General features: G+C 37.4%; 1 long non-coding RNA gene and 1 other non-coding gene across 2 annotated transcripts; one reads left to right on the top strand and one right to left on the bottom strand.

Moving 5' to 3' along the window:
- Positions 1 to 21087: 21087 nt before the first annotated feature.
- Positions 21088 to 21214, top strand: LOC113599695 (small nucleolar RNA SNORA40). The gene has a single exon (XR_003420608.1). It is a non-coding gene; the product is annotated as a small nucleolar RNA SNORA40 (small nucleolar RNA).
- Positions 21215 to 53206: 31992 nt separating this feature from the next.
- LOC113599076 (uncharacterized) lies at positions 53207 to 70413 on the bottom strand. The gene is made up of 5 exons (XR_003419802.2): positions 69773 to 70413; positions 68516 to 68583; positions 67820 to 67904; positions 66257 to 66342; positions 53207 to 54507 (listed from the first exon to the last, which is right to left on the bottom strand). It is a non-coding gene; the product is annotated as an uncharacterized LOC113599076 (long non-coding RNA).
- Positions 70414 to 72089: the final 1676 nt, after the last annotated feature.

Here is a 72089-nt window from a genome sequence, read left to right as displayed (position 1 = left end):
ATAAGAATCAGCAGACCAGCAATATAAATATTTGGCTTCAACCTCTGAAATACAATTAGAGGATTGATATGATGCATTGCAAAACAGCACTTAGCCCTTGGCTGAGTGAGATGACAGAGAAACACTTTCAGTTTATACAAAATCTTTATACTGTGTATCATTTTAATACCACCTACATCACCATGGAATTTCTTTCTGACAACAAAATTAACAAAAGGTGAGCAGTGAAATATGTTTTATTTAAGGGTAAGAAATAGGGCTAAGATATTTACTAGAAATCAGTGACACTGTACCAAATATAAGCATTCAATGACTGTAAAAACACTTAACAGCTACATCTACACTATAAACAGACAAAATAATTTGAAATACAATTGAAATCTGCAAAACTGTAAAAGATATCACCCAAATTCTCAAAGGCATAGCAGTCAGAAAGTCTGCTTTCGAAAGCTAAGAAATTCTTACAGTGAAGAGATAAAATCTTCAACTAAACAAGAGCCTTGTATAACCCAGGAAGAGAAAGAAATTGATATGTCAAAGAACTTGGAGAGTGAAATATGGAAACTATCAAAACCAATAAAAGGAAAAATGCATGAGAGATAAGAAAATTCAATGTGAAAACTGCAGAAAGATTCATTGAAAATGTCAAATACTTCAAGATGGCCATAGGAAAGTACATGCTGTTTCTCTAAGGAGAAAAGACTGCCCCATATCAGCAGAAAATTGAGGATATGTAAATATGCATGCAGTTTATAGAATGCCATTTAAATATATTGTCAACCCTTTTTCTATGCTTACATATTTAGAGTCTAGATAATAGAGATTTAGAGACCATTCCAATCGCCCTGAAGCATACTGGGTCGCAAAGATTAACATGAGCTATAAGTCCTGGGATGGAAGGGTTCGTGTCCAGTTCATCATTTTTATCTCCCTTGCACTTATTAAAGTACTCTGTTCATAATAGGTGCTCAATAAATTTACGATAAAAAATAATACCAGCCCTGCTAGAGAAAATAGGTGTTTTCTATCATCTTAATAATCAAATATACTGTAAAATAAATTAAATATTTTTGTGGCACCTGGTTTCAGTCAGTTGAGTGTCTGACATCAGTTCAAGTCATGATCTCACGGTTCATGGGTTCAAGGCCCATATCAGGCTCTATGCTGACAGCTCAGAGTCTGGAAACTGCTTGGGATTCAATGTCTCCTTCTCTCTCTGCCCATCCCTCACTCATATTCTGCCTCTCTGTCTCTCAAAATGGAATGAAAAAGTTAAAAACAATTTTTTAACAAATTAAATATTTTTTACCTAAATTATTTTTTGTGAAATAATAGGAAACACCAAATTAACCATACCATTAGACTTTGAGAGAGCTGTCTAGACATGGCTTTCTCTAATGTGATATTGCAAATGTCTGTTGTACTCAGTAAATGAAAGCTTTATCATCAAGAGTCAGTATGGAATAATAACAGAAGTTCCACACTAAAAGAATCAGATATCCTACTCTGTCTCTTAGACTATTTAGTTGTGAGCTCTACAACAAACCACTTTACCTCCCTGCCCTTCATTTCCCCATCTAGATGATGAGGCTGTTAAACTAGAGATTCCCTAAGACCCCTTCCAGCCCTTTCATATAGTGTCTGATGTGAATCCACAAAAAAGCTAAACATAACCAATGATATCTATTGACCCCACTTTATTTAAACTAGTTTTCCTGGGTGCCTGGGTGGCTCAGTCCATTAAGCATCTGACTTCAGCTCAGGTCATGATCTCACAGGTTCATGAGTTCAAGCCCCACATCAGGCTTTGTGCTGACAGCTCAGAGCCTGGAGCCTCCTTCAGGTTCTGTGTCTCCCTCTCTCTCTCTGCTCCCCCCATGCTCACATTCTCTCTCTCTCTCTCTCTCTCTCTCTCTCTCTCAAAAATGAATAAACTTAAAAAGAATTAAAAAATAAAATAAAATAATTTTCCTTCCCAGATGTGGTTTAGGAAAAAAAAAAAACAAACAGGAAATACAATATCCCAGAAGAGCCAAGTAGGGTTTTCCTAACTGGGTGCTATGCTGCAAATACCAGAGAGTCAGTCATATGAACTTAGTGGAGGCAAAATTGCTGCCTCCCAAATTAAGGTGCATGAAAAAAACCATTAGGAAATAATGGGGTTCAGACATGTGAAAAAGCATCAAGACAGAGCTAACAGAACAGTAGCACCATATTGTGGCTGTTGTCCCACAAACAGACATGCCAGCCTGGCCATGGAAGCAAGGCAAGGGAAATGAACAGTCAGCCTTTGATGGTGTGTGCCCCCTTCCTCCTGCCCCATCCTGGGGAAAGCTCAGCCTCAACGGGCTGCACTACAGCCAGTTTCTCTTAAGTTCAAAGATGCCAAAAAGATCAAGGAAAAAGATCAATGAGACCAAAATGGCATTAAGTGAAAAGAATATGAAAAAGCAAAAAGATGTGCAACCCTCGTGACTTGGAGGTGCACATTAATTCAACATCTCTGCATCCGCAGAAATTTACAGCCTTCCATGGGTTTTAACATTTCAAGTTGTCTTGCTAAATCATAGGAAGCTCCACTATAATAATTATATAAGACATGAACCATTAGTATAAAACATAGTGGTTTCTTTTTTATTCTGCCTAATAGTGCATTGCATTACAAATCCCAAATAAAAATAATACTCTATGATTCCTTGGCACAGAATCATGCCATGCAAAAGAAATCTTCTGGATAAACAATCCATTTCTGTGGAACACACAGTTCTTTACTGCAAATGAAGACTCTCTAGAGTCCAGACTTTATTTTTTAACTTTGATCATTAACTTTTTCTCTTACATGTCTGATTAGGCTTAATGAGTTAGCTAAGTTAATGAAGTGTGATGTCCCATTAAATACATCAACTGACAACAATTAATTCCTCAGAGCATGTTCTCTGTTGATTGATTATATTTATCAGTGTAGAAGAATTTAAGTGATGTAAATCTCTTAGCAGAAAATAGGAGTTGCAAACTCTGAGACTTTAATTCAAAGAAAATGATTATTTGTCTAAGGGAAATTTGTTCATCAGTTCAGTGATTGAGCCTGTTGACTTGTCAACGAATTAATGAAAACTTCACAAAAACAAGTTATCAGTCAATGAAAAAAATGTCCTCTATCATCGAAAGCCCTTGTGCATGGTACTTCTCTGCAGTTACATTAGATCTAAGTACACGATTATACTGTATCTAGATAAAAAGCAGAATGAAATTTAGAGACTTAGAAAGAAATCTCAGATATGTAGAGAAAGTGTAAGTACCTTTGAACTTAAGGAAATCCCTAAATACCTTTATTCATTTTTGGTAATAGCCCAAGTTGCCCCAAAGCACCTAACTATCCCAGGAAGCCTGCAAACTTTCTCACAAATCACTTAAGTAATAATGGGCCATCATGAAACTTCTTAAATGATCCTCATAGAAATATTACAGGATTTCCCAAGAGATTAAAATTCCCCTGAGTCACTGCAGTGAGTGAAATTAACCAACCTGGGATGACACTAGTTGGAAAAGACCAAATACCCATTCAAACAAAAATAGCTTGATAATAAGAAAATGACAAAAGAACTCAAAACTATCATTTATAAAATACATCTACTGTTAGAAGAGTCTGAGTAATCTGGAGATTATTGGACAATTAGTATTAGATGTAGGGGGGAAGCAGTCAATGGGTGCAAGCGGTCAATGAATGAGCATGAGAAAACTCCTTGGCATTTCTTTGCACATTTCACAACAGTTCCCCTGGGTGGACACATACAGAAGACTGAAGAGCATTTAGCCATGTATTCATTGACTGACCCTAGCAATGCAGAGCCCAGTCTATCCTTGAGACACACATCTCTAGAGTCTTTTCTGAGAATAGAATAAGCTTCCCTGGTTGTTGTATATTACTCATCAGCTGAGAGTCCTTAATAAAAAAAAATCATATACTCAGTTAAGTAGGTGTTTAGTGTTTGCAGGATAATCAAACAGGCATCCTTGAATCTTGTTCATTTAACCAGTCAATGAATATAAGCAGTTAACTACAGTTGGCTGTTGTCCATGGTATATTTTTTGTTGTTTGTTTTTATGGTGCCTAACCCAGGACATAAAAGCAAATGATCAGTGACGGTCATTTTATATATTCAGATAAAATATTCAACAAACACCTTAAATGAGTCAAATTCTCCACATCCCATCCATAACCTTGAAGTTAGTATAAAAGGTTTTCACTACTACCCAAGTGAATAATAAACTTACAGAGGTCAAAAGTATACCTTGGCTCTTCTGTATCTACATAAGGTGCAACTGTTGAATCCTGGCAGCAGATGAAAACAAAATATTCCCAACTAAAGTAAGTGAAATTCACTGGCTAGCCCAGCCATTGAAATTAACAGGCACCTGCTCATCTCAAGAGCCTGAGCTGGTTAGCGGATTTCTCCTGTTATCCAAGATGCCTCTCATTGCAATCTGGCTCACATTGCATTGGCAATTTCTGTAATGGCCATAGCAGTGGGTTGGCATGTGACAAATGAGAAAGGCATAAAACTGTATGGCTCCAGCCCTACCTATAACACCTCCCCTTTGTTTCTTTCTCTCCTTACCCCCAAATATTAGATCCATCTGCTGGTGTCTCCCTTCAAGATTACCATTATTTCAGAAAAGCAGAAAGAAGCTGACTAAACACTGGTTTAAGCACTTAAAGTACTTTCAGACACTTTTTAAAAATTAATTATGCTCCCAGTTGCCAAATAAAACCATTGTAAGCAAGTAAGATAAATCCTCTGTTTGGTATGGGCATTCATTGTTGCACAATTCTTACTGTCACTTGAATATCCCATTTAAATGTATCAGATTTTGGATATTTAAACAAATAACAAGCAAGTGACATGTTATATGAATTTTTATTATTATAACTGGCCCCAGTGTTAGAATTCTCTGTCCAGTTCAGTGCCTTCCAAAGTGTGCTGAAGACCATCTTAAACATTACAATCACCAGGGGGGTATGGGGAAGATTATTAGAAACACAAATATGTATGCATACACAAGCACACACACACACACACACACACCCCACTGAATCAGAATATCATGGAAAGGCCATAGGAATCTGCATTGTTAATAAATATAGCCCATGATAGCCCAAATCTGAGACTCCTGTCAAGTCAGTGAACCCTTAAAAAAAACCTCTCGGGTACCTGGGTGGCCCAGGCGGTTAAGCACCCAATTCTTGATTTCATCCCAGGGTGATGACATAGAGCCCCCTGTTCAGAGCATGCTTAAGATCGCTCTCTCTCTCCCTCTGCTCCTCTCTCTTGCTCATGCTCTCTTTCTCTCTCTCAAAAAAAAAAAAAAAACACAAAAAAAAACAGAAAACAAAAAACCCTCTCTATGCACTTCACCACAAATGAGGGAACTGATAACCAGGACATTTCATTATAAATGTATGAAGGAGGTTAATTGGACAAAATATGTTGAGCTACCACTACTCCACACTGAACCTTGCATTTAACCTCGAGTATAGCACCTCCCACAATATTTTGCATCAAAAATATTTAGTGTATCTATTCCCCCTACTTAGCTGTAAGCTAGGAGAGAGCAGCAAAAGTGTCTTACTTTATTTTCCTAGTGACTCAAAGAGTGCTAATTATATGTACTAAAATAAAGGAATAAAAGAATAAATCTTGCATCTGGTAAGTCAGCTTATTCAGATATAGAATACAGCCAAACACAAATTTAAATAAATTCCACTTAAAGTTGCCAGAAGAGCAATACATCATATTTCATTGCATCTAAGATGCCATTGATTATAAGGCACACCATTATTTTATGTACTACTGAGAAAACAAAAACTCTGGAAAGTAAATGTGACACTACCATTGATTGTAAGATACATCCCAATTTCAAGGATGATAAAAAAAGTGAAAAAGTATGTATCTCAGCATCCATGAAATAGGGAAATTATTATATGGTACCCTGATATCCAGAAAGAATAAACACACCTTCACAAAAACTGGTTTTCTTGACTGTATCATCCATTTATTCCTGATTCATCCTATCACCATGCAAAGCAATTAGGGTACATACTTCACATTAACTATCGTCTGAGAAATGCTATAGAAAGACACTTTTCCCATTGAACGCTGTCCAAAGCATGTGCAACTTACTAGAAAATGTAGGTCTCAAAAGACCTTGATTCATTGATCATCCAAATAGGTCACTTGCCTTTTCATCTAGCTTGCATGTGTGTAGGCCACAGAGCTCTACAATATGAGCTTTAAATTGTATTCAGTGTTTAAATGGGAGTAATAAAAATAAGTGGGTGGGCCAGGGATTGAAGCCATCTATTTAAATGAATTTTAAACCTAATTAGGTGACTAATTGTGCATCAGAAGTTAGTTGGTGTACAACATGTCATGTATTGTTAATGATGATTTATTCTAAAATTCTTCATTCAGATTGCTTTGTTCTCCATTTTTGATGAGTCAAATCACTAAAAGTCAGCTTCAGTTTTGACAATATTCTCTTTTTAATCATTCTCTGTCTACTAAATTTGCAGAGATTTAGGAACATCGTAAAATAGAACCCAATGTTACAAAATGAAAAGTAAGGAAACGTGCTGTTTAAAGCCCTCCCTGTAGCCTTACATGTGGCACAGAATTGAAGCAGTAAATTTTGGGGTATATTTGCGAAACACAAAGTAGTACACTGGTAATTATCAATATTTCAACACAAAAGGAGCATTCTATGGGTAAAACTTTGTGTAGGCCTATATAGTATGGTAGTAAATAAACTCTTCTAATACAATTTCTCTAAGTCAACTTTTGGACCCATGGGGGCAAAGGCAGTAAGAAATTAAATCAAATGGTTTCTACTCGGCTGGCCCAAAAAGAGAGGGAATTATGGTATCAAGGAAATAAAAAGTAGGTAATTAATCTTTGGGGAAGTTCACATGAATCAGATCTGGTAGACAGTTTAGGAGCTTGGTCTCATCTGTCTTCTTTTTTAAAGTAGCTGACTTTACTGAGATGCAGCAGGTTGGAGGGAGGCGGGAGAGGAGTTGCTCTAACACATTAATACAGAGAGGACCCTTACCTTCCAGATTAAGGGCAGACTCCGCACATTCAGGAAACAAAAAAAAGAGAATGTCAGAGCTTCTTCTTCCTCTTATTCTCCACTGTGATCACCCCACTTTCTCACTGGACCCCTGTAATAAACTTTCCCTTCTCTTTATCAGCCTCTCTACATCCTCAACTAGTACTCTGCATTCATAAAAGCAATATGTAATCTTAATGTGTAACTCTATGCAGAAAACTGGAAACTGAATTTTTATTTCAGTCCTCCAATGATCCCATTCTGTGGCCTTGGGTAAGCCCGGTCCTTCTCTGAACCTCACCTTTCTGATCTGTACAATGAACATAAAACCTCTTTAACAGAGTTATCATAAGCATTAAAGATCGCATAAACATTAAAGACGACGTATGTGAATAACTAATTTTATGCCTGGCATACAGATGGAAACTCATCCAGCAAATATTTACTAAAAGCCTATCCTGTGTCACTTGAACACAGAATATATAACTTGGGTATATAGGTGAGCAAAGATGTATTAGTGAACCAGACAAACTTTGTGCCTACCCTATTAGAGCTTAAGGTCTACTGTTGGGACAATTAAACAACCATAATAAATTATGTTAGTGCTCTTGTAATGGAATTTCAGGGAGCTTCGTGAGGAACCCATAATGGTCTAATAGGAGGCAGGAAAAATTACAAACAGATATATAGCATCATCCAGGCTAGCCAAAGGAAAAGATTGTTCCATGCAGAGAAAACAGATGAGAGAAGGAAGAACTTATTTCAGGAAGTGAAAAAAGTTGCATTTATACGGGATTGGCAGTTTCAACATGATATGTGCAAGAAGAAAGAGTGCAAATAGGAAATAAAAATCTCTTAAGGAGTTTGGACTTTGTTGTAGATCAATGAAAAACCAATAAAAAGCTTTTACATCAAAAAGGGGCATGATCAGAATCAAATTCTAGAACCATCTTGTTGCTTTAGTTTGAAAAATGGATTGCGATGGAACAAGACAGAAGGAAAAGATTCCTGCTGCAAGAGACTTGTGTCATTCCACATTCCAAAAGGGAGTGGACGGAGACCTGGCCTAGGGTAGGGACAACTGGGAATAGATGAAGATAGATATGGGAAAATGAGAATAGAATAAAAAGATTGGTAAAGTTGGTGATTTATTTGGATATGTGTAGGGGAAAGGAATAGGGAGGGGGCAGAAAGGAGTTGATGAAAATGAAGTCAATGAGTCATGCTCCAACAACCATGTTAGTGATAGGGCCTTTCACTGAGAAACGAGAGAAGCAGACCGAGAGAAGGGAAGAAGCAGGAGTTTGGTTTTAGATATTCTTAGAAATCTTAGAATTCTGCCACTTGAGAGGTAGGTAAGTTTGCTGTGAGGAGATAATCAATTGGCAGTTGGTTGGCAGTTGGATATACAGGTGTAGAGTTTAGGAGAGAGTTTTGGGCTGTGTCAACATTATTTTTTTTAATTTGCTTTATTCATTAACTCATACTCATTTCTTGTGAAAGATAATCTTTTGAACCTAACAGTTCAGCTCATACTTTCTCAGGTCAACAGGGTTCAAAAGAAATAGCAAAATAGTGCTGTAAGGGCAATAAAGAAAGCCTCTTTACGTGTTTGCCAGCTCTCTTCCCAGGACACCTACAGTTTTTCTGAAGAGCAGCTTCCTGATCTCATATGCAAAGACAGCAAACTACATATATTGCATAAAAAACTGATTTTGCTCAATGTGTGTGATTTACATCTGCCATTTTCTCAAAACATTTCTGCATCTAAGGAGATGCAAAAGGGTGGTCCCAGCAGATGACCTCACCTGACAAGTGGCTTGCATCAAATGTGGTCTGCAGGGAAGAAATGAAAAGTGGAGAGAGGCTTTCCATGCTGCGTTTAAGAGAGAGTTCTCTGCGTTCTGTAAGGGAACAGGTTTGCAGCACAGCAAGCTTGAGGGAATATTCTGCAAAGAGCTGTTGCACAAATTAAACAGAACATAAAAGAGCCTGTGCTGATCAGCACACAATTGCAAACAGAAGCTGCATCTTTCCTTATTCATTTTCTACTCTGGAAAGCTCTGCTGGGCACTCTATACCCATGAACAATTTCTTTGCCAATTGCAGCAGGCACTTAAGAAAATGTTTTTCATAAACATCCTAGTAACAGATTTCCCCCTGATATTTGTCATGTCCTTTTGGGTTTAATCAATTCTTCACCTTTGAAATTCATTTTCTGAGTTTCACTCCATGAGCAGCACTTAAATTTAAAACCAGCTTATAGACCCCTTCTGAGAAAATGATGATGCTATATTTCAGATGCTCATTAATGAAGGACAAAAAATATACCCCAAGTACAAAATCATTTAATTTCCCTTCTCATTTACAGCTGAATCTAAACTTCATTGCATTCTTTATGACGAATTCACCATCCACCTTGGGAATCATCTTTTTTTTCTTTGTACAAATCAAGGGTACGTAGCTCATCAGCCATATCTAAAGCCTATTTGTATACAATAAGTGAGCATTATCATTTCTCTGACAAATACAACTTTATCATTTCTCTACCTCCTCTATACGAAGTATTTTTGCTGGATAATTTCCTCATGGTTAGGATATGGCAAAAATTGCTCATGCGGGGTGTCTTTAAAGGAACTTAGTCTCCTTTCTTCAGAAAACAAGAATATGGATAACTAGAAAAATATATAACTTCAACTCATACCAAGTGTAGCAAATGGGAATTTAAAAACGTAATAACAATGACACTTTAGCCACAATAATAATAGTGGCTTCACTTAGTCAGGATGTCCCATATAGCAGAACTTTGCTAAGTTCCTTACTAAGAAGTTAACATACTTTTTAAAAGTTTTAACTCCATAGGGACCACTGGGTGGCTTAGTCAGTTAAGCCTCCGACTCTTGATTTTGGTTCACGTCATGATCTCACGGTTCCTGAGTTTAAGCCCCGAATCAGGCTCTGCACTGACAGCATGGAGCCTGCTTGGGATTCTCTCTCCCTTTCTCTCTGTGCCCCTCCACTGCTCACACTCTCTCTTTCAAAATAAATAAACTTTAAAAAAATAATTAAAAAGAGAGAGAGAGAGAGAGAGAGGGAGGAAGGAAGGAAGGAAGGAAGGAAGGAAGGAAGGAAGGAAGGAAGGAAGGGAGGGAGGGAGGGAGGGAGGGAGGAAGGAGAAAGAAAGAAAAAGAAAGAAAGAGAGAGAGAGAAAGAGAGAAAGAAAAAGAAAGATTGATTCAACTCCATTAAAATGCTGAGATAAATATTTGTTTTAACTGCCTTTTTCCCCCCTTTGGTGCCCCAAGGTAATGGAGATGGCTAAATACACAACACTCAACATTTGATAGATGAGGTGACAGCATTTGATTAGTCACATATACTCACAGCTCAGGGAAGGAGGTACCATGTGCCATAGAGGGCCACATGAGGGCTGCAATCAGAAACACAGTGAACCAGGGATTACAGGGTTTAGGCTTCGTAGTATCAAAAGGGTGGTTCTAATGGGCTTGTTTGAATACTCCTGTACATGGCAGGGAACGAAATGCATGAGGATAAGCAGGAATGGCTGGCACTTGGTCCATTTGATAAGGAAGCATGCTTGGCTAGATAGGGGACCTTATCTCTGGGAGCAGAATAGAGAGAAGAACGTGTGTTTAGGATACTTGAGGTCCTTCCAACTTCACCAGATGTCCATGCAGCACTTAACTTTAAACCTTAATTTTAGGCCTTACACTCTACTATTTTCTTCTCCTTATCAGAGGTAAGAAACTGAAATTTAGAGGTTTAATGATGTTCTGGGGTGATACAGAAGACAAATAGCACAGCCAAGATATAGGCCTAGGTTTCTTACTCCAGAGGAAAGGAAGTACTTATTTCTTGTCCTAAATGAATACTTTGTGTTATATTTCAAGCTTGCTCTACGTTTTGAGAGATAATGGAATAATCACCTTGAAAACCAATCAAATTGACTTTACTTTAAAAGAGATAAACATCAGGGTGCCTGGGTGGCTCAGTCAGTTGAGCATCCAACTGCAGCTCAGGTCATGATCTCATGGTTCGAGGGTTCAAACTCCATGTTGGGCTCTGTGCTGACAGCTAGAATCCTGGAGCTTGCTTTAGATTCTGTGTCTCCCTCTCTCTCCCTGTCCCCATTCACACTCTGTCTCTCTCTCTCTCAAAAATAAACATTAAAATAAATAAATAAATAAATAAATAAATAAATAAATAAATACATACATACATACATACAAACAAACAAAATAAAAGAGATAAACATCTGGGGTGCCTGGGTGGCTCAGTCAGCTGAGCATCCAACTTCAGCTCAGGTCATGGTCTCACAGTTCATGAGTTCTAGTTCCACACTGGGCTCGTTGCTGTCAGCAGGGAACCCACTCCAGATCTTTGCCCCCCTCTCTCTGCCTCTTCCCCATTTGCACTCTCTTTCAAAAATAATTAAACATTAAAAAAATCAAAGAAAAAAAAAAGAGATAAACATCTAAATCCTGCTTAGAAATTGTGGTAGGCAAAATAATGGCCCCCTAAAAATGTCTATGTCCTAATCCCTGGAACCCTTTCATGACAGAAGGGATTTTGCAGATGTGATTAAGTTATGGATCTTCAGATGGGGAGACTATCCTGGATTATCTAGGTGGGCCCAATGTAATCACATAAGCGTCCTCATAAGCCAAAGAGGGAGACAGGAGAGTCAGAGAAGAAACGAGAGGATAGAAGCAGAGGTCAGAGTAATATCGTCTCTGGCTCAGAGCCATGAGCAAAGCTATGTGGGCAGCCTCTAGAAGCTGGAAAAGGCAAAGCAACAGACTTTTCCCCAGAGCCTCCAGAAAGAAACAGCCCTACCAACACCTTGTTGAGATCCAGTTCAGATTTTTGACCTCCAGAGCTGTAAGATTATAAATTTATGTAGCAGCTACAGAAAACTAATACAGCAGTGGTAAACAGTAATGCTTGTTTCAAACTTTGTTTTAACTTTCTCTCCATATCTGCAATTTCTTCCTGGGAGATTTTGATATCCATGAACCTCCGCTCCTATGGCCTCGCACAGAACCTTTAAATGTCTGTGTCTGCTCAGCTTTCCCAAATTCTACCTCATCTCCAATTTCCTATTTCAGATTATCATTCGCACAATTTACCTCCTACTTTCTTCTTCTCAAGGATTCTCATTCCCATTTTATTTCTGCTACTTCCTTTAATGTGAATCTCAGGCCTTCCTGCCTCCAATTTCTATTTTACTGATTCTTTCCATGCTCTATGCTGCTTCTCCTGTTCTGATGTACTTACATCATCTCTTTTCAACTGAGGACTCTGTTTAAATATGTCTCCCTATAAGTCTTTCTTATTCCCCAAAGTCAGAACCTCATTTTATACAATCATGTCAGTTTTTGTAGCAGTTATAATTTATGTGATTTGAAGAGAAACCAGAGCATTGTAGCAGTTATAATTTAATGAATACTTTTATATATTAAGGTCTAGCTCTCCATTAAACACAATCTTTGTTCAAGAATGGTTCATGTCTTGTTTACAATGGTTATCTCTAACATTGAGCCAACTATCTAGCACATAATATATATTCAATAAATGTTGAAGTTATCAATAAATATGAAGTCCTGGTGGTAATTCCTGAAACTGAAAAGAGAATACAACCATTGTTTAAAAAAAAAAACATTTATTTATTTTGAGAGACAGAGAGAGAGCACAAGTGGGGAGGGGCAGAGAGAGAGAGGGAGACACAGAATCTGAAGCAGGCTCCAGGCTCTGAGCTGTCAGTACAGAGCCCGACGCAGGGTTCGAACCCACGAACGATGAGATCATGACCTGAGCCAAAGTCAGACGCTCAACCACCTGAGCTACCCAGGTGCCCTAACCATTCTTTACTCTAATTCTAATTCCCAATAATCAGAATAAAGACATCATAGTATATATTAATCAAGTACAACATATGCAACATTTATATTTTCATTCAAAATATAGTCAACTTGGGGTGCCTGGGTGACTCAGTTAGTTAAGCATCTGGCTCTTGGTTTCAGTTCAGGTCATGATCTCATGGCTTCATGGGTTTGAGCCCTGCATCAGGCTCTGTGCTGCCAGCACAGAGCCTGCTTGGGATTTTCTCTCTCTCTCTACCCCTCCCCCACTCATGCTGTCTCTGTCTCTCACAAAATAAATAAACCTAAATATATATATATATATATATATATATACACATAAAATACATACACATATAGTCAACCTATATATATACACACACATATATACACGCATATAGTCAACCTATATATATATGCATATATATACTATATATAGTATATATACACATATAGTCAACCTGTATGAGTATGTTCACACACACACACACACACACACACACACACACACACACATGAATTTCATAGAGCCATTCTTTATAATGTTCTACTATAAAGGCTAAAATTTCAAATTAAAATACCATTGAGTACTACCAGTTCTATCAGCTGGGCCAAATAAAATATGGTAGAATTTATATCACATTACAGGTCTTGCTGAACCCAAGAGTGACTTCCCTTTAAGGCCAGTTTCATGAGTGGGCAACCTGAGAAGTGGTACAGGGCCCCACACTCAGAAGGGCCTCACACCTAGTTTAATGCTGTATGGTGACTATCTTGAACTTCTTAATATTATTCAACAAGGGCCCCACATTTCATTTTACACTAGAATCTGCAAATTATGTAGCCTGTGGGATGGATTCCTTCCATGATAGTTTTTAAGACTCTGTTATATGTCAACCATCATTTATGGGGGTAAGAAATATGAATATGATGATGGCCTAAGGATGATGCACATAGACAAATATTTACAAATAATTAAAAAATAATGTGACAAAGTTTGTAATGAAGACAAGTGAGGACTATAGGAACACTAAGGGAGAAGCCAAGGATTCTGCCTGAGAGAATTGAGAAAGGCTTCTCAGAAGGGAGCACATTTGGGGTGCCTGGTGGCTCAGTCGGTTGAGCATCCTACTCCTGATTTTGGCTCAGGTCATGATCCCAGGGTCATGGGATGGAGCCCCACATTGGACTCCTCACTGATCAAGTATTCTGCTTAAGATTCTCTCTGTCTCTCTGTCTCTCTCTCTCTCTCTCCCCCTCTTTCTCTCTCTCCTTCTCCCCTACTTGGTCTCTCTCTCTCTCAAGAAAAAAAAAAGAGAGAGAGAGAGAAAGATCACATTTGAGCTCAGTCCTCAAAACTGAATAGGAATTCTTTAGTGGGAAAGTTAATGTAGTGATTAAAATTCTTAACAAGTGGACAAGAAGAATTATAGGATGATAGGATTGTCACCTACTTCTTTTTCAGGTCAGAGAGTATCCAGTTTGTTCATTTCATCACTCTCCCAAAACAGGTCCAAGGGTGCTTCCCCACAACAACCCAGTTAGGAAACAGGCAGACTGCCTGCTTCTTTACAGTACATAAAGACCTGGGCAGGTGGGGTAGGGAGAGAGTGATGAACAGTGAGCATAGGGCACAGAGGATCTGCTAGAGTTACCTGACAAGGACAGAGGAGAAGGCATAGGCACTGAGTATGGGCAAGACAACAAGCTACTTGGTACAGCTTTTTAATCACCCAAAGTGTCTTAGCCAGGACATTCACCTGGGTCTTCTCTCCTTTCAGAAAACTTCACTAAGACCAGCCTGTTGGCTTTTTGAGATCCCTGTAGCAACTCTCTCACTTTCTCCCTCTTTTCTTACTTCCTCTTAATTTCAGGGTAATCCTTTCCTCTGCAGCCTTTCCCAGCGTCCTTCAAAGGGAAGGCTTCTCTGTCTTCTCAAAACTTATTCATTTTTTTCACATTATTCATTTATGACATATTAAGCCTTAAGCCCAAATCATTAACAATTAAATAACCAGTTCTTTCCTCAAGGGGACAGAGGGCTTACTATTTAAAACATTCCAGAAGATGAAGGATAATATTTGTTTCCTATCCTGCTGGTTCACAGAAGTAAAGAAACACTGAAGAGTTAAGTCTCCACATAAGAGAGTCTGTAAAAGGTCCATGGAGCACAGGATGGGAGATTCTGACTCAGGGTCCTTGGGGCAGCTCCCAAGGGCTCCTGATGGTTTCACTTAGCATCAGCTAATTCCTATGGCTAAGATGGAAACCTTGGCTCCACCTTCTCATAACTCTTCCTTTTTCCAAAAGAAGAGCCCAAATAAGGTCTACTCATCTCTTACAAGATCTAGAAGCTACAGCTCTAAGGCCTGTGATGTCTGCTTTTCTGTCCAAAGCTTTATCCCAGAGGAAAAGTAAATGTCTAGACCTTGCTCAAAGAGATGTAAAGAAATTTGTGGCTCTGAGGAATTAGAACAACCTGGGTCAGTAGCAGAACTTTCCATTTCATCTCCTCCTTGTAGCAAGGGAAGGAGCCCTACTTTGGATATCAGATTGCTGAAAAGATACCCAAACCAAACAACATATTGTTGGATATCATTTTTATCCAATATGAGAATCTCCAACTTTTAACTCATTTTGTTACTAGTGTTATCATAGCTTCACAAAATAATTTGGGAAGTGTTTCCTTTTGTCTATGCTCTAGAAGAGTTTGTAGAAAATTCATTTTATTTCTATTTAAATTATGCATGGGTCCATAGATACATTATTGTGAAAGTGCCAATTCTCTCTGAATTGATCTAAAGATTCAAAGGAATCACAATAAAAACTCCAGTAATAGTGTGTGTGTGTGTGTAAATTGACAAGCTGACTCTAAAATTTACCTGTAAATAAGAAGGGCCAAAAATATCCAAAACAATCTTGAAGAACAAATCTGTGGGCTTATATTGCCAGGTACCAGGATTCATTATAAAACTATAATAATTAAGCTAGTGTATAATTATTGCAAGAATAGAAAAACTTACCAAAATTACAGACACGAGAGGCCAGAACCAGACCCACGCATTGTGTCAGCCTTCACTCAGGACAGGATTTCTCACATTGCCTACATCTAATGCTTATGCCTTCTGTTCTCAGGGGAGTTGGAGAGTCAGGGAAGGAGTCACTAACCAATCCTCTTGATGCATTAGCATGACTGGGAAAGTCAAAACTTGCAAGGATACTTTAAAAACAAAGCAAAAAACAAATGAACAAAACAAGCTTGTCTAGCTATAGACATTAAGAAGGAACTAGTGTAAGGTCTCCAGCAAACTGTCGTCTCCTTATACTATCACTCCTCTGGGTGTACTGCCAAGCATTTGATAGGAGCCTAGGGCTACTGTTGGCCAGCAAGGGGAGCAGTCAGGAAGAAAAGTTAGACATGGTGAGGGGAAGAATGAGGAAAAGCTAGAATCCACCAGTACTTCTGTGTCTGTCCACGGACATATCTAAGAAAAGCTTCAGAATAATGGCCACTTCCTTATTTTCTCCTTCCAAATTTTGTGCAAGTTCCTCTATTAGCCAGTACTAATGGAAAAACCACTCAGAGAAGGAGATTCTTGGAAGCATAGTTCTCAGCTTAACCAAGTTAACACAGAAGAGTTGGACATACAGAGTTACCTGATTTATAACAAATGTAACATTGTATTATAATGCAGAAAGGATGATCTTTTCAATAAATGTACTTGGATTAATTAGATATTCATATGATAACAATAAATCTGGATACCTAGTTCACACCACAAATATAATTAATTTCAGATGGATTATAGATCTAAATGTTAAAGGGAGAACACAATTTTAAAAGAAGACATAGACCAATATTGGTCTTCATAACCTTGAGATAGGAAGAAATTTCTTAAACAGGACACAAAAAGCATTAATTATAAAGGGTAAAATTTTATAAAATTGGCTACATTAAAATTCATATTCACTATTCATCAAAAAAATGCCATTAAAAGAGTAAGAAGGCAAGCTAAAAAGTGGGAAAAGATATATGCAATACAGATGCTAGGAATTAATATTCATAATTATTAAAGCACAGTTACAAATAAATAAATATGCAAACAAATAAATAAGCATACAATTCAGCAGAAAAATGGACAAAAGATGTGTACAGACATATTAGAAAGGAATATATCTAAATGGCCAATATATTATTCATTGCTGTGTAATAAATTACCCCAAAACTTCATGGCATAAAACAACATACATTTATTATATCACATTTATTTATCTCACATACACTTATTTTGCCCACAGGTCAAGAATCTTTGTATTTACTGGGGTCTTCTGATTCTGAGTCTCTCACAAGGCTGCAGTCACCTTAAATTTTTTTTTAATGTTTATTTATTTGTGAGAGAGAGACAAACAGACAGACAGACAGAGTGTGAGCAGGGGAGGGGCAGAGAGAAAGGGAGACACAGAATCCGAAGCAGGCTCCAGGCTCTGAGTTGTCAGCACAGAGCCCGATGCGGGGCTCAAACTCATGAGCTGCAAGATCATGACCTAAGCCAAAGTCAGACGCTTAACCAACTGAGCCACCCAGGTGCCCCAAGGCTACAGTCATCTTAAACTAATGTCCGTTAAAGATGGAGCTGTCCCAAGCTCATTCCAGCTGTTGCTGGCAGCATTCACTTCCCACCTAGCTGTTGGACTGAAGCTTGAGTTCCTTAGTTTGCAGTCATAAGGCCTCTCCATACGATAGGTCACAAGACAGCTTCATTAGAGTAAGCAATCAAGAAGGTAAGAGTGCCAGCAAAACAGATTTCAGTTTTTACAACCCAATCTTTGAAGTCACGTCCTATCACTTTTGCCACATTCTCAAGATTTGAAGCAAGTCACTAGATGGAGCACACACACAAAGGAAAGTGGTAGATTACACAAAGGCGGGACTGTCAGAACAACTAGCACCCTCAAACACTACTGATTGGAGTATAAATTGTAACAATCATCTTGGAAAAAGGTTTGGTAATATTTATTCAAGTTGAATATACATATAACTTCTGACCCAGCAATTCTATGTATCCATGTGCTCATTCAAAGAAAGTAAAAAGAAAAAAAAAAGTTCATAGCCACACTGTCCATGATAGCCAAGGCAATTCAAATCTCAATTAGGAAAATGTAGAAATAAATTATATCCTATTTTTACAATGAAAGTCAGCACAACAATGAGAATGAGTAAGTTACAACTATATCCAACAATATGGACCAATCTCTCAAATGTAACTTGAATGATATGCTAGATACTCAAAGGAGAATACTGCACAATTCCATTTTTATAAAATGCAAGCCAAAGTAATCTATGGTATTAAAAGTCAGAATAGGTTTTCTCTGGAGTAGTGACTGGAAGGGGGTAAAGGGGTTCCTAGGACTTTCTCAGAAACTTTCAATAATTTTCTATCTCCTTCAGAACTTACTGAACTACAAGATCCTGCACTATCTGTCCTCTAATCCTCCCACCCCACTATCTCTCTGTCTTCATCTACTATTCTCCTGGCTCACTACTGGAGTTTCCTTGAAAACTCCAACCATGTTTCAACATGAAGTCATTTTGCCTTATTGCTGCTATGCATGGAAAATTCTTCTCTCAGATTTTGGGATGCCTCGTATGCTCATCCTTTTTCAGGCTTTGTTCAAATGCAAGCTCATCAGCGAGGCCTTCCCTAATTATATAAAGTTGTCTTGTCTTTAACCTACTTTATTTTCACCATGCAGTTATCAATATCTGGTATACAATACATTTATTTGTCTAATATCTATCCTCCTCTACTAGAGTGTAAAGTTCATGAGCAGGGACTTTTTTTTTCACTGCTGATGCCATGGAATCTAGAACAGTGCCTTACATGTAGTAGCCACTCTTTAATTATTTGTTAAATGAATAAAGACACCAGGAATCCCAGGAAAGAGAAGAAGGAGGATCAAAAAAACTGAAACAGAATCAATACAGACAGGGACCAAGGAAAATTACATACCACAAAGAGGCTACCCATTTCAGCTAATGAAAAGAAAGAAGCTAGTAATCCACGTTCAATATCTTAAGACCAAGAGATATGGATGAGGTAATACCCACTTGATGCAGGTGTAATATCCCATAAGTCCATTCTGAGAAAGATAGAAACAAGTACCAATCTCAATACTTTTTGATGGCAAGAGTTTTCCCTGTAAGATATACATTTGGGTCTTGCATCAGGGTAGTCCTAAAGATACCACACTCAAGCTTCCTGAGTGTTTTTTATGTCAACAGAGTTCATTTCCTCTAATAGATGACTAACGTAATGTTCCACAGATATCTAAAAAAAAAGGAATTTATGTAAACAGAGCACAATGAAATCAGCTACACAATCAGACTTTCAAAGAGCTTATAGTACATTTAAAAAATGTTTAATTGATTTTTGTAGCCATTAGGGTAAGACTGCTGTTTGTTCCTAACCACTGTTAAGATTATTGCTTTGGTAAATGAACTGATCTACTGAAAGGGGCAGCTTTTAATCAGTTGCCACTATATTGATCACAAATAGAAATGATATGACAAATGTTCCCAATGAACATTTAGTTCATATTTCTTTTTTTCCACGTTTCCATTTTTCTTAGGTCATTTGACTCAGAGAGCAGCTTATATGCCCACATAAGTAGTCTTCCTTTATGTTTTCCATTATTTGTACTCTGTGTAAATGTTTTATCTTCTTCACTGTCTCTATGGATTAATGACCATTTAAAATATCAAGTTTAAATGTGGTTTGTGTCTTGAGTATTCAAGTCCTAAAAGAATGGTGAACCCAATGCAATATAAGTCAATATTTAATACGCATACATCCTGTAGTAACAAGATTCAATCCAATTTGGTTATTAGCACTTTAGGATAGCATCTGTCTTCTAATTGCATTTTTAATGGTAGTTGGTCATGCATTTCAACATCTGGGAGAACCTAAGAGATGGTGTCAAGAGATATGGAGTGAATGGTACACAACAACATATTAGCTTAGTATAAATACCCCCATACAACCAGAAGGATATGGCACTTCAATCTGACATTCAAACTTCTTTTGAGGAAATCATAATGTATATTTAGGTGAGGCACAGAAAATTATGTATTTATCTATAATCTAGCTGCTTACATGTATTTCAAGGAGTGCCTAGGTCCATGTTTATTTAATATAACCTTATATTTAAAAAATCAAGAAAGAGGGGTACCTGAGTGGCTCAGTCAGTTAAGAGTCCAGCTCTGGATTTCAGTTCGGGTCATGATCTCATGGATCGTGAGATTGAGCACTGAGTTGGACTCTGGGCTGACAGTTAACATGTTAAATTCAAATAAACTTATGGATTAATTATATAAAAATATAGCAAATAAGTGTCATTAGGAAAAAGGGTGGAGAAGCGCCTATATTAGCTACATGGGAAAAAATACTGATCTTGTTTATTTTTCCTTTTCCAAATTATTAAACTTATAAGGCTACTAATGGAAAATAACAAATATGTACAACTCAATTTGATCTTTCATTACTGAATCCACTTTAATTTTAGGCCAGTAATTTCCTAAGATAAGAAAACTCTTTTTTAATAAAATTCACATAATATTCTTTTCTCAAGAAATTCACGTCTTTTCTCAAAGTAAACAAACTTACTTCTTATATTACCAACACTCTTTTATACTTTATATACTCATTCATTCTTTTAGTTGGGAATCTAATATGCACCTCCTCTATTTTATTTTTATGCCTGCCGTACTCCTCATGTTTTTGTGCCATCATGGTACCCAGAAACTACCCAAAGATCCTTATCTTAAGTCTCCAACAACTGAAGCATTCCTTGTTTTCAAACTGCTATTTTCTTCACCTTGCTCCCCCTCACTGTTTAAGGGCCATGTTTGCCTCAATGATTCCAGCTGAGGAAATGCAGGCCAACTACTTAGGCTAATATATACTAACAGAACAATAAATCAACCATTGGAACCTAATCATTCCCTGTGTACCAACTCAATGAAAGTTAATTCAAACACTGCAATTTGGTGGGTTTGCCAACAAAATGATAGTGAATGAAGAAAGATGTTAGGAATCACACTTGTGCTTGTTTTTGTTCAGTTTTTTGGACAAAGACTTAGACAAGTACAGAAAATGAATCCTCTTTTGCAACCCAAAACTCATGGCTCAGTATGAGTTTTGATACATGTAAGAAGTAATAAGATCCCTTAGCCAACTACAGTGATGGTGGGAGTTTGATAGACTTGAAAGTTGGTTTCAGGACTATAGAATGACTAAAAGCACAGGATATAAGGGAAATCTCAGCTATGGTGAGTTAGTATTCTAATTTTAATGTTGACATGAAATAAAGACGCCTTCTTGTTTTAGAAAAAGAAAAAAGGCAAGAAGGTATTAGGGATTTGAATGGACGCTGTTCTCCAGCACAATAAAATCCCACGATATGGGTATGTTCTACCACTTCTGTCCTCACATGAAGGTGGTTGTGGAACCATATACTCTACTCACAGGTCAAATGTGCTGCTACAACCAGAAAAAAAAAATCTCCAGGGTACTCTCAGGGGTTAACAATGATCAGCGTTTAGTGGTACAGTTTAGAGCTGTGTGGATTTGAGAGGATGGAAACAGCATCTGCTCCAAAAAGGAACAGTGGCAGGAATCAAGAACAATCTCACCAGTATCTTCCTACACCCAAGTCTTCACAAGTAGGAATGGGTCACAGTTAACCTAATGCATCATCATTATTATTCAACTGAATCATCATCATCTTTACCCAAAAACATTTACTGAGTCCTCTGTGCAAACCTTTGGGTGGAAGAAGATAAAAGAATATATAAAGAGTATAGGCTTTCTAGAAACTTACTAGCAAAATAAGGTTAAAAATAATTACAAAAGAATAGATGAGGGGCACCTGGCTGGCTCAGTCAGTTAAGCAACAGACTCTTGATTTTGGCCCAGGTCATGATTTCACAGTTCATGAGATTAGTGCCTGCTTGGGATTCTCTCTCTTCCTCTCTCCCTGCCCCCACCCTGCTTGTGCTGGTGTGCACTCACACTCACTCTCCCTCAAAACAAATAAACTTTAAAAAAGATAAGTAAATATCAGCATGAGATAAATGTATGTAACCTGGGTATTATTAATTCACAGACATTTTAGCAACAATGAACCTTAGATATTCTTCAGTCTAGCCTGATTATTGAGTCACAGAGAGGTTAAGTGGGTTATCCCATGGTGCATAATTTAAAACTGGCACCAAAACTCCCCATATTGACTCCAAGTGCTGAAATTAATTAAAGAAAGTAATTTGGTCAATATAAAGCCAAGACAGGAAAATAAGTCACTATTGCTCTTAATACATTCACCATTTTATGTTATAATTCCCAAAGTCAATTGCAGTAGGTGGGTCTGTGTTCATCCTGTGAAAATAATATTCAACAGATTCAAAATGCGCCCCTTATTTTGCTGCTGTCAGGTTTCATAATGACCAGCAGCAGGAAATCATAAGTTCTGAACTACTATGATCCATTTTACTGATCAGAGCATCCAGTTATCATGTAATAAGGTTCTGAAGCAATCTGCCTCTGCTATTTATTCTTCATTTATTAAAAGACTTGGGAGAATTCACATATTAGTATTTGTGAAGAAAGGCTAAAAAATTAAATGCCTATTTTAGTCAGCTTTGAAATGAGCAATCTTGCTTATGAGAAATATTATATTCTTATTTAAAGTAGATACCATAGAAGGAAACAGTCAGTTCTTAGATAAAGAGAATAGTGAAGCCACGTTGTAAGAATGTCACTAAAATATTTTAAAAGTCATTTTTCTTAGTGCCCAGAGAGTAATTCGAGAAAAAAAAAAGACAAAAAGTGACTTCTCAGGTAAGTAAATGAAAATTGCATTCACTGTCACCATACTGTTGATTTTGTCCCAATTAAAATCCCCAAGTATATACACCACCTCAGAGTCACCAAGGTTACCCTTTGAACACCTTAAGAAAGACATACACACACACACACACACACACACACACACACACACACACACAAAATTGACACATAAGAAGTATTTATCTCCTCCAAAGGACAATAGGAACCAAGTAGATTTTTGTTCATTAAGAAATGTTCAGGGGCACCTGGGTGGCTCAGTTGGTTGGGTGTCCGACGTCAGCTCAGGTCATGATCTCACAGTCCGTGAGTTTGAGCCCCGCGTCGGGCTCTGTGCTGACAGCTCAGAGCCTGGAGCCTGCTTCGGATTCTGTGTCTCCCTCTCTCCCTGCCCCTCCCCGCCTCTCTCTCTCAAAAAAATAAACATTTAAAAAAAAAAAATGTTCAAAACTCAAAAAAAAAAAAACTTTAAAGCTCATACATTCTTAACATGGATAGCAGTAGCAGGCAGATTAGAGAAATGAATAAGAATAAAATCACAAAGCACCCAAAAAAAATATGAGGTAGTAAAAATAGGAGGTGATAAAAACTATCCAGCATGCTTTCCTAAAGGGTAAATCTTTTCAGGAAATGCTGTAGAAATTTTAAAAGATAATATAAGTCCACTAAAGTGAATCACTAGGTACTAGCAAACCCCAAATGTGTTTGAAATTTGTGCCACATAAAGTCTACAGAAACCCAATGAAGATGGGGGTGGCTGGGAATGAAGGCAGGGGGAGTTTTTGAGGACATCTAATTAGTAATAAGTAACCAAGTACCTTATTGAGAAGAATTTGTATTCCATTAATTTAGCCAAGAACTTGGTTTCTAACTGGTAGTAAATACATGTTTGTTGTAGTAAATGAAAAAGAATGGAGAAAACCTGCTTTCTAGACACAGTATCTAAACTAGTGAGACAGTCAAGAGAAGACTGTAATGAATTTAGGAATAAGGAAGAACTGATTCATTAATACCTAAAATTCTGTATTAAGATCATCAATGTTTAGAAGACAAATTTACTTGGGGAAGGGCTGGAAACAGGATTATCCATCCAAATTTAGAATTATGTAAACACCAAGATGAACAAAATTAAGCTTTTCTTTTGTAGGGAACAAGGGAGAAATTACTTCATGACTTTTGCTTGGGAACCTCCTTTTTTTAATTATGCAAAAAAATTATATACTGTGAAGTTCAAGCAGTCTCACAAAGCTTCAGCTACATCTCAATTAAATAGCATAGGGAATTGCATAAGAAACCCAGACAGAAATGAAAACAAGTATGTGAGCAATTTAATCAAGTTAAGATTTTTTTCCAAAGTGGAATTAAAAAAAATAATAATAAAGAAATGGAAAAAATAATTCCCTATCTTCTACTGTTTTCTCCACTTGAACCTTATGCCCAGCTCATTAATTATGTAGGACCCTCATTATTTGAGTGAAATATTGTAGCTATGGGTTCTTGTCTGCCCAGCACATTTCTCATCTTCCTATAACTGGGAATAATATGCCTTTCTTTTTTCAGGTGCCATTTCAAGTCCATATAAATAAAAAATGGTACCCTCTACTCTCCCAGCCAGGATGGAGACATTTGGCATAGTACTGCCTATCAACATACCCTGTTCTCCTGGCCAAGAAGAAGCATGTGGTCTAAACAAGGTCTATAAGAACCAGGAATTTTCCAGAATTAACCTGACACAAAGGGTGCTCAGCCAATATGTGTTAAATGAATGTCAGGCAACTGAATGAATAAGCCAGTGGGAATAAGTTAGACCTGTTTCTTTCCTTGACAGTCATGATGCTAGGAGAAGATAATCTTACCCTGCTCCAGCCTTTGTTAATTTACTAGAGGAAGCTCATCAATCAGTAGATGATAATGATGCTGAGATTAAGGAAAGCAGAGACAAACATAACTAAAAGATGAGTAAAGACAGAATCTTCATGAAACCCTTCTGGAACTTCCAGTTTTGTGACTAATTAACTTTCTTTTTTGCTGAAGTTGACAAGTTTCTACCACTTGTCCAAGGAAGCTTATGATATACACAATAATCTTTGGCAACACTTTAAAAGACCCCCAGAGTACCTACCTGGGGTGATCAAACAAGTAATCATTATAGATTTAAATAAAATGTATTTCATTATAGATGTAAATAATATTCAAAATTGTTGTTGAAATAAGCAGAAACATTTCCTCACAGTGCACTTTCAATTTACAGTCGCTCTCACATTAAGCCTAATAATATTGCTTTAGGAAAAAAGTAGATAATATTAAGTTCATATATCCAGCATATCCTGCATAATATAGAAGATTCTAAAAGGCTACATGTGTACTATTCCATTTTCATGATTTAAGACTTTCATACAGTATTAGAAACATTTGCAATTTATTAGCAACTCCCTCTTTCATTTCCTTTTTTCTTATTGCTTTGGAAGTCTATTTTAAATTTACCATCAATTGATGAGTTTTATCTGTGGACATTAAGTTTCAGAATCATAAACTCAGATTCCCATAGGGCTCTTTCGTAAGCTTAAGAGTGTCTTAAGGGGTGCCTGGGTGGCTCAGTCGGAAGAACATTCAGCTCTTGATCTCTGGGTTGTTGAGTTTGAGCCCCATGTTAGATGTAGAGATTATTTATCTTAAAAAAAAAAAAAAAAGAGTGCCGAGTGCCTTAAACTGTAATTCTGGTGAAACTAATTCCCCTTATCGGCTTTTGAGAATCAAGCCACAACTGTAAATTATTCCTCAAAGTGTAGAAGATGAATAAGGAAGAAAAAAAAAACACCTCAACTGTAATTCAACACTCACCATGATCATCATGATAGAGGTACTGTTCCAGGTGCTAGAGGTAAAACCATGAAGAAGACAGAAAGAACTGTAATATTATAATGCTGCTTCAGAAAGAGATAACAAAATCGGCATAAAATTAAAAAGGTACTGCATTAGAAAATGGCCAGACTAGGGAAATCCACTCTGGGGAGATGAGGTTTTAACTGAGATCTGAATGAAAGGTACCAGGCATATCAAAACCTGTGAGACCAGCATTCTAAGCAGAAGGAACCGATGGGCAAATGCTCTGACGGGGCAGTATGTCTGAAATTCAAGGAAAGTAGATGAATACCTAGTGCGGCTGGAGTGTGAGGAGCAAGAGGGAGTGTGGCAAGTGATGAGATCGGACAGCTCTGTGGGCACTGATAAGTTTGGGAAGCCATTCAGACAAGGGTATGGCACCATCTAACTTCCCTTTCCGAAAGGTCACTGGCACTGGTGGCAGGATGAACTGTAGGTCTCAAGGTTAGAATTGGGAACATCAGTAGGAAGCTATTATGATAGTCCAGGGGAGACATGGTGGTAGCTTGGGCTATGGGGTTGAAACGAAGAGAAGTAGAATAGCATAGTATCCTTTTGGAAGTAGAGACTAGGATTTATAAGAAGCGGGTGAAGGAAAAAGAAGAATCAAAGAATCTCATAACTACATCTGAGCGTGAACTCCAGATAACATGGTGAACTGACCAAATCTCCAAGTTAAACTAAATTGTTAAATGTACTCTCATTTTCAGGACACTTAATTCATTAAGTAAGAATGACTAAGCCAACCAATATAATTAAGAATATAATTTAGGATATAACCAAATTTGCTTTGCAAGAAAAATAACCACCTTTATAAATTTTATTAATGTTTAATTTTGAGATGGAGAGGGAGAGAGGGAGAGACAGAGTGTGAGTGGGGGAGGGGAAGAGAGAGAGACACACACACAGAATCTGAAGCAAGCTCCAGGCTCTGAGCTGTCAGCACAGAGCCCGACGTGGGGCTCAAACTCACGAACCGAACCGGGAGATCATGATCTGAGCCGAAGTCAAGCTCAGGTCAAAGCCGATGCTTAACTGAGCCACCCAGGTGCTGCTAAAAAATAAGGCACTGCTTTAAAAGACGTGCATTATTAGGGTAAAGATGGCAATTGGAGTTTGAGTATTTTAGGTGTTTAAGTTGACAGCCTTATACAGAAATCCCCATCTGAACTCTTTTAGACCTTCTCTCTGTATCACTTAATATGATCTTTAATTATTACTTCTCATTTTGGGGTATAAGAATTAAACCTTCTCAAATTGTAAGCTTATGCTTCTTTACACCCTCTCCATCATTTAACACATTTTCCCCCTCACAATAATGGCCCAATAAACATTTTTCACTATAGAAATCACTTCATCTCAGAGAAATGTCTCCCCATCTCCCTTTTTTCATTGGTTACTATGCAAATGCTTCCAGTACAATGAAGCCAGGGCTCCTCCGTAAGCCTTGTCTGCTGCCTCTTCAGTCTGCACAGAGCACTCCATTTTCACAACCTCCCATATCTGTTTTTCACTCTCACCTTATTAGTTGCTGGGTCACACAGGCAAGGAAATCAGTCCCTCCATCATTAACAGGACTTCGCATCCCATATTGTAAAAGTAGTGAACGTCTCAACTAACAAAGAGAATCTTAATGTTGCACTCCCCTGGGCAAACACTGAAATCCCTCCATATATTTTGATTATTTTACTCTCCTGAACAAAACCATAGCCCTCTAATGGATCCTTAAGGTTTCACTAGGCAACAATTGTAACCAGTATGGTATTTCAAATACCGTATTTCAAATTCAGAATTTCAGTGGTGTTCCTTTCAAATAGCCTAAAGCTCAAGTTAAGTAATGATAGAATCCGGTTTCCCTCTGCTACTGACCATTCACTATATCTCATCTACCCTACTGAAGTGCATGAAAAACCTCCTTTCCTGCAGACCACAAGACAAATATGAAAGAAGGCCTTTTATACTCAAGTGTAAAAGGAAGACTGTAATTTTGATGCATTTAGGAAACAGGGTATGGAGTTCCCCAAAGCCTGGCTGGTGGGTACTACCCTTCATTCTTGCAGTGCATTTCTATCAATAGCAAAATCTTTTTAAGTTTTTCTCACAATCTCTCATCTTCCCTACTAAACGATAAGCTTCTAGACCAGTGCTAATAACCACTGCAAAGTATTCGAAAAATATTTGTTTAATAAATTACTGCATGCACTTAATTAACAAACAAATCAATGAATGAATAAATGAATAGCTGCTTTGATGGTTAAGATTTGACTTCCAGGGCGGTCTCATTTGGGCCAATTTTTTTTTTAACTTTCAATCCAGTCAGATTTGCATTAGAAAGTCTCCTTTGTGCAAACACTCCAGGGCAACTGTGCAAAGTCACTTTGAAAGTAAATGCCATCAAATATTAATAAGATAAGCCAAGGGAAATAAGCGTGTAGTTTATCCCAGATAAAAAGCATTTTTTCCCCTTTAGTATGAATACATACAGGAATTTACAACTCCCTTCCAGACACCAGACAGACATGTGGGTGGCAAAGCTAACTAGGAACAGCAGAGTGAGTGGAGCATATTGGTAGGTTTAATAGGGTGGAAAACTCCTGAAACGGTGAACCTTAGAAGATGCTATTTCTTCCATTAGATTTTCTTCCCAGAATACACTTATATCCATATCTAATCTAAGGGGAAAATAAATTTAAAATTATATTTTAGCAATTCTACAATCACACTATAGTTTTCTAAAATAACTAAAGCAGTCCAGGATCTCTAGGGATCTCTAATTGGACCAAACAAGAAACATAAAGGATGTGCTACCCTCACAGTGCAACAGCAAGCCTGGCTGGGAATGGAAGAGAAAAGGTTCTACAAGGTCCCCACTCAAATGACAGTTTTCCAATGAATTGTGAAATGTATTTTATTGAATCAAGGAACTAAATACTGAAAAAAGAGCCAATGTGTCATAGATCTTCTGCACAGCATCTTCCGGGTATACACAGGAGAGCCATCACCAGTTCTAGCACTGGTCTTACTCACAGACTACGTACGGTAGTAAGAACACTGGATTCGACATCAAAAGAACTGAATTCTCATTCTAGCTCTGCAACTCATTAACCAGTTGACCTTAGTCAAATCATTCACTTCTCTAGGCCTTATTTTACTTATCCAGAGTGAAAGTACCACTGATATCAATCTCCTGGAGCTGTATACATATATGTAAGATATAAGCACAGTAAACTGCGGCCTAAACAGTGTGTTGCAATAGGCCCTCTGCCACCCAACACCTCCGCTACATGCTTAGACAAATGTTAATGTTATGTATATTAAAAAAAAAAAAAAACTTACACGTAAAGTCGTGAACTTTAAATTCCAGGAAGACCAGCAGCGGCTGGGCGTGCTATGGTGGTGGTGGCTGGCACCGCAGAAACGAGAACCAAGGGGACCAGGGCCTGGCCTCCGAGCGGGGTGGAGCAGGTGGCTGTGTGAGCTGTCCGGGCATGGACAACCTGGACTACCAGCCCAGCAGCCGCATCTTGCTGGTGATGAGCAAGTGCAACCCCGGGTGTGAGCCGAGGGAGCGGAGCGCTTCTCACCCTTCAGGGTGGTGCCGGACAAGAACAGCAAGGAGTCCGAAGGCATGCTCTTGGACAAGTTTGAGTTAAGTTCGCCGAGCCGCAGGGCCATGGAGGAGATGCACAACCAGCGCCTCAGCCCCTATGGCACCAAGCCCAGCAAGGTGCATGTCGCCACGTTAGCGTGACCACCGGAGTGCTGGTGGCAGCCGGAGACGGGCCTCTCTAGCCTCCCTTCACCAGAAGCTGTGTGCTGTGCTGGCTGGGGCAGGGGTGGTACTTCCGCTCCCGGGGCGACGAGAGAGCGCCTCGCAGAGAGAGCGCCTCGCAGTCGGTGCGCAGGAGTAGGGAGGAGGCGCTGTGAGTGGTTTTTTTCAGGATGCCCTGCGCCCGTGGCGGCTCCCCGCTGTGGAGTTTGGGGGAAGCAGAAGGAACTTTGCCCCCTGCTCGGACCAGATAGCCCTGACCAAGCAGCCGTGGCAACTCTGGCTTCACGGTTGCAGTGGCTGGGCCTCCCCCTACTCCCGCCGTCACTAATCTGGAACTTTGGATTCTACTGCCCAGAGGTGGTCCTGGCCTACTTTGAGTACTTCTTTGGCTCTCCTCTCTAGGAACCCCCGGTTTACCATGTATAAAAACATAATACTGCTTTTTCTCAGGTTGGTATGGAGCTTAACAACTTAATGAAAAGTACGTTAAACTGCGGCACCCTGGCATTGCGCTTTTTCCCAGCACCAGGCAAAAGTATGCATATATATAATTTTTAAGTACAGGTAATTAAAACTGCCACTATTGGGGGGAAAAAGACACTTTAAATTCCAGGAAATGCAAGTCACTGACTAATTAATAATACGATGTAACTAACTGGTATCCTATTTTCCCCAAATATATCCAGAATAAAAGTGTGCACTGGGCCAGAAAGAAAATACTAAAATTGATCTGAGAAAGAATGTAAAAAATCAAGCTGGGATACTGAATCTAAAATTATTCTTCCAAGCTGGTAACATTTAGGATGTTAACTGTGTAATATTGAGGAATAGTGATCTGAACTTTGCCATTGGTACCTCCTGGCCACTAGGGGGAGCCAGCAATGTTCTGCTGTATAAAGGAGAATGACTTGTTTTAAAGTCAATTCTGTACTTTTTGAAGAGCAGGAATTATTTTGATTTTGCATAATCAAAGGACTTTGTCATCAAATTATTCCTCTGGAATATAGAAGGACAGGATAGCAGTTCCATTTCCTGGAAAGAAAAATAATACACAACAAAAATTCAAGGATTAGCAATCAGATATGCTGAGCATAACTACCCTTAAAAACTCATTCGGTAATCAGTGCATTGAAATAGAGCAAGTAGTATAGAATGATGTCTTCAGGTAATGCACATATTTATTTTTAAACTTGATATCCTATAATTATTTGGCCCAGACATGGACACACATCTTGAATATGCCTTTGTTTTTGTTACAACTGGTAGGTCCAGAGCCTGATATAGACTGCTCTAATGTGTGCTTTTCTTTTTCTCTAAGTGTGTGTGTGTGTACTATATACTATTTCATACATGCAAAAATAAATAACATATATGTAAATACTGAAGTATATTCATGGAAAAAATAAGCTCAGTATCAACTAGAACATACCTTTAAACTATGTTGGCTTCTTCCGAAACCAAATTGCCTGTTTCCATCCATACTGATTCACTACTGTGAATATTGCATTTATCATTTCACTGCTTTTTAAAAACTAGTTTTCATCACACATATATATATACATATATATACACATATATATTTTAGAATTTTTATTCTTGAGTTTAATCAAAAGTATAGCATACTATATGTTGTTTTTGTGACTTTTTTTTACATCGTCAACAATATGTTTCAGTGATTCATCCATTTTTTCCATGTCAGTGACATTCATTCTCACTGGTGAATAGTATTCCATGGTGGACGATACCACACAGTATTTAATTGCTATCTCTTTATTGGACATTTGGGCTGTTTCCACTTTTTGCTCTTATAATCAGTTAACACTACTGCTATGAATATTCTTGCTTAAGCCCCTTGGAACATGAGACAAGAGTTTCTCAAGGGCATACACCTAGGAAGACAATTTCTGGATCATAGGTTGTCTGCATCTTCAACTTCCAAGTACTAATTGTATCCAAATTTGTGAATCCACTTTATACTTCTAACAGTGTATGAAGGTTCTCATTGTTCCACATCCTTACCCAGATGAGCATTGTCAGACTTCATTTTTTTTAAGTTTATTTTTGAGGAGGGGTTGGGGAGAGTGAGTGGGGGAGGGGCGGGGAGAGATGGGGACAGAGGATCTGGTGTGAATGTGGTAAGAATGTGGTGCTCAAACTCATGAACGGCAAGATCATGACCTGAGCAAAAGTCATACGCTTCACCAACTGAGCCACCCAGGTGCCCTGGCGTTGTCAGACTTCTTAATTTTACCAGTTAAATGGTTCTAATTGGTTCCTTGATGAAGTCATAGTTTGCATAATAAGGATGAACTTCTTTTCAAATGCTTATTGACCATTTTTATTTCTCCTTCCTAGAAATGCTTGTTCACATTCTTTCTCCAGTTTTCTATTGAATTGTTATTTCCTTAATGATTTGCGGGAACTTTTATATATTCTTTATTCTAATCTCTTGTCTGTCATATATGTTGAAAATAAATTCTCCCAGATTTTGGCTTGGTCTTTTCACTTTCTTTATAGGTCTTTTGATGTCAGGGGAACTTTTAAAGTAATCACACTACCATCTTTTTTTTTAATGGTCATTAATTAAAATAGTCTGGGTTTTTTTTTAAGTTTATTTATTTTGAGAGAGAGAGAAAGAGAGAGGACACACATGCACAGGTAGGAGAGAGGCAGAGAGAAAACTGAGCAGGCTCCAGGTTGTCAGCTGTAGCACAGAGCCCTACATGGGGCTTAAACTCATGAACCAGGAGTACATGATCTGAGCCAAGATCAAGAGTCACACACTTAACCAGCTGAGCCACCCAGGCACCCCTAGAATAGTCTATTTTTTAATTAATTAGTTAAAATGATCTGAGGTTTTTTTTTGAAGTTTTTCTAGTTTTGCCTTTTACATTTAAGTATTTCATCAATCTAGAATTGATTTTGGGGTAGGGAGTAAGGTCAGAATAGGTTTTTTTCTCATGTATTAAGCATTCGTCCCAGGCTCACTTGTTTCTAATGATCTACATCATCCTTCTCTCATATCTTTTCATTACATTTTCTCTTTAATTATGACATATAAAAATGCAATTGCATTTTTATTTATTTTTTTTAATTTTTTTTTAACGTTTTATTTATTTTTGAGACAGGGAGAGACAGAGCATGAACAGGGGAGGGTCAGAGAGAGGGAGACACAGAATCCGAAACAGGCTCCAGGCTCTGAGCTGTCAGCACAGAGCCCGACGCGAGGCTCGAACTCACGGACCGCGAGATCATGACCTGAGCCGAAGTCAGCCGCCCAACCGACTGAGCCACCCAGGTGCCCCACAATTGCATTTTTAAAATAGGTTTTATATCCAGCCACCTAGCTAAACGCTCTTATTAATTCTAATAAATTATCTGTGCATTACTTAAGGTTTCCTTATATGGATGACAATCATATCATCTATATAATTAGTTGTGCATGTTTTTTCTATAGTAGGCTAAATAAGGGTTTTATTCAAAGATGTCAAAGATGTCAACATCCCAATCCCCAGAACCTGTTAATATGTTACCTTACATTGTAAAAGAGACTTTGCAGATGTGATTAAGTAAAAGATCTTGAGATGGGGAGATTATTCTTGTGGGCTCAAATAATCATCAGTGTCCTTATAAGAAGGCAGAGAGAGATCGTATTACAGTGGTAGGAGATGTAACAAAGAAAGCAAGAAATTGTAGTGGGGTCAGGGAAGGGTCATGAGCAAAGAAGTGCAGATCTCTAGAAGCTGAGAAAGACAAGGAAACAGATTCCCCACTCAGATCCTCCAGAAGGAGCCAGCCTGCCAACACCTTGACTTCAGCCCAGTAAGACTGATTTGTACTTCTCACCTCCAGAACTAAAAGGTAATAAGTGATTATTGTTTTAAGCTACTAAATTTGTGGTAATTTGTTAAAGCAGCCACAGAAAACTAATATACTTTCCAACCTTTTTTATTTCTTTTTCTTGCCTTAATACTTTGGCTAAAAATTCTAATAATTTTTTTTTTCTGATTACATGATTTTCTTACAGATTCTTAAATATGATAGGAAGAAAAGTTCATAATACTCTCGACCTTTTCAGATTTATCAACCATAAGAAATTTCCAAAAAAGTATCTAAATTCTTTCTAAAGTCTTTAATTAAAGCTGGAACATGCTGTTTCAAATATTACAGGCACACTGTTTTTAATGATAGCTGCTTAATTCTCATGAGTATAATAATGCTCTGATTTATATATATTCTTTCTTTATGATTGATTGATATCTTCTTTATCTCTGGAAAGTTCTGAGGCATCAAAATTGTTGCAAAGGAAGACTAAAAATAACAACAAAAGAGCCTAGCCTTCTAAGGAAGAAAGAAAATAGATGTTCCAGGTGCCCGAAATGAGTAGTGGCTCAGTGGGAATTCTGAAAACACTGTCACTTTGGAGAACTTAATTTGCAAGTTAAAGATTGATTTCCTTATCAACCAAATACAAGAGTATCTTTATAGGTGTATGAATAGCCATAATTATTAATAGCAATATGGTATCATGAAGAAGTGGGAGTCAACTGTAACTGACATGTGTTCAGTGAAATTTGGAGAATTTCTATCAAAATGCAGCCTTATCACATGGTTTATAGAGTAATAATTTCAGTATGTAAGCCTGGTCACTTATTCATCAAATTCATAACTTTACTTTTAAACACTCAACAGAAAAATACAGGAAAAAGCTGTAGTTCACTCATGTTTTTATGATTTTTTAATGCCATAATTATCGTCTTCCTGAGGAAAACTATTATAATATTTTTCCATGATTGAAACAAATCTATAGGTCTCCCTAGCAAGAATTGTTTAATAAGTAGATTGTAAACTCTGATCTACAGAAGTTTCATGATAAGACAATAAAATCAAGAAGAAGAAGGAGTTGTACTTACTTCCTTAACAGGGACCAAAGTCATCATAAAGTTGTAAACTCGGACTCTAAGGAGGAATACCCTGAAAAGATTATTTTGTACTACCTAAAATCTGAGTAAGTTTTGCTAACCACTTTCAGATTTCTTGTAATCCCTGTTGCCTATCCTTGTCTTGTGTGATAAGAGCTGACTTCTTTGGTTTTTATAGCAGTTAGTTCAGCTCATTCATATTTTTGGAGATACACACCCATAGCTCCAAATCCATTATTTGCTTTCCTCATAAGCTGTACCTTTTTTCTACTGACTTATTCCTGAAGAGGAAGCTCATTCCACTGGACTTTTTTCTATAAAGGAAACCATCAACACAAAGAAAATTTATTTGCCTCAGGAAGTATTTTTATATATTGACCACATGCTGCTTTAACCTCACATCCTGGCTCTCTCCCACACCAACTTGTACTGTGATGCATAAAATCAAAATAGAAGAAAAGACACACAAAGTTTTTACCTTGAAATGTACCATTTACCCTTTTCTCAAGATTGAATGTAGAATCATCAGTGGGAAGATTAAAGAAATCTTTTCATGAACCTGATACAGATAAGTGAAACACTCTCCTGATTTTATCTGTTGGCTCAATCTGACTTTTGAGGCCCCAGCTCTGATGGTCTAAGCAAAATAGAAAATAGGAGGTAACGATGTAATTGCTTAGACATAGCTCTGATGTAAGCCTCAAGAAAGAGCAGTAATAATAATTGTTATTATTACTAATAGCTACTTATCTTATAATGTAATATGAACCAGTCATTTAGAACACTTCATATACTGATTATATCCTTATTCGTGTGATCCTCATAACAATTCTATGAGTCGGATAGCAATAAAAAATTGAGACAGAGATTAAATAAAATGCCCAAAGTCACATAACTGTAAACTATGCTGGCTCTTGAAAGTTCTTAAAATTTTCATATTATCCAGTTAGCTCACCAGGAAAGGAGACTAGACAGAGACTTAATGTAGAACCCTAAGTGGAAGTTGATTACCAATTCCACTAATCATTGCAGTGGTAGTTAAGAGCCTGGGTGGAGGCCACATCCAGTGAAGAGTACATATGCAGAGTAGTATAGTATACTCTAAGAGGAATACATGAGAAATATAATACATGGTTTCTACCATCCCAAGTTTTATATTCTAAAGGCAAACTTAGTCACATGAAACAATTAAGTAGTAATTCAACCCAGTACATATTTATTCTATTCAATTCAACAGACAGTTGCTTGAGCTTTGCTCAGTTTTACAAACTAACTCAAGATGCCAAAATCAGGATCTTCATTCAAGAAGAAAGATGAAGGAGGAGGCATGAGATCTATTTGAAGGATCTCAAGATTCAGTGAAGGGAAAAGCAGGGTTGTAATTCAGCCATTAAAAATTCAATGTGGTCCATGCATTCAGGCACTAGGTGCCTAAGAAGATGTGACTGACATTTTCTAGAAGACCAAGGAATTCTTGCCAGGAAAGATAATGCTTAAGCTAAATCTTAAAGAATACATCTTTAATATTCTATGAATGAAACATTTCTCATTTGAAAACATATTTTCATTCCTAAATAAAACCTTTGACTGTATTTGGCATTTCCTTGGTACATCATAGATATGCAACCCTGAGAGCGTAGCCCATTCATAGACACAATTAAACTTTCTATGTTGCAAATCTGTCTAACATGCAGCATGGCATTTGGAAAATCAATTTAGTAAAAGGCCAGCTGCCAGAGCAATGGACTCATGTGTCTTCACACCAGTAGCCTTCTGCTGGCTAATACAAAAGCTATGTCAATGACTAGATCAATGCCATTAAAAAAGAGATTTTTCAAGTTTAATCCATTGCAATACCTTATTTTCACACATTTAAAGAATGTAAAGTTTAGAAATATATTGTAGGTTCTTGTCATTATATTTTTTGAAGTAAGATCAAGATCCGATATTTTGACACATACATCTAAAGTGCTCTACTTCAGAAGCATTCATTCTTTCACTACATCCTTACTGAACACCCATTCAGAGCCAAGTACTATTGTGGGCATGAAGTATAATAGCAGTTCACAAGGAAAGTAAGAGTCTAGTTTCAGAAAGGCTATACTCCAATGGAGAAAGACCAACAATAGCTATGTGAATAAATAGGCTAAATTTAGATAAGAATTAGAAGATAGATAAGTGCTATAAAGAAGATGAATAAAACAGGATGGTGGGTCAGGGGATGAATTGGGGGCTATAGGAGAAGCTATTTTAGCTAGGATGGTCCCAAGAGCCCTCTCTGAAAATATGACAGATTAATCTAAGAAAATTTTTATCTGAAAAAGTGCCAACCAAGAAAAATTTCAGGCAATGGGAACAGCAAGTACAAAGCCTCAGAGACAGAGATGATCTTGGAGTGCTTAAGTAACAAAGGAAAACCAGAGGGGCTGAAAAATAGTGAAAAAGAATGAGGGGGGTCAGAGACGAAGACAGTTTAGGCACGTCACAGAGGACTTTGGAAAATAAGAAGTTTGGATTTTCTTCCAATTGGCATAGAAAGCCATTGGGAGGTATAAGTAAGGTAATGACATGATTTGATATAAACTTTTGAAGAACTGCTCCAGTTACTGTGAAGAAAATTGACCATAAGAGGAAAGAATGAAAGCAGGAAAATCACTTAAGAGGCAAGTACAGTTGGGCAAATAAGACATGACAGACAGTAGGTCAGACTAGAGTGGAAGGAGCTAGTGACATATGATCACATACATGATGCATTTTGGAAGAAGAGCTAGCAACATACTTGTAAGTTGGGTTTGGGCTTGGGAGATGATAAAGATAAGACTTGGAAAGAAACAAAAAAATAATTGGAAGAGGGAAGAATAAAGAGTATCTTTTGCCATGTTAAGTTGGTAATGCCTAATGCATTTCTGAGTGAAGATACTAAATAAGCTTCCAGGTATATGATTCTAGAATTCAGAGGGAAGATATAGAAAAAGGGATTTATATTTGGGAGTTATGATCATACAGATAGTATTTGAATGCAGGGAAAACATAGAGAAAGGAAAAGGGGACACACAGAGACTCCTGTGGTCCCCAACATTTAAAGATCTGCAGAAGAGAAAGAGAAGCAAAGGAAATTAAGAAAGAGCCTCAGTGAGGGAACACGAAACTTAGTAGCTATGGTACCAGGAAGGCTCACAGAACAGTCAAAAGGAGCATCTTGTTCATGGTTACTGTGAAGTCAAGAAAGATGAGGACAAGTACTTGATTCAAGGATATGGTGAATTACAGGGCCCTGGTGACCTTGATAAGACCATTTCAGAAGTTTGGTGTCAATGAAAGCTTAATTAGTGGCATATAGCAGTTAGCTATTGCTATGTAACAACTACCACAAAACTCAATGGCCTAAAATAACAACTATTATTTCTCACAAATTTATGGTCAGCTAATAGCTCTGTTAATCTGGACCAGTCTCAGCTGATCTCAGCTGGGTTAGCTCATGTAACCAGTGTGGTATCTTAGGGGTCAGCTGCTCTAAAATAGCCTCACCTGAAATGATGACTCATCACAGTTTTTGCAGGGTCTCTGAACCTCCCAAAGGACAGTCCTGGTTTGTTTTAGAATGGTGGCAGGGTTCCAGGACAAAGAGCAGAAAGGCACAAGGTATCCTGAAAACTTGACTGCACATTGGCACTTCATTATCTCCTCCACATCTTATTAGCAAAAGCAAGTCTAAGTCCAACCCAGAACCAGAGTAGGTGATGAGTGGGAAGTTAGAGACCAAAGTGCACGGATACAGGGAAGCTATTAGAGCCCGCAATGCAGCTAAGTTACTGTGTACTATGGCAAGAGGGTTGAGAAGAAAATAGAAGAGTGCATAGAGACAATCGTAACAGTTTTGAAGAATTTTGCTATAAAAAGGAACAGACAGATGCCATACCTGAGATGCTGTGGAGTCAAGGACATTATTTTGTTCATCTACTAAATTTTCATTTTTTAAGATGGGATATGAGAGTTTGCTCACAAACTGACTGGAATAATTCAGGAGAGAGGGAATTCAGGAGAGAAAAAGATACTTGTTGTAACAAAGTCCAAGAGTAGATAGGCTAAAATCAGAGTGGTGCATACCTGTCTCCTTCATGTTAAATTAGATGTTCGTTTCAGAATTCTTAAGGATTAAAAAAAACTTCACCAGCTCAGGAAAATCTTATTTAAAAAGAAAAAAAAAAGGACTTGCTTACAAATCAAATTTACACACAGAACTGTTCGTACCAGGGGAGTTTATTTCTATGAAATAAAGCTGTTGTAAGATAAAGACAAGTTCAGAAGAGGAATCACCTGGGATCAATGTCTTCATTCCAGAAATCAAAATTTTCCACAATGGTTTGCAATCTTAGTGATGTAAACTGTATCCTTACAGAAGTCACTCTCCCATGTAAAATACTGGTTTGACTTCATTGTTTAAAAGTGCATTGTTGGGGTGCCCGGGCAGCTCAGTCATTAAGTGCCAGATACTTAATTTTGGCCTAGGTCATGATGCCAGCATCGTGGGATTGAGCCTCACCTCAGGCTCTGCATGGAGCCTGTTCACGATTCTCTCTCTCTCTCCCTCTGCCTCTCTCCCACACTCATGCTTACTCTCTCTAAAATAATTAATAATAATAATAATTAATAAAGTGCATTATTACTATACTTCTAGAGTGTTACATTTTGAATGTGCAATATTGTAACATCTTTTATTTCATTAATCACTTGAGGAATTGAAATAGCCACTCAGTTAAAGATTGCTTAAGTTTACAAACCACTGCATGCATGAAAAATTCATCAGCTCACTATCAATAGCTGTTGAACTAATTACCTTTGACCTAGGTCAAATGTCTTGGAGCGTCTAATACTATTTAGGCAAATTAGCGCAATGGAGATGATTGGAGAAGAAAAAGTCACAAAATTAATTAAAGTCTGAGTTTATCGTGCTGTTTTTGCAAAATTTTAGCCATTAAACTTCAGACTTAGGGGGAGCTATGTGTGGCTGACAATGAAAACAATGTGTATAGTGGCTGTCTCAAAATCAGAAGCCCTCTTTCATTCAAACCAGGTACTGATTTCACTGGGAACTCCAGCTGACTAAATATTTAAAAGCTGAACTTTTTATGTCAATTTTTAGGTCTTTACTTTCACAATAGTTAAAGCTAATACACCATGACTCCTAGGTCAAGGACAGAAGCTTCCTAATTTCAAAAACCCTTCTGCAAATCCTCTCTCTATATGATTTCATTCTGTATATTGCCTCAGGCTTCCGCCTGTGAGGATCCTAACAGGACAGAATCATGAGCAATTAAACACGGAATGGGCTACTTTAAAGAATTCTTGACTTCTGTCTTCCATTAAAGAAAGCATTTCAAAATCAAAATTGTCCCAATATTCATCATCTGGTTTAGAAATGCCTAATTGTACTGAAGCCATTAACAAGGATGAACAGGTAGAAGATACATAGTGGAAGATACAGATATAGACATGTAGATAGATAGATATAGATATATAGATATATATAGATAGGCAGTAATCACAAAGAGACCAATCAACAACTAGAAGCACACAGAACAAAAAGGAGAGCCCGCTGAGCAGACTAAAAGCAGATAGAAATAAAACAAGTTTAAATAACTTTGGTACATGCCAGAAGGTATATCACCTGAGCTAGATCTTAAAGGGATGGATAGGAATCAGAAAAGTATAACAGAAGACTTTAAGGTGAAGCAAAGCATAAGTCCCAAGGCATACAATATTGTAATATCTATAGGAAAAGTACAAGCAGTAAGTCTAGAGTGGTTAATAGACCAGGTCATGGAGAACCTGGTTTGCTATGTCTGAACTTTATCCAGTAGGTAATGATAATCCTTTTCAGATTTTTAAGCACAGGTGTGACATGAATTGAAGGGATCGAGACTGAAGACTGAGAAATCAGTAAGAAGTATTGTATGAATATATGAAGAGGAAGGACCATACAGAAAAAAAAACACTATATTGTAAAGTAAAATGTGTAGGATTTAGCAGATATATGGAAATACAGGTAATTCTATGGAAAGAGGGGTGAGGCAGGAAGGGTGGTTACTGCAAGATGTAACACCAGTAGAACAATGCCATGATAAATAGGCCTGGCAGACAAACTAGCTCTCAGCTCTGGAAATTTTGACATCCTTCCCCAGCAAGCAGACATCTACATGGAGATGATCTCAAGATCCTGAAACAGAGCCTCAAGCAGATACGCAGCCAGTTTGCACCATTAGAGAAAAACTAGGACACTTTATTTGTGGAAATATCAGAGAGTATACAAATGAAGCACATCTTGGGACCTTCTGAAAAAATTAAATGACATAAACCTACTAGGGTAATTTGAGTGATTAGTTACCACAACCACATCCATATCTGCAGATTGTAGGTAAAAATATGTAACCTTTCAGTTTGAGGTAGCCTGTTCTTTGGCCAGATCAAGTAGGCTGAAAACAAAACCACTAATCTTCACGCTCAGATTTTGCTATTGTCAAAATCAGACTAAACACATTTGACAAGTTCAATTCCAATTTCTCCTCACCAGTGAAACCCAATATTTGTGTTTCAACTCTTCCTTTAAACTTTTCCACTAACTTTTGGTTGCTTTGAGGTAGCTAATTAATTAAAGCCATTTAGGAAATTGTTAACTGAGAAAAGGATGGATTTAGGGTCAGGATTATGATGGTTTGAGTGGCATTGGGAATACTAATAACTGAAATATATCCAATAAGCCCATTTACTATTGCTGTTCAAATATGGTGAAACTCTGTAAATGCAGCCCACAAATATTTAAACCAATATTTTATAAGATCTCATTTATGAGAAAAGAATCTTCCAAGGCTGTAAAAAGATCCAATGTTTTACCTGGAAGACAGAACTTCAATAACAGAGCTTATTACATAATCTGAAATCTAGTACCTCTCCAGAAAGCTTTAAAAGATGCAGTTCTAACGTATTTTTCAGCTCTCCTGGGTGGAAGGATAAACTGATTTTTTTGATTTTTTAAAATTTGTTTTAATGTTTATTTTTATTTTTGAGAGAGAGAGAGAGAGAAAGAGAGAGAGCAGGGGGAGGGGCACAGAGAGAGGGAGACACAGAATCCGAAACAGGATCCAGGCTCCAAGTTGTCAGCACAGAGCCAGATGCGGGGCTCAAACCCATGGACCGGACCATGAGATCAGGACCTAGCCAAAGTCGGACACTTAACCGACTGAGCCACCCAGGCGCCCCTGATTTTTAAATTTTTATTTGTGAAATCTCTGCATCTATATCATCACATTAAATATTAGTGGCCTGCTCCTATAACTCTTATAAAGCTACTTCCTAGAATAAAACAGACAACTACCGATGTTATAGCTGTAAGATCTGCTCTCTAATAGAAAAGGAAACATCTCACAAAGGCTGAGATCAAATCCCTTTAATGGGCTATCAACTTGCCGGGAGGAGATCTATTCCAAGCATAAACACAACCCACCAGAGATAGTCTTTTTATGATACTCTTAAATGCCTAATAGGTGTTCAACATTGCTGTGAACTTGTGAACCCAGAAGGGATTTAGTGGTATTTATAAGTATGTTGCCATATAGTACAACACACACACACACACACACACACACACACACACTGAATGCAGGCATAGTCAGCTACCTATACAGTATCAGTATCATAGGTCCTAAATAAAGGTTTTTAAAATTTACAACTTGAAAAAAAAAAAAAAACTACAAAATGGATTATAGTGACTGTGCAAAATCAATAGTGAGCCACTTTAACACGAAAAGGTTTAAGAACTGAATGGCATTCTATTTTGTGCTGTTGAATTTTTAGTTAGATGTGTATTTTACTGTCTTCATTTAAGAACCCTACATAATAAACTTATTCCTCAACAGTATACATTCTTCATAATATTGATATTTTTAAAAAGCATTCCAATTTTGAAAGTGCTGGTTGGCATCCTTTGTTAGGCCCCAGGACTATAGCAATTTCACAACTTCCCAAGCAGGCATTTAAATTCTCATACTTAAGTAAAAAAAAAAAAAAAAAAAATCTGTATTTATGTAGCAAATATTATCTTGAAGAAACCTTTTTAAAGGCAGAATTTCTTGGGGTGCCTGGGTGGCGCAGTCGGTTAAGTGTCCAACTTCAGCCAGGTCACGATCTCGCGGTCCGGGAGTTCGATCCCCGCGTCAGGCTCTGGGCTGATGGCTCAGAGCCTGGAGCCTGTTTCCGATTCTGTGTCTCCCTCTCTCTCTGCCCCTCCCCCGTTCATGCTCTGTCTCTCTCTGTCCCAAAAATAAATAAACGTTGGGGAAAAAAAAAAAAAGCAGAATTTCTTAATTAATTAGTTACAATGTAGTTAATAAATGGCAACTTGGCCAGTTAAGTAAAATATATAATAAATCCTTAAATATGGTGAATCCTTTGGTAAATTGAAAAAAAAAAAGATCCTTTAATACATATGTTTTGTAAGTGAAGATTTAGTGTATGAGATTTTTTAAATTGAGGCAGATTTATATACATTGTTGTGGAGGAAGTAGCAATTCTCATGACATGAGTTGGGACTTTGCTGGGATTGCTCTATCTTTTAACTACGAGTAGGTAGCTTTAAAAAAAATTGCTTCTATGATAGCTGACCATTCCTACATTCCTCCCTTTAGTTACCTCAAATATCCTTGTACCAGGAGTCATTTTTATCCATAAACAATAGAACCCACTCCATCCAAGATATATAGTAAAATAATATATTGAAGGTTATGGGGTTACTTGTAAAATATCAGGGAATCCTGGAGATATCTGTTTTGCAGACTGCACGGCCAGGAAGAATAGTTCAATTACTTACAAACTGTTCTGGCAAAGGTTCTACTATTGCCATCACGGCCATGGATTTTGTACTGCCCACCCAGAGCATGGAACTATACCCCAGAACATGTGTGTGTGTGTTCATGTGTGCGTGTGTATGTTACTTCTGAGAGCTCATTGTCTCTCCTTTATTCTCACATGAATTAATTCTCTATGTGTGACCTCTTCATGTCATTCTCTTCCGAAATAGTTTCCCAAGTGCGTTCTCCTTAGACTTCATTTTAGGTCTAATGGTAAGTAGGAAGCCTTTCTGTCCTCTGACTTAGAATGACATATCATTAGGTGAGAAATTTTAGGAGAGGTATTCAGAAGGTGCTAGGAAGACCATAAATAAGATAAATGTTCACTATGGTTTCTGCCTACCATCAATAAATCCCACTTTTCTATGCCTAAACTTCCAAACATTAACAACCACCACAACAAATATTTACATTATTTATATTTTTATATTTATATTTACCTAATGCACCCATTTTTTAATGTTTATTTATTTATTTTGAGAGACAGCACAAGCAGGGGAGGGGCAGAGAGAGCAAAGGAGAAAGAGAATCCCAAGCATCTCCACACTATCAGCACAGAGCCTGACACCGGGCTCCATCTCACAAATCATGAGATCATGACCTAAGCAGAAATCAAGAGTCAGACCCTTAACTGAGCCACGCAGGTGCCCTTGCACTTATTTATTTATTTATTTATTTTTAATGAAAGTGCACTTGCTGTTTCCCCAGAAGGGGAACTATCCACATCACTGGTTGCTGCATCAACTCCAAGTCTGGAACCAAATGACCTCATCCTAATAGCTTGCAACAAATAGATGAGATTGAGAAGTCAACCATCACCACAGGGATAATAAAATTAAATAGGTAAAATAGCAAAGGAATCAAATAAACAGGGGTAAATCAGTTAACACATAATTCCTAAACATTTAACAGTAGACTCCTATGAGCAAAGATTTTTCTCTGCTACATTCAGCGGTGATGCTAGTCAAATAAGGGATGCCACCATCATCTGCCACCACAGCCACTTTATTTGATATCACACTGAGCAAGCACTGGTTTGGCTGGGAAAATCTTATGAATGAAATGGTCTTTCATGCATACCTGATTATCAAGAGCCTCTTCCATAGTGGAGGGTATATGCTAGATGTTCAAATATTCTCACACTACCTAATCTGAAAGAATAACCCACATATTTTTCCTCCAGATCTTCTTTTCATTAACCCTCCTATCTGTTGACTCAATGCTCCTGGGTTGTCCAGCCAAAGCATTAACATCTCCCCATGAATCATTGCAAATTCATACCTCAAGTATCTGTTCTTCTAGATGAAATGAACATGAGGCATACTATTCAACCAGCTATACACTGGGAACATTTCCCTTGCCTCAAGTCTTCAGACCCTCCTCAAAGTGCGGCTACCATGCCGCAGCAGTCCACTTTCAGCTATTGCCAACATAGTGTTAATGAATCTACTTCTAATTTTTGCCTTCTTCAGTCAAAGGTCACTGGCATAGGATGATGATGGAGTGGATTTTGAAAGAGTGCATGGGAGGGAGGGAGAGAGAGAAAGAGAGACAGAGAGAGAGAATCCTAAGCAGGCTCTGCACTTGCAGAGCCTGATGCAGAGTTCAAACTCATGAACTGTGAAACCATGTTGTGAGATCATGACCTGAGCCAAACTCAAGAGTCAGAAGCTTAACCAACTGAGCCACAGGGGTGCCACAGGAGTTCTAAGAATGTAAACCACTTGCTAATGGAATTTACTTTCCGCCATGTTTCAACATAGACTGGTTTGCCAGGGAAAGTACCAGTTCATTCAAAATGTCCCAAGAGAGTAGAATAACTGCTACTCCCTGGACTGCTTGTCCTTTCAGCATGATGACATCGGTGTAGTTAAGATACAAAATGCCCTGTGAAATGGTGAGAAAGTCATAGTGCCTGAAGACTACCTTTTCTTCATGAATCTAAAGAGTTAACGTGGCCCTAAGACCAGAAGAGGAAAACGTATTGCTTTCCTTATAAAAGAAAACTGCCTCTGTTGTTCTCTGCATATTGGAATAGATAAAAATCGAGAGCTATACAGTAGATGCCACAGACTTTCCTAATTTGTTCCAATAAAGAGATAACATCTGAAGCAGCAACTGAAAATTAGTCACTGAATAAGCTGATGAAATCAGGTCACATTTTTCAAGACCAGTATATCTTCCAAATGGCCAAACAGATAAGTTAAATGAAGTTTGCATTGATTAGTATTGGCTTAAAGTCAGTGTCTAAGGCACCGGACACAGTTACCCTATAAAGGAAAGCAAGTTTGGGGAAAGTTAGGAGGCAGATTTCATCAAAGTCTTACGATATTACCACAGAACCTTTCCTCAAGCATACAATCCTTCCCTTTTTCTTGCTTTCTTTCTTTTTTTTCTTTTTTTTTTTTTCCCAGAGTGTCTGCTTTTGTAAACTGACTTAGTTCTTGGAATTCAAGAATTCCTATGACTCTCCATCATGGTGGCCCAAGACAAGCTCCTTTTTAACACACCTAGAATCTGTATTTTGTTTGTTTCTTTGTTTGCTTATTTTTGGTTTTCCAGTTCATGTAAGATTTTAGTAAGCTACCTATTTCAATCAGGCACCCCCAAATATGCTTAAAGGTCATATCATTCTGGTTATGACTCTACTTTTGCTGCCAGTAATGGAAACTATGACTGCCTCTGCCACTCTGGGACCCATCATTCCCAGTGAAATCACCGAGGCCATTTCAATTCTGCTCCTACCACTCAGACAAGTTATTTAATTGCTCTGTTAAAATTACTGGCATTTTCTGTAGTTGCTTTTTCTTGCTTCCTATTTCCATAATATCTTAACGGTCATGATGAAGAAAGTGAAATATTGGGGCACCTGGGTGGCTCAGTTGGTTAAGGGAACTGAATTCAGCTCAGGTCGTGATCTCATGATCTCACGGTTCATGGGTTCAAGCCCCACATTGGGCCCTGTGCTGACAGCTCACAGAGGCTGGAGCCTGCTTTAGATTCTGTGTCTCCCTCTCTCTGTCCGGCCCCTGCTCATACTCTGTCTCTCAAAAATGAAAAAATGAAAAAAAGTTTTTTTAAAGAAAAAAAAACATACTAAGTATTTAAAACCATGCCGGGTAAAAAGTCAGCTATTACTATCGTTACTTTTTCCTTTGAATTTTTTTTCTTTTTTTAGAAAATGGTTTAAATATGATTGTGTATGACACCCTATATAAACTGACTGCAAGATTCTATTAATATTGTTTAGTTTAATATAAACTATTTTCTTATTAAATAAAAATATATTTTCCTTGTCCAGATTGATATTACTCTGTCTGCATAGTAGACGTCCTGGAGCACCAGGGAGTCCTCATGTTTCCAATTTACTTGATATGTACATATAGGGTCATGGTTAACAACCCAATTCTTACAGAATTCATTGGTAATGATTTTTGTTTTTCCCTCAGATAGGTAGATCTAAGAGGTTCACAAGAGATGTCATAAAGCATAGTGGCTTTACAAAGACCAGAGTTCACATCCCAGCTCTGCCACTTACCGGCTGTTGTTCATTCAGCAAGTTTCTTAAACTCTTTCAACTTTATCATGTGAGGATTGAATTTTATTATATGTAAAATGCTCAGCAAAGAACCACTCAAACAATGGTAACTCTTAACACCATTAACAGCAACACAAAATCGCTTTTGTTATTTATTATTCATATGGTTATAGTGAATGTCCTTTAAAACAAATTATAAACAATTGAGTAAAGACAAGGTGAAACTAACAGTTTTAGAGTATTACATTGGGTGGCTTTACATCACACATAAAAGTGTCTTAGTCCACAGCAGTAATTGATGTTCTTTATTCACAAAGGGAGAAAACAACATATTTCACTCACATCTCACTAGGTCTGAGTTACGGAGGCAGTCATTATTTTAATAGTAACTCCCACTCCTCACTACCATCCATAAAGTGTTTTCTCACCTTGCACCCTTGACAACGTGAAAAGTGCATATACAGCTTCCGCATGCAACACAGCAATTAGGATAATGATCTTTCCATGTCCAGGGCATTGGACTGCCCCCTACATGATCCCCTTTTAGTTGGCTAGGAAGGTTTGCCATAGAGTGCTATTTAAAAAGGCTCTTTCCTGTGAAAGTTCCAGAAAGAAACTGTTGAAAAACACTGCTGGAAATTGAGCTTGCATCTGTTTTACCAAAAATGTTAAATTCTCTCAGCAATTTTTTAAAATTCTATTCCAAAGTAATATTAAACCATTTAAGACAACACTGCATAATTCAAAAGAAAAGGATATGCTTCAGCAAGGAAAATCATATAATACTGTGGTTTAATGTAATAGAAGTCAGCATTATCTGGATCTTTCTAATCATAATTTCAGCCGTTAAAGCACCAGGGACTCCTTCAGTATAGACACTATATTCTGACTCAATTACATTGTGCATTAGAAGTAGTGGTTTACAGCATCTATTAGACTTGTCATTACCCTTGTGCCATACTCGATTGACCAAAGGGTGGGGGAAGCCCTCTCTCCTAAGGAGAAGAAAACTAAAAAGCAAATTCAGTGGAATGCATAATAGGTGCTCCTTGGGAGAATGCTTTAGGTTTCAGTTCATTTCTTCATAAGATGAACATTCCCACCAAAAGCGTCAGAGTAAACATCACGCCTCATTACTCCTTTCCACTGTTCATACAGCATACGTATAGGTATAATGCTGATTAATGGAAAGAAATTACAATATTCAATGACTTTGAATAAGCAATGGGGGAGGCAAACATTTACTAGACTCCAGGAACAAAAAAACTCTAAGAAAGCGTACGTGGGGGGATAATGGCTCCAGCTGCCCTGGTGAAGGACAGAGTCCCCTTTCCTATGAATAGCTGGGCTTAATGTGTGGTGTTGGGAATTAAATCCATACCATACATCACTCTGGAATGACAAAGCAAATAAATGACAATTGAGAAAGTAAGCCCTTCAGAAACATAGCATTTGGTGGGCATTGGATAGACTCAAAAAGCATATATGGGAGATATATGCACAGGCTCTCATGGTTTGTAATTGAAAAAAGCTTTGATTTTGCAAATGATTTTCCCCTAGAAACCAGACCCATAGCATTTCTGACAAAAGAATTCCCTAATATAATCAGTCTTGGTCTTCCAGAGAAGCTTTGTGAAAAATATTAATAATTTTATACACCAAATAAGAGTCATAATTATTGTTGTAGATTGAATAAATAGGTACATTTTGCATGTGGATATTTTGGCATAACCTGAGTCTCAAGATAACAAAGAAACAGGACACCAATGTTGGCTTTCATAGCTGCAAGAAGAGTGAAACATGTGACTTTTAATAGAAACAGAAATGTTGAAGACAATTTAGATCCAGGATCTCCAAACGAGACTAATCTTCAGAATTATTATGGAGCTATTTCACCATTCTACTTCCCAGGCCAGACAGACACACTGTTACAGGCTGAATTATATCCCCCCAAAATTTGTGTGTCCTGTCAGTACCTCAGAATATGACTGTAGTTGGAAATAGGGTCTTTAATGAAGTGATTAAGGAGAAATAAGGTCATTACAGTGAGTCCTAAAACAATACAACTGGTATCTTTATGGGAGATTAGGAAACAGACAGACACAGAGGAAAGTTCCTGTGAAAACAGAAGACAGCCATCTGAAAGCCAAGGAGAAAGGCCTCAGAAGGAACCAACCCTGATGTGTATCTGGGTGGTTCAGTCAGTTAAGCATCTGACTTCAGATCATGATCGCATGGTTTTTGAGTTCAAGCCCCACTCCGGGCTCTGTGCTGACAGCTTGGGGCCTGGAGCCTGCTTCAGATTCTGTGTCTCCCTCTCTCTTTGCCTCTCCCCCACTCATAATCTGTCTCTCTCTCTCAAAAATAAATAAACATTCAAAAATTAAAAAAAAAAAAAACCCTGCCAACACCCTGATCTCAGACTTCTAGCTCCCAGAATCATGAGAAAATGAATTTCTATTGCTTAAATAACAGTCTGTAACACTTTGTTCATATGCCCACTACATCACAATCCCTACGTATTGGCCGAATAAAATTTTTCTGTTTGAAAATATCTCCAGGTTTGGGGCGCCTGGCTGGCACAGTCGGTTAAGCGTCCTACTTCAGCCAGGTCACGATCTCGCGGTCCGGGAGTTCGAGCCCCGCGTCAGGCTCTGGGCTGATGGCTCAGAGCCTGGAGCCTGTTTCCGATTCTGTGTCTCTCTCTCTCTCTGCCCCTCCCCCGTTCATGCTCTGTCTCTCTCTGTCCCAAAAATAAACGTTGAAAAAAAAATTAAAAAAAAAAAAAGAAAAAGAAAATATCTCCAGGTTTATACATGCAAATGACATGGAAATAGGATATCAAAAGATATCTACTTTTATTGCAATATTATTCACAATAGCCAAGATACGAAAGCAACTTAGTATCTGCCAAAGATGAATGGATAAAGAAGATGTATGTATAGATACAGTGGAGTATATTGTTCAACCACAAAAAAGGAAGGAAATCCTGCCATTTGCAACAACAGACATGGAATTTGAAGGCATTATGCTAGATGAAATAAGTCAGAGGAAGACAAACACTGTAAGATACCACCTATATGTGAAATCTAAAAATGCTGGATTCCTAGAAACAGAGAGTTAAAATAGTGGATGCCAGAGGCTGAGCAGATGGAGGAAATGGAAAGATATTGGTGTTAGAAGATAAATAAGTTCTGTGGAATCTACTGATCCAGCATCGCGATTACACTTAGCCATAATGCATTATAGACTTGAAAGTTGTTCAGAAAGTAGATCTTAAGTGCTCTCACCACAAAAAATAAATGGTAATTATATGACAGATAGAACCGTTAGCTAATGCTATGGTGGTAATCATTTTTGCAATATCTAAGTGTATGAAATCAACATATTATACACATTAAACTTATACAATATTATATGTCAATTATATCTCAATAAAGCTAAGGAAAAAATGTCTCCAGGTGATTTTGATGATTGGTCAGATCTAGATCAACCCCACCATCCAGAAGTTAAATCCAGTTACCTATGCATTCATTTTTGCTTTGTTTCATTTTGTTTTGTTCTGTTTTGTCTTTGAAAGAACAATTATGGAGCATCTGCTCTGTACTAGGAATAGCTCCAGACACTGGGGATACAGATGAATAAGACAAAATGGCTGCATTTGAAGAGCTCACCATTTAAAACATACAGACATAAGATGTAGAATTAAAAAAGAGCAGAGGGTATCAAAGGAGTATTACAGAAGAAGAAGGGCACTTAAAGTCTACAGAGGGTAGGGAAATCTTCTTGAAAGAGATGTTTGAGATATGAATTGAAATAAGGTTAGGAGTAGGGGCATCTGGGTGGCTCAGTCGGTTAAGTGTCTGACTTCAGCTCTGGTCATAATCTAGCAGTTCATGAGTTCGAACCCTGTGTCAGGCTCTGTGCTGACAGCTCAGAGCCTGAGCCTGCTTCTGATTCTGTGTCTGCCTCTCTCTCTGCCCTTCTTCTGCTTGTGCTCTGTCTCTCTCCCTCTCTCTCTCAAAACTAAATAAAGCATTAAAAATAATTTTTTATAAATCAGTTTAGGAGTGTAGTAAACTAGAAGAGCAAACCTGAATGTGAGCATGAAGACAAGGAACACAATAATCAGGGCAGAGAACCACAGGTTGTTCACAGCTGCATTCCGCAGATCTGCCAAGGGAGAATCTAGACTACACTTGAACATCTCCAACAACTTATCCTAACCCAAGTATTAATTTCTCTCCATCCATATCTTCCTACTTACTCTAAAAGTGAGAAAGAAGATAGTCACAGGAAGAAAAATAAATAGCTAAATCCATCTAGACTTCTACGCTATTTGGATTCCCAAAAAAAAAATTAAATCCTATTAATAGAACCTACAAATATTTTTAGTGGAAGTGGGTCACAGAGAACAAGAATACAACAGAACTCTCTATAATAAGAGACTTCTATGTCAAGGGCTTAATTTTATTCAAACACTGTTTCTGCCAGAATTCCTTTAGTTAGAGTGAGAAAAATCCACTCAAACCAGTTTAAGTAAGAGATAATTTATTGAGTTCAAAAATTAAAACCAGTTTAATATGAAGGCAGAGTTCACAGTCTCAAAAAATATCATACCACCTCTGGAACCTTTGGAACATACCACCTCTATCTCACCCACCTCTTGGCTTTGCCATTTTCTGTGTTGGTTTCATTCTCAGGAATACCCCTCCCACATGGTGGCAAAATGGCCATGAGCAGTTGCATACTTCTTTTCTAACTTTTCGGCATGTCTTGGGGACCCCTTTCAGGCACTTTCAATAATACCATTAAGAAAATTTCCAGTTCCAAAATAAATAAGGCTCAGAGATGAAGAGTACAGCACAGGGAATATAGTCAGTAATACTGTAATAATGTGGTGACACAGGTAACCACACTTACTGCACTTGCTGTGATGAGCAATGGCAATGTGTAGAACTGTCAAATCACTATGTTGTACACTCAAAACTAATACAACATTCAATGTCAACTATACTTCAATTTTTAAAAAGAAGAAGGCTTTCAAAGGTCATAAGAATCAGATTCCCGCCCTTGAACCCATCGTTGTGGTCAAGAGGATGCAGGGTTATTACAGTCCAGGCTTTGGGTGATGGATCTTCACCTAGAACCAGAAGGAGAAACCATAGCCATCTAAAATACATGAACTAAGAATAAAGAAGAGGCAGTTAGCTCCCCCAAAGGAAATTCAGACTGCTGTCATGAGAAAAAGAAATGTTTTGAAGGCAAAAATATCAGATATTTATTACAAATATAGAAATGGATTAATTTGGCAGAGAGACTAAAGAGTAAAAAAAAACCCTTCTTCCCCTCAAAAAAAAATTTCCTTGGGAATTTTCCATAAATACACACTTTGGAAAATGTTAAAATTAAGGCAAATAAGCTCTATGCTAAAAATCTTCATCTCTCTACACTACTGTCATCACCATCACCATTGCCATATGTATACAAACTGGCCCAAAATGCAGAGTATTGTCCTGAATAGAATCCTGACTATAAATGGGAGGCATTGGCCAAGCTATGCTAAGGAATAGAACAGGAAACCACACACAAGTATAGATTTTCCCACTTAGATCCATGTGCATAGAATAGATCCAAAACATTCTTACTTATGACTTCATAGGCCATCATGATTAGGGGGCAAGTCTCCCACAAGAAACAAAGACAAGAAGGATGCGTTGTTAGTTGATACACATGACCAAAGGTATAATCCAAGGAGGGGTAAAATTTCTCATTGTGTATTCTCATCTTAGGGTGAGGGAAAAGCTCAGTATTATCTCTAGGCAAAGTATGGCTTCCTTTTTGATGCTAATAAAATAAGGAAATGTTTATTATACAGAATAATTTTTTTCTTGATCAAGGTATTTTTCCAGAGAAAAAACTCAACATTTCATTAAAATTCTGTTTTTCCTCACAAAGAACACAGAACATTCTCAGTCACTGGTAATAACTTTGATAGCTGGCTCATAACAAATTCTAAAGCAAATCTTACACAGAGATTATTCAGTATTGTCAAAAATCCATCAGGACTTCATCAAAATTTCAAGCTGCTTTTCGAAAGACACTATTAAAATAATAAAAGACAAGCCATAGACCATAAGGAAATAATTGTACAACTTACATATGATAAAGGTCTTGAATCTAGAATATGTATGTGCATGTGTGTATATATATATATATACATATATATATATATATATGCATCTGTATACAGACCTATATACAGATGCATATATATAAGTATATCTTTCAAAAGTCAACAATAAGAAAAAAGCTAATTGAAAACTAGTCAAAAGATTTGAACAATCACCTACTAAAGATAATACGTAGGTGACAAATAAGTACATAAAAAAGTATGCTCAACGTCATTAGTCATCAGGGAAATACAAGTTTAAAACCACACTGAGATATACTACACATTTTATACTTCCTAAGATAGCTAAAGTTAAAAAGAATGGCCATAGCAAATGTTGGTGAAGATAAGGAGGACATTGTCACTGCTGGTGGCAATATAAAACAGTACAATATTTTGGAAAACAATTTGGCAATTTCTCTAAATATGCACTATCACATGATTCATCCATTTCACTTTATCATTTCATTTTTGCTTTCCCACCCAAGAGAAATGAAAGCAAAGATTTGTACATGAGGGGCACCTGAGTGGCTCAACTGGTTGAGCCTCCAACTTTGGCTCAGGTCATGATCTCACGGTTTGTGAGTTTGAGCCCTGCATCAGGCTCTCTGCTGTAAACACAGGCCCTCCTTCAAATCTTCTGTATCCCTCCCTCTCTGCTCCTCCCCACCACTGGCACTATCTCAAAAAAATAAATAAGTAAATAAATAAAATAATAATAAATAAACATAAAAAAAAAGATTTGTACATAAATATTTGTAGCAGCTTTATTATAGTAGCTAAAAACTAGAAGCCACCCAAATGCCATCAATAGGTTAATGGATAAACAAAAGTGGTATATCCACGTAATTGAATATTACACAGCAATAAAAAAAGAATAAACTAGTGATACACACTACCATATGGAGGAATCTCAAAATAATAATGCTGAGTAAAAGACAAAAAAGAGTACATACTGTATTAGTCCACTGATATAAAATTGTAAGAAATGCAAACTAATCTATGGGGACAGAAAGCAGATCACTGTTGTCCAGAAACTTGAGAGGGACAGGGATGAGTCCAGTGAGAGATATTACAAACAGTATGAGGATATTTTTTTGGAGTGATGAATTTGTTCATTGTCTTGATTTTGGTGATAGTTTCAAGAGTGCACATATTTTAGTCCATTTGGGCTGCTATAACAAAATACCATAGACTGGGTGGCTTATAAAACACAAAAACTTATTTTTCACCATTCTGCAGGCTGAGAAGTCCAAGATGAAGGCTCCAGCATGGTCAGATTCTGATGAGGGCCATCTTCCTGGTTGATCGTCAGTGCTTTCTTGCTGTGCCCTTGCATGTTAGAAGGGGCAAGGTGTTTCTCTGGAGCCTTCTTTGTAAAGGTATTACCACCTCCCAAAGTCCACACCCCCTCCCACATCACCTGTGGGGTTAAGATTTCAACATATGAATTTTGGTGGACATAAACATTCAGACCATGCAGTGTACATATTCCACATTTTATCACATTATGCACTTTATTATTTTTATTTTCTTCTTATTTTCATTTTTACATCACTCAGTGCTCATTATGATAAATTTACCCTTAATTCCTTTCACCTATTTCACTCATCCCCCTAGCAACCTTCCTCTGACAACCACTAGTTTGTTCTCTATATTTAAAAGTCTGTTTTTTTTTCTCACACTCTGTCTCTCTCACACAAATAAATAAACATTAAAAAATATATAAAAATATTAACAAAAAAAGGGGTGCCTGGGTGGCTCAGTCAGTTAAGCATCTGACTTCGGCTCAGATCATGATCTCCCAATTCGTGAGTTTGAGCCCCGCATCGGACTCTGTGCTGACAGCTCAGAGCCTGGAGCCTGCTTCTGATTCTGTGTCTGCCTCTCTCTTTGCCCCTCCCCTGCTCACACTCTGTCTCTCTCCCTCTCACAAATAAACATTAAAAAAGAAATAAATAAAGTCTGTTTTTTTGTCTATTTTTTCTGTTTTGTTTCTTAAATTCCTATCACATTGTATAGCTTAAATCTGTGCATGTTATTATATATCATTCATATCTCTATAAAGCTATTTTAAAAATCCATCAATTTGCAAAAATTCCAGGTAAAGATACATGGTTCAAAAATCATAAAGCCATAACAATAATTGAAAGAAAAAACTACCAAAGGCATTAAGATAGGCTGAGTCCAACATTTGGGGGTGGATGCTTTGAACTTCCCCAGGCCTGCACTGAAAATACAAAACTGAATCTGGAGGTTAAATTATGTACGAACATCCATGGTGGCCATTGACAGGAAGGTGTCCTAAGGACAAACCAAAGTGATCATTTAGGACTGACAGCCTTGTAACTAACTATTCCCCTGTATCTACAGGGGGACATAAACCATAATTAAGCTGTTAAATCAGGATGGTAAAGTTTGAGTCCCATAATGGGTATGTGGTGGTTCATTTCCACTGTATCTCTACTTTGAAAATTTCCATGAGAAATATTTAAAGATAAATATATTTTGGTTCAGCCACACAGTAGAGTATTCTGTGGCCTCTAAAACTCCCGTTTTTCAAAGAACATTTAGTAATCTGAAGAACAGCTCAAAACAACATAAGGAGAAAAGGCAGGATAAAAATTAAGTATATATCACGATCCCCAGTTACTTGTGGATGGGTTTCTAAACAAGGATATGAATCTAAATGTCTACAGTGGTGGCCTCTATGTGAGGGGATTACAAGTGATATTGTTTTCATTTTTTACCTCTATTTTTAAAAATTGTCTTCAATAAATGGATAATATTAAACACACACATAACAGTTAAAGTATGTTTGTGTATTTATAAGGTTTTAGTGTTCATTGGCTGAGGTGCTTTAGGTGTTTCTACCCAAAGGTGAAATTAGATAATAAGAGATTGGGGGCTGTCTCCAGGCCTACAATTGTATAGCATGTCTCAAATCTGGCAGCACATGAGAATGACATAGACTATTTTTATTTATTTTTATTTTTTTAATTATTTATTTGAGAGAGAGTGATAAAAGAGAGAGAGAGAGAAAGAGCAGGGGAGGGGCAGAGAGAGAAGGAGATAGAGGATCCAAAGCAGGCTCCATGCTGACTACAGAGAGCTCAATGTAGGGCTCGAACTCACGAGCCATGAGATCATGACTTGAGCCAAAGTTGGACACTTAACCAACTGAGCCACCCAGGTGCCCCTGACATAGACTGTTTTTAAAAATACTGATGCCTGGGCCTCATTCAAAGAACCCCTCATATAGTTGATCTTCAAAAAAAAAAAACAAAAATTTATTGAGAGAGAGAGAGAGAAGACAGAGTGTGCACAATCAGGGGAGGGGCAGAAAAAGAATCCCAAGCAGGCTCCATGCTCAGCCCAGAGCCTGAAATGGGACTTAATCTCACAGCCATGAGATCATGACCTGCACCAAGATCAAGAGTCGGCACTTAACTGATTGAGCCACCCAAATGCCCTATAGATGGTCTTAAGTAGAGCCCCAGTATGAGTTTTACTTGTTTTTGTTTTGGGGTTTTTGTCCAGGATGGAGGAATTTTTTTCCATGCTTTCTCTCTCTCTCTCTCTCTCTCTTTTTAACTTCTGTCCAAGTGAACCTAATTTGAAGTCAGGATTAAAAAAACAATGTTCTACATGTATGGATCACCTATTATTTACCAAGCACTATATCTTGCTAGAGTGACATCTACATGAAGACTCACTGACTTGAGGAGAGAATGACAGAGAACATGTGGAGATAGAGAAGAAAAACAAAACTACATCATCATAAACCTAGCTGGAAGTAATCATAATATGATTAGCAGAGATTCTAAACATATAAAAAGCTGATTCAAGGTCCTTCTTGCTCATCTGCTGGAAGTTTATTCAGGCCAATTCAGATAATATAACAAATATTTTATTTGACTTGCTGAAAATGTTAGCTGTCCAGGTTCTGGGAAAGTATTAGTTCTACTGAAATCTATGTTGAACCGGCAGTTGCCCAATCTTCTTTTCTGATGTCCTGGACCAATAGGCTGGAAATTACTATATAGACTAGGATAAATGATGCTGATTTTCTTTTTTTTTAATGTTTGTTTATTTTGTGTGTGTGTGTGAGACAGAGAGAGAGAATGTGGAAGGGGGGTGGGGAGGGAGAGAGAGAGAGAGGGAGAGGGAGAGAGAGAGAATCCTAAACAGGCTCCATGTTCAGTGTAGAGCCCAACGTGGAGCTTGATCTCATGACCATGAGATCACAATTGAGCTGATATCAAGAGTCAGATTCTTAACCAACTGAGGCACCCAGGTCCCCCAGTGCTGATTTTCAAGAGGAAATAAAGGTTCTGCTGTGCAGGGGAGGCAGGAGGAGTAAGCCTGAAACCAATGGACTCCTAGTACCACCTTATCCAGCAATAAATTTTAGAAAAGCTACAACTCAATACAGGGATGAGGGTGACAAAATTAGATAATGGATACACAGGGAAATGAATCAGGAGTTAAGAATTTCCCTTCCCTTACCAATTGACTATTTTTTTTTTGCCTTTACATTTCTCCTACTAGTTTGTATAAGATAAGCTGACCATGATAAACTTTATAAATCTGGTACATAATTAAGAATATTAAGCCAGAATAATGACTGAACAAGAATTATGAACATCACTTAATGACTGATGATATAGTGATCCTCCCCTTTCGGGAGAAGGTCAGCCTTTCTTCAATTCCAAAAAGAATTGTTCCTTTATATTAGGTTCTTTATACATAGAGCATGCTGCTGGCTCCCATTGCTGTGGGAAGTTGTACTCTGGGAAAAAAGAGTACATGTTAGATGACCCAAGAGGTGGCCGCAGCAGATAGTGCATATTGATTCACTTCACACCACTCCAGCAGCCTTACAGTGTATCTCCCTGCTCCCTAGGGGTGGGAAAATTACGTCTGCATTTCCTAAGTTGCCTGTAGGTAGGTTCTTCATTTGACTATATTCCACTAACAGACTCACTAACGAGACTTTGACAGAGACAAGATTGTGAGCAGGGGTTGCACAGATCTGACATTCATGGTCAAGAAGTCCCTAAGATTTTTATCAGTATCTCTAGAGGAGGTTTTGGTGAATAGGTATAGAATAAGAGAAGACTGTAGTAAGATTTCTTGCTTTCTTTGGGAATAGTGCCGTGATGTGTTTGGGCATTTCTTCTACTCACATTGCTCCTGTCTGTATAATACAGCCTTGATTCAATGTACACCTAGAAATTCTCTGAGCCCACTAACATGCTGTAACAAATTCCTTTTCGTCTAAACTCACCAGAGTGAATTTGACTATAACTAAGAAAACTGACTAATACAAGGAGATAGTGATGTAAATATAGCTGAGACTCTGACAGAATAAAACTGTGTTTATATAACATTTATATTGTTACAACAAGACCATGTTTGTACATTGCTTATACAACATAGAGTATGTAAATTACATTTAAATTAAATTTATATTAAGCAAGTTAAAATGTTCTCTTGGCCTGAAATAATGGGGAGGGGGTAAAAAGTTTTTTAAAAATTCTTTAAATAAGATTGTATATTTTACTGAAAGCTTAAATGCAAGATGAAGAAAGTAATCACAGACAGAAGCTGGGCAAACACCACATCTTAGTTCTTCAGAAACTAAAATTACAAAATTCCTTTAGTATAAGAGCACAATCTGAGACATCTTCCAAGAATTGTCTTGAGAACAGAGGGGAGAAAGGATCTCATGACATTCAGGGAAGGTGAAACTTCTTGTTACTCAGAGGAGAGAAGAAAATGAACCTCCAAGTCCTAAGTTGGCAAATGTCAAAAAAAGCTATTTAAAAACAATCCTAATACCATAAATTTGAAAGAGGTCATAGTATTTGTAAGAAATTGAAGATCCATAAGCAGGTTACAGTATATTCCCATTTGAATGAAACATATCTCTTTGTTAATTGAAATTAAAACTGTAGAATATGTGGCATGAGATTCTATTGATTATGGAGGCTGTTTTATTCTCCAGAATCTCTAGATGACTAAGAGAGACCATGAGAGCCAAATGTTGCATGTTTACACAGATGTGTAGTTGATTGAGTAACTGTGTCTAAACAATGGCATGCCATGTTTTATTTTCTGCCTTGTTCTTTTCAGTATTTTCAACATTGACAAGAAAGTAGATTAAAATAAACAAGTAGGACTACATCAAACTAAAAAGTTTCTGTACAGCAAAGGAAACCATCAACAAAGTGAAAAGGCAACATACAGAATGGGGGAAAATATTTGCAAACCATATATCAAATACAGGGTTAATACCCAAACTATATGAGAAACTCATATAACTCAAGAGCAAAATAATCCATTTTAAAAGGACAAAGGAACCAAATGGATGTTTTTCCAAAGAAGTCATACAAATGGCTAAGAGATACATGGAAAGGTGCTCAACATCACTAACCATCAAGGCAATGTAAATCAAAACCACAATGAGGTATTGCCTCATCTGTCAGAATGGCTATCATCAAAAAAGATGAGCTAACGACATCACAATGTCAATAAGGACATAGAGAAAAGTGAACCCTTTATGGGATTATAAATTGGCATAGCCACTATGAAAACCAGTATGGAAGTTCCTTAAAAAATTAAAAATAAAACTACTATATGATCCACTAATTCTACTCCTATTTGGGAACTGAAAACACTACTCGAAAACATACCTGCACACCCATGTTCATTACAGCATCATTTACAATAACGAAGATATGGAAAAACTTAAGTGTTCATGAATAAACGAGTAGAGAAAGAAGATGTAGTGTATATATACAATGGAATATTATTCAGCCATGAGAAAGAAGAAAATCCTGCCATTTGCAACAACACGAATGGTGCTTAAAGGCATTATGCTAGGTTAAATAAGCCAGACTAAGAAAGACAAATACTTCATGGTAAAAAAAAAAAAATCAAACCTATAAAAACAGAAAGTAAAAAAGTGGTTGCCAAAATGTGGCAGGTGTGGGAAATAGGGTGAGGTTGGTAAAAGAAACAAGTCTGCAGCTATAAGATGAGTAAGATCTGAGGATCTAATGTATAACATGGAAACTATAGTTGATAACACTGTGTTCTATCATTAAAATTTGCTAAGAGAGGAGAACTTAAATATTCTCACCAATAAGTCATTTAAGTAATTACATAATTATGTAATGAATGTGTTAATTAACCAGATGGTGGGAATCCTTTCCCAATGTACATGTACATCAAATCACGACGATGTACACTTTAAATATCTTACAATTTGTTAATTATACCTCAATAAAGCTGGAAAAGGGAAAAAGAAAGTATTTACATCTTGCAACCTTATAAAATCTTTACAGGGCATAAATCAAGATCCAGAGTGAATTCAAGAAACAAGATGGACCACATGTGCACAATAAAATTTAGTCTTAAAAAATATGAACTCCACAACTGTAGAATAATGGAGATATGAATAAAAAATATCTCTGTGTTGGGGCACCTGGGTGGCTCAGCTGGTTGAGCGTCTGACTTCAGCTCAGTTCATGATCTCATGGTTCTTGTGTTCAATCTCTGCACCGGCTCTGTGCTGACATCTTGGAGTCTGGAGCCTGCTTTGGATTCTGTGTCTCCCTCTCCCTCTCTGCCCATCTCCCGCTCACTCTCTCTCTCTCTCCCTCTCCCTCTCATTCTGTCAAGAATAAATAAACATTAAAAAATATTTTTAAAAATATCTCTGTGTCAAAAAATTAGGTGTTTTGTTAAACCAAAGTTGAATATGGGTCAGTAGTGTGATAAGGGGTCCATAATTATAATTGATTCTGTTTCAGTATGCAAAGCTAGAAGTACAAAGCTCCGAAAAAGGGAGGTCACATGCTTCTTCTCTCATTGAATCTCATTGGATAGACTAGTCTTGGGATACTAAGCTCCATTTTAAGTATGACATTTTAAGAGAGATATTGAGAAAAGAATGCACGTCCAGAGAACCAAGTCCAAGATGGTGAGGGGAGAAGATCTGGAGTCCAAGTATTTGTGGAATGCTTGATAGAGCTGTATCTGTCCAACTGGGGACAGGCAGGGCAGCTTTTAAATATTTAAGAAAAGGCCTTGTGCAAGGGACACCTGGGTGGCTCAGTTGGTTGAGAAAAGTCCTTGTGCACATAGTATTAAACTTATTCGAGAAAGCTTCTAAAAACTAAAAGCAATCAGTGCTATATAATCATTGGCTACTGTAACCCAAATGACTCCAAGTCCTCTGTGAGCTTCTGTGTTCTTATTTTCCTTTAGTAGGCAAGCAAAATAACACTCCTCTCGTCCCCACAATTCCATGATTTCTTGGAGGGACGAAGAAGGTGCTTATATTCTACAAGCCATTTCTCTGCTCTCACCTGCCGCCCCTGCTCTGATGTTTTCTCATAGGCTACTCTGGTTGCCTCACCCTCTTACTACAACTGTCCTGGATTTTTTTTTGCCCCATGCCATCCCCCTTTCATTTCACAAAGCACCATCATCTATTGTTACAAAACATACTTTTGCTGAAATCTTCCATTTGCTGAGAAGCTTTACAGTATGAAACTAACCAACTGAACCAAAAACCTGTAATATCAAAAAACAATGTTCTTAGAGTTAATTTGCCCACACCATGTTTTTGGACACCACTTATAAAGTGATTTCTTCCCTGAGTCCCAGAACCTCAAACTCAGCCTTTAGATCACCCCAGATCAAAGCCAAATCCCTATTCCTTTATTAAGTTTTATTCTCTTTTACGCATTTCCTCCCTTTTAATATAGACTGGGTCTTGCTTTCATAATTTTTGAAAATTTGTTTTCCTAAAGAAAAAAGCCTGCTAGCCAGACTTTCATCTTAACTATTCAAAGAATCACCTAAATCTTAACTTTTAAGCTTTTATTTAGGACTTCACAAATTCCTAATGAAATTCTCTAAGAATTTAGAGGGGCTTTAAGGTCACTGTGCTCTCCTCCATCACTGTTGCTCCCAGAACAGCAGAGTAGATATGTAACAGAAGATTGATTCTCCTGCTACCTATAGCAAACCCCAGGTGGTGTGCAGCAACCATTTTTCTTGCCCCACAAAGAAGAGTTTGCTAACATTTGGTGCTATCAGCGAAGGAAATGGACTGATTCGTGAGATCCTGAATTTCTCCGACCTGGATTTATTCCAGCACAGACACCAACTTACTATCAGGAAGACTGTCACAGGGTAGAAAGTCAAATGAAAATCCCATCCACTCTAGAAGTATATGGTCCTAGTTCCTGTGTCATTTTTAGTGATGCCCTATAAACATCCCCTTGTGGAATGAAAAATACATGTAATGTACAAGAGAAAAAAATAAGAAAAAAACAAATTAAATATGTGTGGATCTTTCTGTCCAACTAACACTTTACCAGTGAGTAATACAAGAACAGTGCTTCGTTCGTCTTTACTCAGTCCAAAGAAACTATCTTAATGAGAACTGCCTCATTTACTTTTTCACAATCCTCTGCTAATCCTTCAGTTTGGGTTAATGGCATTTCTTACAAAGAACAATTCCAATTTTTGAGCCACATTCAACCCAATTCAAATCTTTAAAACCATTTCCTCTCAGCTGTTTCTGATTCTAAGTAATTTCCCTAATTTCTCAAATTAATCCTCATTAGTAGAAGACTCCTCTTTGGGGAAACCAAAGTCCCTTTCCTAATCATAATGGTCCATTTAAATAGGGCTAGTTCCAAAAGAGGGTTTTATTAAAAGACTTTTACAAGATATCAAACTCTGCCTTTCTATATTGAGCTGAAATGATTTGCCAGTGGCAGGCATAGCTGACACATCAATGTGCCCATCTCAATAATCAATGCATATGTCTACACAGTAAATTTAGCTGCAGGAATTACTGACAATCCTAATAATAGTCAAAATTAATCAAATGTGGCATTACATGCCAGCACATGTTTTACATTTCTTTTCTTGTGAATATAAAATGATAGGTCTAGACCTGGCATATGGACATTAGAAAACTCAAACCATTTGTATCTCATTACAACTTACCTCTCTATCAGTTTTTAGATAACTGTTAACCACAAAGATTTTTTTTAACAGTCTCTTAGCCACAGTGGGTTTGAGGCAAAGACCATCTGTGTTGTTTTCTAGCCTCCTGTTTTCTCTGAAAACAGGTTTTGGCCATAGCCATATCTCAACGTCAACTTTTTTTTTTTTAAGTTTATTTTTGAGACAGAGTGAGAGAGAGAGAAAGAACGCACACGCAAGCAAGGGAAGGGCAGAGAGAGGGAGACTGAGGACGTGAAGTGGGCTCCACACTGACAGCAGAGAGCCCTATGTGGGGCTCAAACTCACAGAACCACGAGATCATGACCCCAGCTAAAGTCAGATGCTTAACCCACTGAGCCACCCAGGTGCCCCTCAGACCCAACCTCCATATCAGCTTGACATACCAAGTTATTTTCTTTCTCCTAGATGCCCTCAATTAGAGCAATCCCAATAAATGCCCAAAATTCTCTAATTTTGTAGTTCCAAACACACGGTTTCTGATAACAGTAATTTCACTAGAGGATAAAATTAAAGATGTAGCAAGGCAAGGCAGCCCAAGTATTCACATCTGGTTACTGCTCCATTAAGCATTACCACTGGGAGACTGAGTTATCATGCAGGTAAAAGGAAAAATGCCCAAGTGCCCACCAGAGCCCAAAATTTTTTTTCACTTAGTCCACAACATTTTGCAGGTCCCCCCAAATTTCTGTTATTCTTCGGCTTCCTGATGCTTCAAATTTTACAGAACCCCATCATTAAATCTATGCCATGACACCCAGTCCATTCATCATTTCCTTTTGATAACTGTTATAACTAGGTGCATTTGTTCATTTTTTAATGTTTATTTTTGAGAGGGAGGGAGAGAGACAGAGAGAGACAGAGCACAAGCAGGGAGGGGCAGACACAAGCAGGGAGACACAGAATCTGAAGCAGGTTCAGGCTCTGAGCTGTCAGCACAGAGCCTGATGCAGGGCTTGAAACCACAAACCCAGAGATCATGACCAGAGCCAAAGTTGGAGGCTCAACCAACTGAACCACCCAGGAGCCCCACTAAGTGCATTTAAACTGTGTTGTTATTTACTTACATCAGAACACTTTATTATTATCTTCTTTTAGAAACAATTATCTTCTTTTTAGAAAATAAGAAAAATATTATCTTCTTTTTGGAAAATGAGAAAAATAAGGCTCAGATTGGTTGCCCAAGACAACATTGTTCATAAGTGACAGAGACAGGATTCTAACAAGGCCTGTTGTATCCTCAATCTTCTACTAGTCTCACTCTATCTCACCGTCTCCTGTTTTCAAGCATCATAACATCCAAGCATTCAAGCCTTATAATATGGTCTGAATATCCATAACTGTACCTCCCTCTATACTGTGAAGTTTCAGACACACACTCTTAGGGCCAGTTGCTACTTTCCCTGTGGTAGTTGTCACCTCATTCCCTTTTCTTTATGTACCTAGAGTTCCAAAACTAAAAGCCTCAAGACATGCCCTCAATTAGCTGGAAATTAGAATCCTATCATGAATCATTGTTCTAGGTCCCTTGAGAAGCATGGGGTGGGGGGGAAGAATGTTGCCTTTCTAGCTCTATCACAGTTTCAAAGCCACATAATAATCTTTAATCTGAGAAAAGTTACTATTTTTTGCAATTGAAAACAATTACACTTTTGTTATTTTTTAGCATTATTGAGCTTTGTAAATTTCATAATATATGTATACTATCATAGGGTAATTTTTCAAGAATGTACTCAATGCTGGCAAGTCTGTTGTAAGAAAAGCAATTTCACACACTTCAAGAAGCAACATAACCTTTCTTAAAAAGTTAGGCTACGTGTATTCAGAAGTTTAGGCCTTTATGATACTGATAACATCTGAATCAATAACCTCACTTCTGGAAATCCATCATAAAAAGGTAATCAGAAAGAAATACAAACAAAAAATATTGCTACAGCAAAACTTTGAATAGTGATAGAGTAGAAAAGAAGAGGAAATGGTTAATTATGCTTAAATTCATGCAACTAAGTATTATACAACCATTAAATATCATGCTTATGATAAATTTCTTGAGTATTTTTAATTTTAAAAGTAGAGGTTAAAATTGTAGACTGTAGATGCACCTGGCTGGCTCAGTCTGTTGAGCGCTCGACCACGGGTCAGGTCATGATCTCATGGTTTGTGAGTTCCAGCCCTGAGTCAGGGTCTGCACTGACAGTTCAGAGCTTGGAGTTTGCTTCAGATTCTGCGTCTTCCTCTCTGCCCCTCTCCCACTCTCTCTTTCTCTTCCTCTCTCTCTGCCCCTCCCCCATGCTCTCGCATGCTCTCTCTCTCTCTCTCTCTTTCTCTCAAAAATAAACATTGAAATATTTTTTTTAAATTATAGACTGTAGGAGCTTAGTATTTTGTTTAATGGAAGGAAATACCAAAGCCAAAAGTGGTAGTATTAAGAAACTAAAAAGAAAGAAAAAATAAAATAAATCTCCCTCTAAAATTTTCTAGAGAAGGCAAAAATATATTTATGTGTGTGATTATATAGTGAATAGATAATATGCTGAAAATTCCTTATAAACACCTGATGTACCAAGAAAGTCTTTGGATAATGTTAAGCTTTTAAATCCCCCTGACCTAACTTAGAACTCAGTGCAAGTGGGACATTATAAAATGTCCCTTATAGCTTTTTTTCCCAAGTCCCCTAGGATTTTTTGTAATCAGGTTTTAGTACATTCCATTAGCAAAAAATATATGCCTGACTCTGTGTTCTCTGGTAATTAATACTTTGCATTCAGCCTAATACTTCTTCTTGCACCTGAAGCAGGCACCAGGGGCCTAAAACACATGCTCTATTGATCCTCACGGTTAAGCTACAATTATAATACTATCTAACTGGAATTATCAGGCCTCCATTATCCAGTGGTTGAACTGTCTGAATCTAAGAAAAAGAAAGTGTCCCTGAAGCCATTAGTTGGGAATTCTCATTTCCCCCCAAAAGAAACAAATCTTGAATGAGATTTATATGTTACCTGTTGCCACAATGATACTATGAATGAACTATGCTAGAAATCAGCCTTTAATTAGTCCACAAGTCTATATGTGAGCAAGTTAGACGAAGTGGGCCTTCTGCTAACAACTGGACTCACCTGCATGTCGGGTTAACTGGCTGTCAGTGGCTGATTCTGTCTACATGTCCCTTACATTCCTCCAGCAGCCTAGCTTGGGTGTGTTCCTGTGGAAAAGGCAGAGGGTCAAGAACAGAAGCAGGAGTATACAAGCACTTTTTCAAACGTCTACACATACCAAATCTGCAAATCACGTGGCCAAATTCAGAATTTAGGGACAGAAACTTTACCTCTTTAAGTAAGGGCAACTTCAAAGTCACAAAGCAAAGTTCATGGGCTAGAGGAGGGGTAAAGATCTGGAACCACTGATGCAATTAATCTACTAAAAATGTATGTCTAGATTCCTATTATAGCCAACTAATCTCCTTTTCAGCAAGAAGCTTACATCAATACCACAATGGCTCGCAATGTCCCCAAATTGACTAGTGTCTTGAAAAAAAACTAAAGTAGGGGTGAAAATTTAAAAACAGGGGCACCTGGGTGGCTTAGATGGTTAAGCGTCCAACTTTTGGTTTTGGCTCAGGTTATGATCTTGTGGTTCATGACTTCGAACCCCACATTGAGCTCTACACTGTCAGTGCAGAACCTGGTTGGGATTCTCACTCTACCTCTCCCCTCATCGTGCTCTCTCTCTCTCTCTCTCAAAATAAATGATAATTAAAAAAAAAAAAAAAAAGCAAAAACCCTTGCTACTCTTGTCATCTTAGACACTATTACACAATTCCCTAATTGGCAACCCCTCATGGGTGAAGTCGGGTACATTAAAAGTCAACATTAATTATATGTGTAATATATATCTATATTATATAAATTAAAATAAATCCAGCAATTTTTTAATGTTTATTTTTTATATGTTTATTTTTGAGAGAGAGAGAGAGAGCACAAGCAGGGGAAGGGCAGAGAAAGAAAGGGAGACAGAGAATCCAAAGCAAACTCCAGCCTCTGAGCTGTCAGCACAGAGCCCAGGGTAGAGACTGAACTCACAAGCTGTGAGATCATGACCTGAGCCAAAGTTAGAAACTTAACTGACTGAACCACCAGGTGCCCCAACCCAATAATTCTTTCTAAAAGTAGTTGGTAACTTTCAGATTAGCTTTTTCTAGTACCTGGAATACTTAATGTAAACATTCTTATCATACCCACCCTTGAAGGGTTAGGTCATATTTTTTTTTAATTCTTGATAATTAAAAAAGTAAAATTAAAGTATCTATTATTCTTCCTAGTATCTGACATTCTATATGGAATAAGATAGACAGTAATTACAAGAAAGAAGAAAACCTCACTTAATTTCATAAAATAACATAAAATTTCATAAAATAACATCAATGGGCTATGAGATGATATTCTTTACTAGCTAACTACTTTCACTGCACAGACATCTTCCTCATCATCAGAATAGAAAGTAAGAAAGTACTTTCATTAACTACATTAGCTATGGTTCCAAACTAAAATGCATTTTAAAATCCTTGTCAGGCAGACTAACCACAGTACTAGAAAAACGGATTTTGATGCCTGGCTACAAAAGGGTCAGGATAACACAAAATGAATGCCAGACATCCACAATGTTCAAAACAAATAATTCACAATTGTTGAGAGGAATCTCAGAATGTTTTTTCTTGGGAAGAAAGATTTGTAGCATCTGTCTGGCTCTTAAAAGCAAATCACATCCCTTGAAACACAATAAACATAAGTCATAATTACCTAAGGTAATATATTAGTATCAACTCTTTCCTTAACATTAGAATTATAGAAGTATTCTGTACAATTTCACACATACTGTTAATAATTTTGTATTATCTCATTTCTTTCAGCTACTATTTTATCACAAAATATAAATATAAAAGAAAGAAAGAAATGTCTTCTGCATATTCAACCCCCTCTCCCCCCCCCCCCAATACAGAACTACAAAGTAATTGGTAACATCTGTTGTCATTGACTATTTTCATGATTTGTGTGGTACCTGAAAATTTATTATAACTAAAATAGAGCACATTAGCTTTATTTTTGTTCAGATAGTGATTCCAAGAATGCAGCAAGAGCATCTGTGACTGTCACTAATTAGGGAGTCACTGAGCAGAAATACGGTACAATCACATGTGGTTGATACACTGAAAATTGCAGCTAAACATAAAATGCTAATTGTTTTCTTTATAAGTCTCTAGGTCATAGCCAACTGGATTGCAATAGAAACACTGGAAATCTTGGACAGTCCAAAGTAAACTTTACAAAAAAATTTTCTAAGGAGTGAAACAAAACGAAAAGACAGGAACGAGACCTCACCTATGGAAAAGGCCTGGAGTCAGGGCTTCCCTTTAACACCAGCAAAGACTCTATGAAACTGTGTCTGCCTGCAGGAGAAAACACCAAACTGCAGCTGCTGGAATATGATGTCTTAAAATTGTTTCATCATTTATCGTGGCTTAAATCTTTCGTATGAGCAGAGGAGAGTTGGTGTCATTCTCTATGACAACAGAAAACTTGATTTCTGTTTTAAAGTTACTCATCCAGCAACCATAAGCGCTTTTAATAAGGTCACAAGTACCTTTAGCCATTGGTCCTCTCAGGATATTTCTATAAAAGTGGTTGATGAAGAATGAATTAGATAAGGTCAGTAAACGGACAAGACTAGCAAAATGCTACTAAAGTGGCCTTAGATTCCTTAGGAGCTTTGACAACATGGATTTATTTTTCTAGTGTTTGATCTTTGTTCCACCATCAGAATATAGTGTTGAAGTCTCAGAACTGCTCCCTGAACTTCATCTGTTTTTTTTTTTCTCATAAGTATGTACTAAGCACCTTCTATGGGGCCTCTCTTTAGTGTGAAAGCTCCAACAGCGAACAAGATGTTGTCCCCATCCTCAAGATTATCTAATAGAGATAGCAGGCAAGGCAACAGGTATTTACAATGCAGTGTGATAAGCACTGCAGGAGAGATAGATACATCTGTGATGAGAACACACACACAAAATAAACCTAACCCTGAGTTTCAAAGCAGAAAAACCTCCCAGAGAAGTTCATCTCAGAAGAAGGGGCAGGATGATTGCAGGTTTAGGTACAAAGATCTAAAGACAAGAGACAACCTGGTGTACTAGGGGCAATGTCTGTAGTTCTCTGTATGAGCTGGAAAAGAGTGAAGATGGGTGTCAGTGAAAGAATGGTGTCTAATGAGCAAGAGAAATAGAAACCAATCAGGCAATAAAAAGATTTGTTCAATTTAAACATTCAGCAAAGAGATTAGCACTACCTAGTTAAACGAGTAAGGGATTCTATCCATCAAAATCAGAGGATGAAAAATAGAAAGGCAAAAGAAAGAAAGAGACAGAGAGAGACAAAGAAAGAAAGAGAAAAAGAAAGAAGAGAGAAAAAGAGAAAGAAAGGGGGGGGAGGGAGAAAGAAATAAAGGAAGGAAGGAAGGAAGGAAGGAAGGAAGGAAGGAAGGAAAGAAGGAAAAAAGAAAAGATGCATACCATATACACACCAAAAAGGCATATCTTAAAAAATTCCTTGGAAAGAGATGGGAATACTCAGCATGTTTACCTGCGGCTTGGCTGAATCATCCTGGGTCTCTTCTCCAAGGACAGCCAGAAATGGTAAGTAGTTCTGTAACCTCAAGAATGTTGTGAATAATTTTTGGAAACATTCTAAAAGTTTGTAACTTTTCTCAACACTGGTCTGGAACAGAAATGTTTTCCATGCAGTAATTAATGACTTCTTCTGGGAATAAATCCCCACTGTGTGAAAAATTTTCTAAAGAACATAGGGATTATGACTTGTTCAACTAGTAAATAGTTCACTCTCAACATGCTGTCACTTGTCAATCAAGATTTTTTTTTTAATTTTTTAATGTTTATACATTTTTGAGAGAGAGAGAAAGAGAGCATGAGCAGGGGAGGGGCAGAGAGAGGAGGAGACACAGAACCCCAAGCAGGCTCCAGGCTCTGAGCTGTTAGCACAGAGCCCGTCACATCCCAGGAACCGTGAGATAATGACCTGAGCCAAAGTCGGAAGCTTAACTGATGGAGCCACCCAGGCGCCCCAGGATATTTTTAATCAGACATTCTATTTTAAAAATCTAATTTTCTTTAGTATATATTTTTACAAAATTAAGAACATGACTCATAAAAGTATGAAATGAATACTATCAAACACTTTATTTTAGCTCATTAATTAATGAGCAAATCAATTAAGGTGTTAAAACTGGTTGAAAGGTGAATTTAAAGCACAGATAGATATATATGTGTAGGCAATCAAGATTGCTAAAATGAATTTGCTAATAGATTAAAACTGGTTAATAACTTAAAACATAATATTTGAAATTATTTTTTCCACATAGTAGAAACAAGTTATATCTCTACATGACATAATTCACTTGTATTGCTATGCATGAGAATCACTTGAGAAATACCAGTTTTCTATAACTTAATTTCTACTCCTATGGTTTTGAAATTGTCACAGAGAAACAATCAAAGGTGCATAGCCCTATAATGTCAGATAATCTCTGAAGGAAATCCCTAACATTCCTTTAAAAGGGCAATCATCCCTCTTGCCCATTTCCAAATCTTTGAATTTTTTTTTCTTGGCAAGTCTAACATTGGTTATGTGACTATTCTCATTTCCTGTATGATGTGCCTGCAGAAAATGAATATTTAAATTGGCCTACTAGGATGCTGTTCCTTTGCATCAAGATGGTAATACAACCTTACCCATTTTCATAAGTAAATTTTTGAAATGTTTTCTTTAATGTATTTTTTATGTTCCAAATGTTTAAGAGAATATGACATAAAAGCCTTGTGATTTCACATTGAAATATCTAACTGGTATTTTTATTTTAACATAAAGGATATAAAATAACTAAATTGTGGACAGAATATGAATTTTTTGGAGACCCAATTTTCAACATTTGTGTTTGATTTAATCAAACTTACAAAATATGCTTAAGCCCTTAGACTATTTTTAAGCTCTAGTTAAAAGTATATCTGGACAACAGTGTGAATGCACTTAAGGACCCTGAACTAACTGTGCACTTAAAAATGGTAAAAATGCAAGTTTTATGTTATGTATTTTTTACCATTATAAAAAAAAGCACATTTACTTGTTTTTTAAGGTGCCTAAGATGAAGAGATTTAAAAATTTTTAATGTGGTTTGAAACACTCAAGGGAATATAAAATAACTAAATTTATAAATGGAGTTAATTGCAGGGGAAATTTTAATCCACTAATTCATGAATTGATTATTAATAAAAGAAAACCAAGTTGAAGCTTCTAATTCATTTTTTTTAAACATTGGGTTTACAAATAAAATTAAAAGATGTGGATTTTGAGGTTGAGGGATTACAAGATAAGGCAAGAGAACTAAGGAGAAACCAGACTGTAATAGTAAAGAGTTTAGATTATATCTTGTGAGTAACAGGCAGCAACTAAAGTCAAGCAATGGGAGCAGCATATTTGTACCTCAAAAAGGATAATTCTGGCTTGTTCTGTGGAAAAAGGCTAGAGGGAGATAAGATTGATGGCAAAAAAAAAAAATTAATAGGTTATTGCTGTTATTTAGGTGAAAGGTGATGATGATCAGGACTAAAGCAATGAGGCAATAATTATAACCACCTTACACTGAGCACCTATTATGTGTCAGGAACTCTTTTAAAAAGCACTTCACCCATACTAACTCACTTTATCCTTATGTCAGTGCCATAGGGTAAGTATTATTATTACCTTACACAGCACAAGAATTCATCTCTTACTCAGAATCGTTGTTCAAAGTCATGGGGAAATTCTAAGAATATATGATTTTGCAAACGCCTTCTTAACCCGACTGGGGAGTGGGGAGTGGGAAACAGTTCATACTGTTAAAAGA

The sequence above is a fragment of the Acinonyx jubatus genome, chromosome C1, assembly GCF_027475565.1.
Source record: "Acinonyx jubatus isolate Ajub_Pintada_27869175 chromosome C1, VMU_Ajub_asm_v1.0, whole genome shotgun sequence".
Lineage (NCBI taxonomy): Eukaryota > Metazoa > Chordata > Mammalia > Carnivora > Felidae > Acinonyx > Acinonyx jubatus.
This window is presented reverse-complemented; position numbering and strand designations above follow the sequence as displayed.